At 43.8% G+C, this 70935-nt stretch overlaps 3 protein-coding genes across 5 annotated transcripts; 2 read left to right on the top strand and 1 right to left on the bottom strand.

Annotated features, from left to right (window-relative positions):
* Nucleotides 1–23123: 23123 nt before the first annotated feature.
* Nucleotides 23124–37661, top strand: SPO11 (SPO11 meiotic protein covalently bound to DSB). 2 transcript variants are annotated; one of them, XM_011936691.1, is made up of 13 exons: nt 23124–23357; nt 25853–25966; nt 27212–27300; nt 27712–27778; nt 28012–28120; nt 28462–28548; nt 29155–29191; nt 29531–29640; nt 31955–32054; nt 32645–32682; nt 33764–33840; nt 36403–36514; nt 37009–37661. In XM_011936691.1, exons 1-13 carry the CDS (start codon nt 23227–23229, stop codon nt 37126–37128), a joined length of 1191 nt encoding a protein of 396 aa, XP_011792081.1. In that variant the 5' UTR covers nt 23124–23226; the 3' UTR covers nt 37129–37661. The 2 variants fall into 2 exon arrangements, with proteins under 2 accessions (XP_011792081.1, XP_011792082.1); XM_011936692.1 differs by lacking the exon at nt 25853–25966 and having other exon boundaries at nt 23140–23357.
* A 5429-nt stretch (nt 37662–43090) lies between these two features.
* On the top strand, nt 43091–70473 carry RAE1 (ribonucleic acid export 1). Of its 2 annotated transcripts, none has more exons than XM_011936690.1 (12): nt 43091–43542; nt 46170–46266; nt 46846–46950; nt 48756–48848; nt 56953–57039; nt 58724–58810; nt 58925–58996; nt 60703–60810; nt 65500–65606; nt 65690–65765; nt 66649–66843; nt 70026–70473. In XM_011936690.1, the coding sequence occupies exons 2-12, from the start codon at nt 46177–46179 to the stop codon at nt 70110–70112; spliced, it is 1107 nt and encodes a 368-aa protein (XP_011792080.1). In that variant the 5' UTR covers nt 43091–43542; nt 46170–46176; the 3' UTR covers nt 70113–70473. The 2 variants fall into 2 exon arrangements, with proteins under 2 accessions (XP_011792080.1, XP_011792079.1); XM_011936689.1 differs by lacking the exon at nt 43091–43542 and adding an exon at nt 43574–43690.
* MTRNR2L3 (MT-RNR2-like 3) lies at nt 50750–52124 on the bottom strand. Its single transcript, XM_011936688.1, has one exon. It carries the CDS (start codon nt 51350–51352, stop codon nt 51278–51280), a length of 75 nt encoding a protein of 24 aa, XP_011792078.1. The 5' UTR covers nt 51353–52124; the 3' UTR covers nt 50750–51277.
* Nucleotides 70474–70935: the final 462 nt, after the last annotated feature.

Below are 70935 nucleotides of genomic sequence, written 5' to 3'. Positions count from 1 at the left end.
TAATCCCAGCTACTCAGGAGGCTGAGGCACAAGAATCGCTTGAACACGGGAGGAGGAGGTTGCAGTGAGCTGAGATGGTGCCTCTGCACTCCAGCCTGAGTGACAGAGTGAGACTTCATCTCAAAACTAATAATAATTCCTATTCATGAGGAGTTTAAGTCATGCATGTGCCTGGCCCATAGGGAGTACTCATTAACATTGACTACTATTGCTAATCTTTACTTTCTCTCCCCAGTACACAGCCTAAGTCTACCACTGATGCTCTATAGCCATGGGTGACTTGGAGCACTAAAGAGGCTACCAGACCACGGCCTGCTTCCTGGAAGTCGCCATGAAGTCATCTGCAGACTCTGTTAGTCGATGACTTAATTCCTCAAACAGGGCCCACCCCAATGAAATGCCTGCCTGCTCAGCCCGTTTTAAAGAATATTTACCACCATTGGCAAGATTCAAAGCAAGGACCAGTTAATGACTACCCCTACTGGGCCTTCAATCTAAGACAAGTTTCAGCTTGCTATGGAAGGAATGGAGCTTCCCTTAGGTGAGACTGCAGCAAACAGCCTCACCTTGCAAGGAGCAGTTTGGCTTAAGGAATAAGAAACTCATGGGAGCCACACTGTCTGTGTCCTGGGTCCCCGGGCTCAACACTCTTAAAGCAGAAATAATGCAGTCAATGCATGGACATTTGCTACAGGTCTCTAGTAAGTCCCATCATGAATTTAGCCTGTGAATTAATTGGAATAGCCCACCCTCAACCATCACTGGGAATGCTATTGGGGTGTGATATATATTATTGAAGCTTTTTCTATTCACAGAACACTCTTCAAAAATCCTGCTATTTGTGTAAAATGTTGAACACCACATGACACTGAGGTCCCATCCCAGCCCACATCCTTGCATAACTGAAGATTCCCTTGAAACGGCAGGGGAGTTTGTTCAAGGCATTTGGAAGTCACAGAGTACACGTTTGTGACTGGGGTATACAGGCCCTAGAGCTGGTCCTTCTGTAAGAAAAGGGATCTGAGCGGTGGAATTGGAGCACCTTGTCTGAATCTGACTTTTTTGTAAAGTGCACTGCATAGCATCATTATCTGTGCAATTGTCTCCTCTCCAGGGTGAACTGTAAGCTTCTTGAGGGCAGGATGGGTCCCCTCTGAGGCCCCATATGCTTACCAGCTGAGTATTTTGGTGAACTTCTTTCATTTCCTCATCTGCTAATGGGCATCCTAATGGTTCCTGCTTTGTCAGCTGCTGAGGGATTAGTGACCACTGCCTTCATCCAGCCTGTGTCCCGCAGGGTGTCTGAGTGCTTGACATGCGTGACCTCATTTAATTTGGGCAACACCCCAACGAGATGGGTACTCCTATTATCCCCATTTTAAAAATGTGGAAACTGACAGAGAGAGCCTAAAGAACTTGCCCAAGGTCACAGATCTACCAAGTACTGCGGCCAGAAATGAAGCCAGTTGGTCACTGGAACCCAGCTTTCTGACTACCTGTCCCACTGCTCCCTGGTTCAATGTAGAGCAGATGTGGAGATGTCCCACGGCCTCTGCACCCAGCCGTCCATCAGTGGTAGCCATCTGGCCATTATTTATGTCCTCCACAGTACTCAACACATATCACAGGTTGTCCAGTAATTTAACATTTAGTGAATGGCTTAGCGCCACTGTTCACCAAATCCTGATTGAGTTCCCACAAGGCACGAGACACTCGCTATTCTAGACACAGGGAAGGAAGCAGCAAAAGACTTACAAAGCCTCTGTCCCCCTGAAGCTGCTGCTGCCGGCAGCACCCAGAGAGTCAGATGTAACATCAGACGTCACATCGTGTCAGAAGGAGACAGGAAGAAACGTAAAGCAGCGCAAAGAGAAAGACATGGACACGAGCTGAAAGGGGAAGAATTTAGTTTGTTTGAAATGTGTCACGTAAAATGGGAGGAGAGAGAAAAGCCCCAAAGGGAATATATTTGCACGTGTGTCATACTTTGGTAAAATTAAATACCACCACATAGCAGTGAAAATTATACTAGGGTTTTGAAATGGCAACCAAAAGAGATGGCTGATGAGGTTGCACTGGGGGTTGGAGTGCTTATACCACATCCACTCTCCCCAGCTCTCGGAGCCTAGGGCTCAACGTGAGGACGGAGGCCAGGCCCCTGCAGGGACTCCCCACATCCTCCTCACCAGCAGCTTAGCTGACTCAGCAAGGGGACTCTTGGATCTGTATTTTGCCTATTTTTGGGTGAGTGGTAAAAAGATCGGCACAGCCTAGAATATGAAGTCATTCATCTGTGACCAGCACACAAGAACCCATAACCCCAAGATGGAATCTCAGCAGGGCGACAGTGGAGATGTTGGACCCCAGGAATGGCAGCCAGACAGCCAGACACAGTGAGAAGCCGACCCACATGGCTGTTCACAAGCATGTGACGATGGGGACAGCTTCCCTCGTTGCATATATTATGCAAAGAAGGGTGGGAGTTTCAGTGTTGCGGATAGATGAATAAGAAGAAAAGGGAAGCAAGTCTCTGTGCAATTATCTCCAACACTGAGTCACAAGCCACACAAGCCCCTGGCCTGCTGGAGGCTGTGACCTGTGAGCTGATGGCCTCAGATGCTGCCTCCCGGCTTCTCTGTCTTCGAAGACTCCCAAGAGTTCAGTGGTGACTTCATTAGCGTCCAGCTCCAGTGCTCCCAGGGGATTCAGCTGTGCAGTGTCCAGCTTGAAGTTGGCTAAGGAAATCTGCATGGAGAGCCAGGGCTGGGATTTAAAAGCAACAGAAACAGCAGTTTCTGACTCAGGACTTCCCCTTGGGCTGTAGAGAATGTTAAGATGGTCGAGGATCTCACCAGGGGTCCCCTCCCCTGATTCAGGTACCTCACCCTCCCCTTCACAAGCTGATGGGTTGAAAAGACTCCCCAAGAGGGTAGGGGCCATCCCCACCACTTGCTGTCCCAGTGATCGAGGTCCTTTTGAGCTGGCACCAAGACTGCCTGCAGAAGTCCTAAGAGGAAATTGACAGAAACATAGCAAGAAAGCCCAGAGTGTTCAGAAATCATCAAAACATCCCCAAGGAAGTTGGATTTCATGTGCAACTAACAGGCCCGTCTTCGTACGCCCTGCCCTGAGGATGGAAGTATCAGCTGCCATAGCTGAGTCCCTAAGAATGCGTCACGTTTGTCCTTTTGCCTCTAAAAGCTGAGCATGTGGCTCACTTGGTTGTCCCCAAAAGAAATCCTTCTTGACAAGAACGTTCTAACTCTATTAGTGAGGCGTTTCAGCCAGGGGTTCTTGGCTCTTCCTCGCCTCGCTGGGCAGTGCACCAGGACCAGCCATGACACAGCGAGGCAGAGGGCTGAGGCTGGCGCTGGACTCTCCAGGAGCTGGTGGGGCTCCACGCAGCAGGATTTGTTGATGACGTGAAAACGCTCCCCACCACCCCACAAAGGAAATATCAGGGCTCCTGTCCTAGGAGAAACCGTCTCCCAAAGTAGATGAGTAAGTTCTGCAGTTTCTAAGCCTGGCCTGGATTTAAGTCCCGGCTCTACCACATTCTTGCTGCAGACCGTTGGGCAAGTTCCTTCACCTCTCTGAGCCTCAGTTTCCTGGTGTTTAAAATGGAGATAATAATAGTACCGACCTCATATGACCTTTATGAGGACTCGTGGGATAATACCCACTGAACTCCAGCCACAGCCTTTCCTGTTGTAAGTGCCTCTAACTGGCCATTAGCCTTACTCAGTCACCCCGGTGAGGGGCTTCCATGTTCTAGCGACTGTGCAGCTGTCATTTATCAAGCTCTCAGCAGCACTAGCAACTGTGCAAAGTGCTTTATACACATTGTTACCTCATTTAATTCTTTTTTTTTTTTTTTTTTGAGACACGGTCTCCCTCTGTTGCCCAGGCTAGAGTGCAGTGGTGCCCCAGCTCACCGCAGCCTTGACCTTCCAGGCTCAAGTAATCCTCCTGCCTCAGCCTCCAGAGTAGCTGGGACTACCAGCTCATACCACCATGCCTGGTTAATTTGGTGGGGAGTATTTTTGGTAGAGATGGACAACCATGTTGCCCAGGCTGGTCTCAAACTCCTGGGCTCAAGCAATCCACCCACCTCGACTTCCTAAAGTGCTAAGATTACAGGCATGAGCCACCCAGCCTGGCTGCCTCCCTTAATTCTTACAAGGAATCATGACATAGGACTATCATACATCAGTCAGAACAAATCTAACAGCAGATCACAGATCATGCATTAAGTGGATTGAACAGTAAAGACAATGTATCTTCTCCCAGAATGTGATGTCCAGTGTCCATGCAGTCACAGCTGAGACCAGTGTCCCCATAAACTCTTCAGGGACCCAGGCTCTTTCCATCTCTGTGCTCCCTCATCTATGCCTCCAACTGGAGCCCTCGTGGTAACAGGGTGCTGCTGCAGTTCCAGGTATCTCACGCAGACTGAATGACATGCTGGTGGAAGGTGTCTGCTCCTGGACGTCTGTTTCTTAGGGAGTGAGCCTTTCTCCGAAGCCCATGGTATACAGGCCCTCAGGTCTCATCTGCTAGGACTGGGGCATATGCCTCGACTCGGCCCTACAGTTCACTAGAAAGAAATTAGCCAGAGCACTCATCTTCCATGGTGGGTGTTGGACTGACTTTGCGGGCGAAAAAAGAATGGGGAAAGGCAGCAGTGGACCTAGTTTTCCAAAATGCACACCCACATTTTACCAGTTGAAGCACAGAGATGAAGAGCACGCCTAGCATAACATTGCTGGCAGGTGGCAGCTGGAGTGACTCACAGCCGGAACACACAGCCTGACCACTATCTTCCTCACGTTTCCTACCTGGAGTATTTAAGAAATCCTTCTCTCCTCGAAAGTCATATTCCAACATTTTCGTTTTTGAAGTTTTGGTTTTCATCCATAGAAGAAATCCTTCCTTCCCCAAGAGTCATATTTTCCAACATGTTCTTTTTGAAGTTTTGGTTTTCATTCACAGGTGTTTAATCCATCCTGAATTGAGTGTTGAGTATGATACACAGCTGGAATCAAATTTTTTAAGGTATGGAGAAATAGTTGTCCCAGCATTATTTTTTGAATGACCCATTCTTTTCCCTTGTCTTCAAGGCCACCTGAGTCATGGAGCAAGTTTCCATTCTGTTTCATTCATCTATTTCTCTATCACTATTTCAATATCAGCCTCTCTCAATAACTAGAGCTTTGTGAACAACTCGATGTCTGGTATGCCCTCCCTACATATTCTTCTTAGACAAATATTCTTCGGAATAATTGTCTAAATTATTCTTCATCTCTGTTTTTCCATATGAGTTTTGGAATCAGTTTGTTAAGTTTCACTAGGAATGCAACATCCTGGCTGGCCCAGGATGTGCCATGGTGTTTACAACTAATTGATCACAGCCAGTTACAGATTTATGTGTTCCTTCCCCACTCCCACTGCTTCACTTGACTGGACTTAAAAAGAGAAATGCAACATCCAAAAGTAATTGTTTCAATTTCACTGAACTTCAGTAAATGTGAATACATTCTTATCTTTATAATATTGAGTCTGACATCCATGAATATAGCCACATAGCTCCATTTATTCTGATCTTCTTTCATGTCCTTAACTAACATTTCATGATTCCTTCGATACAGGTGTCATCAATATTTTCTTAGCTATGTTCCAAAGACCCATATTGGCTTGAACAGGACCTTAACACCTATGTGATCCAATGGCCCTGCTTACAGCTGGGAGACCTAGACAGCAGTTGGCTCTCAGTAGAAGATTCCATCCAAGCGCACACAGGAATGGTGGTGAGTCACTGGGAGCTGTGGGCATGAGAGGCAGGGGTGGTGAGGGTGCAGAGGACCTCACAGACGAAGTCATCCCCAGGAATGAGCAACACCCATCAGGGCAGAGGATGGGAGGAGGCATTCGAGGTGAGGGTGCAAGGGCCTGGCGTGGGAGATCACAGGCAATGGATGAAATGAAATAAAAGTGTGGCATTCTCAAATTCTAGGGAGGCAAAACTGAGTTGACAGTTAACATCCAGGATCGTGAAAGGGGGTGAATGTCACCTTTGGCCAATACAGACAGACCTTTTTATCAAATTGATGGAAATGGACAGAGAAAAGATGTGAACAGAGTTTGAGCACGTACTCATAATGACGAACATTGTCATCACTACTGAAAGACAAAAAACAATAATAATAATAATGATATGAATAGCAATCATGATGGCTCATGTTTACGAGCACTTAATATGTGCTAAGCCCTGTTCTAAGCTTCTTGCAAGTATGAACTCACTTAGTCCTCATAATAATCTTGAGGTGGGTACCTTACCATCAGCATCTTACAGATAGAGAAGCTGAGACCCAAGAAGATGGAGAACATGCCCAAGGCTACCAGCTAGTAAGACGCAGAACTCAGGTGTGAATCAGACACACTGGCTGCAGATTCTATGCCATTAACCACTAGGAACCAAAGTGAACTGTCTGTAACTGGGAATGGGAGTTAATCTCAGGGACTCTGTTCATGACTGCTGGTCTCGTCTGCTGGGATTGGGGCATATGGGATTGAGGCCCAAACCAATCTTTCAAAAGACATGTCAAACTGACTCCCCATCAAACATGGTAGAAATAAAAGCCACTGATCACTGGAAGCCCAGTGATTGTGGGACAGTCATCCCAGAGGTCTCCAGTCAGAGGTTTGGTGACTGCTTCCATCTGCCTGCAATTTTCTTTCCAGAAGTTACCCTGTCTCAACAAGATGCTAATGAGTTAACTGAGGTCTGAATTGCTGATTTTTGGCTCTCCTTCCAGACACCTGTGACTTGCTTTGGCCAAGAAAATGCGCATGGAAGTGACAGGTGTCACTGTGTGACTTACCACACTCCCTTTCCCCTAATGTTGTGACTGCAAAAGTACAAATAGAAGTGGAGGCTGCCTCAGCCTGGTTGCCAGAGCTGACAGTGCTTCTTAACCCACTTGCCTGATAGAAGAGCTGGCACTAGCAGACAAACCCGAGTGACAGGAAACGTGCAGGGATGCAGAGTGGCATTGGGATAATCGAGTTCAAGGGGTTGCCCAGCTGCCAGCAGCACCTCCACATGTAGGGCTAATAAAATAATTAGAAAGCATGTGGATATGGTTTTAAAGGTAGTCAGAAGAAAGCAGTATGGGTGATGGAAAGGACACTGCTACCTCCAAACAGAAGCTCAGGCAATGACTCCCACCTGTGCCACTAAATCAGGCAGCATCGAACTTTATTTAAAGACCGGTGGGCTGAGCACTTGCATAGGGCACACAGAGGGAAATTCACAGAGTCCTTACAACAAGACCATAACCAAACCTACCGGACCCATTGAACTCTGTCTTTATTCAGCAGCAAATAAGGAGTTCCAAAGACACCAGTAATGAAAGTTTCTACTTTGAGAACCCCCAAACTCTTTGAAGATGAGTCAAGGAAAGTGGGAACCAAAGCCATAGATATACAGAGATCCTTGCGGACCCCGTTACATGAAGCTCACACCTCTTCTGCTTCTCCTGATTACAAAACAACCTCTACCTCATAAAATAATTTAAATATTTCAGAAATATGCAACGCAGAAGGTGAAGTCCCCAAAATCTAACCTACTAATGTGGTATGTGACACAACCACCTTTTTCAGCCAAAGTCCCCTCAGGCAATACAGTGGTTTTGTTACCAGCTGTAGAGTTTTCCATTGCAGACACGGAGAATTGATTGAGTCAATTTTGTACTGTATTGGCAAATAACTGAGTGTTTGCAATTTTTTTGCTTTTCCAAATAGTGAGGCTGAACAATATTGTGCCAACTTTGGTGGACCTCAAACACTTTAGAAGAGATGTTTGGTGCCACCAGAGTCCTCAGAAATGATGGTTTCTCCCACTGATGGAGCACTCAATGCATGTCTTTACATAGTTGATACATTTAGCCCTCAACCTTATGAGTTAGGAATGGTCATTATTCCCACTTCACAGATGAGAAAACTGAGGCTCAGAAAGGCTGAGAAACATGCTCTGGGGCACAGAGCCAGTAAGTGGTGGGGCTGAGACCTGAACCCAGGCATCTGTGGAGGAATCCCCTGCACTCTTCTACGTGATTGCTGCAGCAATTCGGAGAAAAGGCAAGGAGTGGGTGGAGAGTGACAGATAGAACCCGGGGAGAGGTTAGGGACAAGCCTGGACAGACGTACAAGCATTCACAGGAGGAAAACATGAAAGTTCGCCTTCTTTTCTGGGCTGGAAAAACAGAATGCAATAAACTATTAGGCAACAAGGCAATGGCTTGCATTATGTCCCCATCAAGGAGCTTCATAAAGTCACAGCAGAGGAAAGTGGAGCTCGCTGACTTGCTGAGGGGCCCTGGGCACAGTGACAATGGAAATTAATGCCTCTTTTGCAATGCTCTGGGGATGTACAGGTCAGCAAAAAGGTAGGACAGCCTTGTGGTTACTGTTTCAGCCTCCAGATCTGGACGACCAGGGCCTCAGCTTTTCCTGGAGATTAGCAGCACCTTGGAAAGTGTCATCACCTCCAGATTCCTCCCCTGTTCAATGGGGATTCCAACAATGCTTGTGACCATAAGAAGGTGCATATGCCTCCCTTGGCACTGTGCCTGGCACCCAAGAACTAGAGATACTTTTATCATTTTCTGCCACTGTTGCTCTGCCCTCTGAAAATGCTCACCAGGCCTTGTCTCCACTTCTGTGCTTGGACATAGTGACCCTGCCCTCTTGGTCATAAGTGACTGGGTTGCAGGGCCCCTCAGAGGTGGGTCAAGAGGTTGGCTCTGCCCACTCACTTGCTGTGTGACCTTGGGCAACTGTCTGAACCCCTCTGAGCCTCAGTTTCCTTATATGGAAAATGGGGGTCTATAGACCTACATCCCCCACAGGATTGAGACAAGGATCAAAAGAGTAAATGCACGAACAGCTCTTAGCATGGCAGCTGGCTCGTGGTCAGTAGCCTTCGATATTAACTGTTCATAATGCTCTTGATTCATTTGACTAACACTTATTTGAGTGTATATTGAATGCCGCCAGGCAGTGTTCTAAATATTGCAGGCAAACCAGTGAACAAAACCAAAGTCCTGCCCTCAGGAAGACCTTATTCTAGGGGGAAGCGAGGGGACAACAGCTAAATCCATACCGTCAGGTGGGGAGCAGCGTAGGAAAGGCATTAAAGCAGGGTGGGACTGCTTATTTAGGGTGACTAAGAAAGGAGGTGACACTGAGCTAGTCACTCATGTTTTTGGCTCTCCTCCCAGACATCTGTGACTTGCTTTGGCCAACAAAGTGTGCATGGAAGTGACAGGTGTCACTGTGACTTGCCACACTCCCTTTCCCCTGACGCTGTGACCGTGAAAGTGGAGATGGAGTCTGCATCAGCCTGGGTCTCAGATGCCCCTAGAATGAGGTTGGAGGTGCTGTGTGTGAGAGAGAAACATTTGGTGTGTCGGGCATGGAGGGCTTGGGTTGTTTGCCGCTGCAGCAAAACAGAGCCTGATACAAGTCCTGTGTTTTAAGGGAGCATTTGAGCAGAAACCTAATGGCAGTGAGGGGCAAGCCACAGGGCTGGGGTGGGGAGGGCGTCACAGGCAGTGGGAACAGCAGGTGCGCCGGCCCTGAGACACAAGCATATCTGGTGTCCTTGAGGACCAGCAAAGAGGCCCGTATGGCTGGAGCTCAAGCAGAGGAGATGTCATGAGAGAATCATATGTGTGCCGGGGAGAAAAGGACCTGATAAAATCCTTAGGCTGTTGCAAGGTCGATTGTAATGATTATTGGTGTTTGGGGAGGGGAATCTCCAAGCCAATCAGTCCCTCTCCTCCCAGACCTGTTTCCAATACTGCATTATATATATATATAGTTTTGTTTTGTTTTTGAGACGGAGTCTCGCTCTGTCGCCCAGGCTGGAGTGCAATGGTGCTATCTCCGCTCACTGCAAGCTCCGCCCTGGGTTCACACCATTCTCCTGCCTAAGCCTCCCAAGTAGCTGGGACTACAGGCACCCGCCACCACACCTGGCTAATTTTTTGTATTGTTAGTAGAGAGGGGGTTTTACCGTATTACGGATGGTCTCGATCTCCTGACCTTGTGATCCGCCCACCTTGGACTCCCAAAGCCAAAACTGCATTTCCAAAAGAGCAAGGGGAAAATGTAAGAGTCAGTGTGCACCCCCACCACCCCTACAGGCTGGGGCATCCTGGGCAATCCCCCAGCCCCAGTGGCCCCACGGCTCCAGGGCGCCTCATCTTTGCTGGTTGGGGAACCCAGTTGGCTTCACGCTTGGCTGCAGGCCTCGTTTGTTTGGGGCTCAGACAGACTTTCTGAGCCGCATCTGTTTACAAAGGCGACTGTCGCATGTGCCTCCCAGGGCTGCTCCGTTCGTCCAAGCATCTGTTCGGCTGATTTTCTCTATTTATTTCTCCAGTAAACAACCAGGTCAAAGGCAGGGCTCTGTCATATTTCCACAAGTCCTGCTGCCTGTGCCAAGACCTAATAGGATGCAGAGATGGGGGGGTGACCTGAATGCAACACAGCACGACACTCTGGAATCTCCAAGCCGTGTCTGAGTGCCGGAACCCATGGCACCTGGAGGTGTGGACCAAGCTGGGCATTCTCAGGGGCATCTGCTGTTTTGACCACCAGCATCTGCTTCCTCTCTTGCTGCAGGTGGCACCCGAGGGACCCCATAAAGGACCACTCTTCACTTTCATAGTCCAGGGGGTTTCAGGGTGGGCCTGGAGCCCTCTGCCCCGCTTGCCTCCTGGAAGAAGTACATGGCCCAGGCCCGGCCATTAAACGTATTCTCCCCACAGCTGCCCACCTTTTGTGACTGGCTTCACAGTGACCTTGTGACTCAGCTGGGCCAAGGCATGTCATCTCCAGGACTTTTAAGAGAGCCATTGAGAGAAAGGTGGGGGTCTCTCTGCCTGGATCACTGGGATGGCAGGGTGAAGGCCAGAGTTGCTGATGACCATCCTGGCCACCGTGTGGGGAGCCCGCCTGAAAACGCAGACACACAGAAGAGGGCGAAGGGCAGAGGCGGAAGGACACAGATTTCTGAAAGTAATGGTTGAGTTCCTGGATCTAGCTCACCCTGAAGTCCCTGGATTTGGAGGATAAGTACTTTCCGCTGGTTTCCTGTCCCCTGCAATCAACAGGGCCTGACTGACTCACATACACACATCAGTTGATAGATGGATAAACGTAAGGAAGTGGGCTGCGGTGGTGGAACAAAAACTGGGCAGGATGGAACCTGCGAGAAGGCGAATGTGTGGCAGAGGGCCAGGCGGTCTGAGAGTCACACATTTCTGGCAGCTTCCCGCCTCCCTTGGCATAAAAGCCAAAGTCCTCACCACAGCAATCAGTCCCTCCCAAGCCTCATCTCCTCCTTCTGCCCCTTGTGCCCCTGTCCTAGCCACACAGCTTCCATATTTGTTTTCTACGCTTTGTAACAAATTGCCCCAGATTTAGCCGCTTAAAACAACACCTGTTTATAAGCTCATGGTTCTGTAGGTCAGAAGTCTAGTGCAGTGCGTCTGGGTTCTCTGCTCAGGCTGAAATTACATATTTCCAGCTGTGTTCTTACCAGGAGCTCGGGTTCTCTTCTGAGCTCATTTCTCTAACTGCAGGATCCAGGTCCTTGTGGTCCCCATTTCCTTGATGGCTTTCAGCTGGGGGCAGCTCTCAGCGCCTGGAGAGGCCACCTGCATTACTTGTCTCGTGGATTCCTCTATCTTCAGCCAGCAAGGGCCCCTGGAATCCTTTTCGTGCTTCCAAACCCTCTGACTTCTCCTGCGCCAGCCAGAGGATCCTCTGCTCTTAAAGGGTCCCTCTGATTAGATGAGACCCATTAGGATCATCTTCATATCCTAAGATCAACCAACTTGGGACTTTCATTTCAACTTCAAACCCTTCGCAGCAGCACCTGGATTCCTGTTTGGTTGGATAACCAGAGAATGAGAATCCAGAGCCAGCTCTAGAGTTCTGCCTACCAAGGCTGCCTTGGTATTCCTCAAACGCCCCAATCATGCCACCATGCAAACCTTGTGTGTGCTGTTCTCTCTGCCAAAAAAGCTCTTCCTGCAGCTGGCCACGTGGCTCGCACCCTCACTATGTCCTTTCCTGTACGAATGTACAGTTCTCTGTCCAAATGTCCCTTCCTCCAGAAGCCTCCCTTGACCTCCTCAGACAAACATCACCCTGCAGCCCCTTTTCCTGCTTGACTTTTCTCCCAGAGCTTATGTAATGTTGCATATCTATTTGCTGTCTCCCCACACTGGACCAGAAGTCCTGGGAATAGGCACTTTATTTTGTTCACAGAGCCTGGCACAAATAAGTATTTGCTGATGGAAAGAACGAATGTAGTTCTTCAATTTCTTGGCAGTCTCAGTAGTCACCCTGGGGTTGTTTTCATGTTTATTCGTCAGCCCAGGCCCCGAGGAGGCAGAGTAAAGCTCAGGTGGAGAGCCTAGGCATTGGAACCAGACTGCCTGGCTTCATGTTTCATGGGCCAGCCCTTTACTTCTCAAAGTTTGTTTCTTCCTTTGCAAAATGGGTATCATATGGCTGGGCATGGTGGCTCATGCCTGTAATCCCAGCACTTTGGGAGGCCAAGGTGGGTGGATCACAAGGTCAGGAGTTCGAGACCAGCCTGGTCAACATGGTGAAACCCTGTCTCTACTAAAATACAAAAATTAGCTGGGCGTGGTGGCGAGCACCTATTGTCCCAGCTACTCAGGAGGCTGAGGCAGGAGAATCGCTTGAACCCAGGAGGCGGAGGTTGTAGTGAGCTGAGATCGTGCCATTGCACTCCAGCCTGGGCAATAAAGTGAGACTCTGTCTCAAAAAAAAAAAAAAAAGGATCACATTAGTATGAACCTCACAAGGTGTCTGCAAGTGCTAAATAACATAATCCAGATAAAGTATCTGGCATCCAAATTAAAACCGTAAGATGGCATTGTGTCATACCCACCAAATGGGCAAAAAGTAAGAAATTATCAGGGCCTGGCAAAAATGGTGTGGTGAAAACTCTTCCACTGGGAGTGTGCGTTGGTTCAACTGCCTTAGAGATTCAGTTGGCCAACTCCAATGGAGGCGAAGATGTGCGTATCCTACGTCCTGCCCAGGAGACAAGCACAGGATTCTTTATCACAGCATTGCTGGCAATTGCATCTACCAATCCATATACTGCTTACATGAAGATCTCACAATGCACACTCACAGATGCCACTAGCAACAATACGGCTTCAACCAGTTGACTACTAGGACTAGAGCAAGTACTTTACATAAATAATCCCATTTCATCTTTATTCCCGTTTTACAGGGGAGAAAATGGAGGCTCAGAGAAGGATAAATCACTTCCTCAAGATCGAACAGTTAGGAAGAGGCAAAGTTCTCATTGGCATCTAGGAGTGCAGGGGGAACATGGAGGGAGAGGAAGGAGAAGAGGGGAAATGGCAGAGCAAACAAAATGCCAGCATCCACAAACCTCAGAGTGCTCTCCTCTGCAAGAAGCTCAACACTGAGCTCACCATGTGACCCAGCAATTCCACGCCTAGGTGTCTACCCAGGAGAAATAAAAACATGTATCCACACTGCAACTTGTACATGAATGTTCATAGCAGCTTTATTTACAATAACCAAAAACTGGAAACAACCCATGTCCAGCAACTGATGAACGCATGAACTAAATGTGGTCTCTCCATGCAGTGGAATAGCATTTGACCATAACAAGGAATGAAACACAGATCCATGCTACATGGCAGCATCTTGAAAACACTACACTCAGTGAGAGAAGTCAATCACAAAAGGCCACATACTGTATGACTCCATTTATGTGACATGTCCAGAACAGACACATTCATAGACAGAAAGTAGATGAGTGGTTTCCAAGGGCTGGGGGAAGGGAGAATGAGGTGACACTACTAATAAGTACAGAGTTTCTTTCCGAGGAGACAAAATGTTCCAAAATTAGACTGTGAGGACAACTGTACAACTTTTTCAATATACCAAAAACCATTGAATTGTATACTTTAAAAGAATGAATTTTATGATGTGTGAATTAGATCTCAATAAAGATGATTTTAAAATGTTTTCTGAGGGGCTGGGTGCAGTGGTTCATGCCTGTAATCCCAGCACTTTGGGAGGACGAGGTAGGTGGATCACCTGAGGCCAGAAGTTTAAGACCAGCCTGGCCAACATGGTGAAACCCTGTCTCTACTAAAAATACAAAAATTAGCCAGGTGTGGTGGCGCACATCTGTAATCCCAGCTACTCAGGAGGCTGAGGTACAAGAATTGCTTGAACCCTGGAGGTGGAGGTTGCAGTGAGATGAGATCACACCACTGCACTCCAGCCTGGGGGACAAAGCGACACTCCATCTCAATAAATAAATAAATAATAAAATGTTTTCTGAGGATCCCTGGTTTTCGGAGTGTTCAGACAGTTGGTGGGGGTGGGGGATGTGTCATGAAAATGTAAGTTTAGTGAATACAAGCTAAGCAAGTCCAGCAACAGTTTTGTTACAGGTCTTCTCAGAGACTTCAATTTGTGGATATAACCAGTGATACTCCCAAAAGGAGTACGTACTAATACCAGAAAATGCTTATTGAGTATTCATAGTGTTCTAGTCATCTACTAGCTTATTTATATGTATATTAACTAATTTACTCCTCACATTAGCCCTCTGAGATGGACACTATTATTCCACTTTACAAATGGAAAAACTGTGGCACAGAGAGGTTGAGAATCCTGCCCAAGATCACACAGCTGACAAGAGGCAAAGCCAAGATCTGAACTTAAATAGCCTTGCTCTGGGATTCATGCTAGACTGCTTATCTTGGTATAGTGTACAACATTTCCAAAACGTGTTTGACCATAGCTTACTTGAATAGGAACAATCTCAAAACATCTGCCTTCTCTCCATCCTTGAGGTCCGCCTCCTGGAATAGAAGCATCTCTCACTAAGACGAGTGCAACATCTTCCCCATCTCGCCACCTCCACCCTCCCTCCCCACACTCCACTCTCCTTTTTTAACACACACGACATCCTTCCCTTGCTTCAGACCCCCCAGTGACCTTCCACCACGCTTAGACCAGGGTTTCTCAACCTCAGCACTATTATATCCGGGAGTGACGAGTTCTCGGTGGTAGGGGCTGTACTGTGCTTTGCAGGACTTAGGCAGCATCCCTGGCCCCTTCCCACTAGATGCCAGGAGCAACTGCCCCCAAATGGGTGGCAACCAAAAATGTCTCCCAACATTACCAAATGTCCTTTGAGGGGCAAAATCACCCCCAGCACTAAGGAATCACTGCCTCAGAACAGAGACCTGTTTCCTCACTGTGGCCGATAGACCCCCCCCCTGCCCCGCCCATCTCTCCAACAACATTGGCCTGCTCTCTGACCTTTAAGTTCTCCCAGGGAATCTCTCCGCAGGGGCTTTGCATAGCTCCTCACTCCCTCTGCCTGGAGCTCGTCCCCTCAGATCTTCTTCACAGCTAAGGCTTTAGCTCCGAGGTCCTCACCTGAGACAGGTTTCTTCTGCCCTCCTCTCTCCCACCTTCACTGCACTTTCCTGCCCAGTCGCCCACTTTCCTACCACCCACATCGTTTTTCCCCTCTAACACATCGTGATTGAATTTAAATTGTGTATTGTTTTTCCTTCTTTGTTTTTCTTTAGAGATGGGGTCTCCCTCTGTCACCCAAGCTGGAATGCAGTGACTTGATCACAGCTCACTGCAGCCTCAACCTCCTGGGCTCCAGTGATCCTCCTGCCTCAGCCTCCCAAGTAGCTAGGACTACTGGCATGAGCCACGATGTCCAGCTAATTTTTTTAAAAAAATATTTTGCAGAGATGGGGTCTCAATGTGTTGCCCAGCCTGGTCTCAAACTCCTGGGCTTAGGTGATCCTCCTGCCTCAGCCTCCCAAAATGATGGGATTACAGGCATGAGCCACCACTCCTGGAATTTTTTTTTTTAATCTGCCTTCCCCAGCAATGGGTGCAGGAACTTGGTGATGCCGAGCTTGGCTGAATCTCCAGTACTAAGAAGGGCCCTGGGAACCATGAAGGCGCTTAAACCATTTGTTGCATGAATCATAAACCTGCCAATGTGTAAATCGGACAGCCCTTCTGGCGTGTGCCTGGGAGTGGAAGAGATAGAGATGTGGAAAGGAAAACCCCTTTGGGGTTTCATCGCCTTGGGTTTGAACACTGGACATGCCTTCTGGTCCTTTGCAAAAGGGTCTCTTTCTCCCAAAACCAGTTGCCAAGAAGTCTTTAAAAAATGGAAAACAAACAATAAAAAAGAAAAAGAAGAAGTGAAGGGAGAGAAGGAAAATGACTTTAGAGTTTTAAAAAGTCTCCTTAAATCAGAGCAAGTCTCTGTTTAATGTGGACTGATTTTCAAATACAGCAAAGATGAGGTTTTGGAGCTGGCTGGGAAACACTTGTGATGGGGTGTCTCTAGGTCAGGGCCTCAGGATTCCAACCAAGGGGGAGGGTGGAGGAGAGCAATTAGCAGCTCAGCGAGGGTGTGAGGAGGAAAGAAAGCAAAAGCAGAGAGGATGAGTCAGGCTGGGCTGTGGCACGTAGCCACCCTGCGTGCTAGCAAGCAGAAAGCGAACCAGGTCGGGGAACCTCCCCTGCAAATCCCCAGGGCGACTCAGGGCAGCAGAGGGAAGCTGCTTTTTCTAAAGCCCTCCTCAGCTTTCTCTGTCTAGGTCAGTAGTCTGTGAAGGGATTTTGCAGGCTGCAGGGATTTTGCTGAGCGTGACTTAGCCTCCAGGGCTTGGCTGCTACTTCAGTGAATGAGAGGCTGAGACTGAGGCTAGCTCTGAAGTTCTCAACCTGGAAGCCCCAGCCACAGAAGTTCTGGAAGGTTAAAATGGAGGTTCTAAATATTTTAAACCTAGGCCGGGTATGGTGGCTCATGCCTGTAATCCCAGCACTTTGGGAGGCCGAGGTAGGCGGATCACCTGAGGTCAGGAGTTCAAGACCAGCCTGGCCAACATGGCAAAACCCCATCTCTACTAAAAATACAAAAATTAGTCAGGCGTGGTGGTGGGTACCTGTAATCTCAGCTACACAGGAAGCTGAGTCAGAAGAATCACTTGAACCAGGAGGCAGAGGTTGCAGTGAGCCGAGATCACACCGCACTCCAGCCTGGGTGACAGGGCAGGACTCCGCCTAAAAATAAAAAATAAATATTTCAAACCACCTATGAAATATTTTTATGAAAAAAAATCAAACCAGAAACAGCTAAGCCTCCAAATTCAACCCTCAATTTATAAGAAATATCTGAAACAGAAAAACATAGTAAATGATATCACAGGGATGCAATCCCCAAACTCCCAATTGCACAAAACTCTCTGGGACGAATGACTCAGTTCTTCAACAAGTAAATTGCAAGGAAAGAAAAGTGCAGAAGAACCTACAGAATTAAGGAGGCTTAAGAGTCATATCAACCAACAGCCATGTGTGGATGGACCTTATTCACATCTCGATGAAAACAAACTAAACAAACATAACAAATGCCACTTGGTCTCACTTATAAGTGAAATCTAAAAAAGTCAAACTCATAGAAGTTAGAGTAGCATGGTGGGCAACAGAGCGGGGCTAGGAGACTGGGGAGATAGGGGTCAAAAGATATAAAATTTCAGTTAGACAGGCTGAATAAGGTCAAGAGATCTATTGTACACCATGGTGCCTACAGTTCATGACAAGGTATTGCATTCTTGAAAATCACTGCGAGTAGATTTTAGGACCACCTGTGTGTGTTCTGTGGTAAGTATGTGATGCTAAGGTGTATGTTCATTAGCTTGATTTAGCTAATTAAGCTAAATATGGATACAGATTTCAAAACAACATGTTGTATAGGATAGATATATACAATTTTTATTCGTCAATTAAAAATAGATAATTTTTTTAAAGGAGAAGAAAACAATTGCTGAAAAATTGGGGCAATTTCAACAGACAGAATACTTGGTGATGTTAAAGAATGATTGTTAACATACATTTTAGTATGATAACGGAATTATAATGTGTTTAAGAGTCCTTATTTTTTAGAAACATGCTGAAACACTTATTAATAAAATAATATGATTCTTGGGATTGGTTTCAAAACAATCTGGTGTGAGGGTAGAGAAGGGGGTGGATGCAGCTGAAAAAATGCTGGCCGTGAGTTGACAGTCATGGAAGCTGGTGCTGGCTCCACCGCAGTGCATGACAGCACTCTCTAAAAATAAGTGAACATCCTGCTTTTGTTAATAAGATGACCCATAGGCTGGCAAATATTTTGGTGTCTTCTTAACATTAGATTTAATTTTATTTTATTGATCTGCTTTATGTCACATCCTGGTACATGATCACTGGCCACAAGAACAAGCAAACTAATTCATCAATACTAATTTACCTTGACTTTGAGGCAATATCGTGCAGCGGCTTAGATCAAAGAAACCCTTCCTGTCAGCACCTTGTCACTTGCATCTCTATGAAACCCAGCAATTTCTATCCTTCTCAGTACCCAACTCTCTCTGCTGTAAAATGGAAGGGGGTAAATGAGATTTTGTGCATGAAGTACTGGGCCCAGTGTCTGACTGTCAGCAAACCTCAGTTCCTATTATTATCAGAGGCAGTAATACCAGTCTGCAGAGTGAGGTCTTACTCTAGACACGTTGCTAATTTAGGCATGAACAGAAAAATGCCTGGGATAAAATACAAGGAATAGGTAACACAGGTAACTGCATGGGGAATCATTCATTCAATCATTCCATGTGCCATGTGGAACTGCGGGCACATGGTAACCAGGAGTCAAGACACAGGGGTGTAGCCCAGGGAGATGTTCAGAGGGTGATCTGAAGGCTGCAGGAGTTAGCCAGGCTGGATTTGGGAGGGGAAGGGAAGAGAGTAGGGAAAGAAAAAGGACAAGGAGTCCCAAGCTGCTAAGGGAAAGGCAAGTGCAAAGGCCTTAGAGCAGGAAGGAACCATTCCAGGATCCAAAGGTTACAGCGTAAAGAGCAGACCAGACCAGAAGCAGTGGTCCACACCTGTAATTCTAACACACTGGGAGACTGAGGCAGGAGGATCCATTGAGCCCAGGAGGTCAGGCTGCAGTGAGCTATGATGGCGCCACTGCACTCCAGCTTAGATGACAGAGGGAGATCCTAGCTTAAAAAAAAAAAAAAAAAGGCAGGAACCATGAAGGTGGAGCCAGTGCAGCTGCAGTGATGGGGAGCAGGGAGGTCTCTTTCTCTTTCACTCACACCTCACACACTTCTGAATTATGTCAATATCTTATGAGAAGCATGTAGCAGTCTTATACTTCTTTAAAAGCTAAAAAATGCAAAGCAAAAATGGCTGTAAACCCTCAAGAAGTAAAGAAAATATTAAGGCATTTTCTCTACTTTTTGTCTAACAAGAACGTACAATATTTTTCTTTTTTTTTTTTTGAGACAAGGTCTGCTCTGTGACCCAGTCTGGAGTGGCAGTGGCATGAACCTCAGCTCCGCCTCCAGGACTCAAGCAATCCTTCCACCTCAGGCCACCACACCTGGCTAATTTTTGTATTTTTTGTAGAGACGTGGTTTCACCATGTTGCCCCAGCTGGTCTCAAACTCCTAAGTTCAAGTGATCTGCCCGCCTCGGCCTCCCAAAGTGCTGGGATTACAGGCATGAGCCACTGCACCCTGCCATGAATCTACAAAATGTTAAAATTCACTTATATTTGCTAAAGAAGCCACCTTGTTTAAATGTAAGAAAGATGCTATCCTCTCCTGTCTGGTTTGTTGAAAGGGCCTCCCCATCCTTGCCTCCCTTCTTTCCCTTTTGGATGTGTTAGAGGTGGAATAGATCTTTGCACCTAATTTAAACAATACTCCTTTCCAGCCTGCACAAAGGTTTTGGCCCTCCACGGTGTTTCTGGGACTGAGTCTGAGTTTGGAGGAAACACGGCTAGTAGGGTTTGGGGGGAAGCTTCCTGGCCCATAGGGAGAACTCAGTATTGAGACTGCCCTGCAAGTTGGCATTTGTCAGTTTCATTTGCAATGTGTTGCTAGGAGCAGAATATGTTTTTCTGGTTCCTGCTCACAGCCTGGGGCTGGGACTGTTGACTTTGATGTGAAGGTGGTGCACACAGCTGCTGGGGGAGGGCCTGCAAGTCCCGCGGTGGAGCAGGATACCTGCAGGGCACAGGCAGAGCCATAGCTGCTGGAGGGTGAGCTGCCCCTCCTGCTTTTGTCAGCGCAGTGGGAACCTCAGCCAAGTCCTTTCAAGTCGCACCTTGCGGTTTCTCCTCTCAGGAATGCCAGTTTTATTACGGGTTTGTTCACTTCACTGTTTTGATCCTCTCCTTGTGCCCCCACCCAGCTCAGGACCTTTCCCTCTGTGTCAGATCTAGCAAGGTTGCTAGCTTCTGGTTGAGTCTCATGCACAGGCTCTGTCCTCAGGGGACAGGGAAAAGTGGACAGAAATGTTTCTAGTCCCAGAAGAGAGGCACCTTCCAGCAGACAAGCCTTGACGGTGTCATTGACCTCTCAGCCTGCAAGAGCCTTTCATTTGTTTGTTCCTTTTTGGGGATGATGCATGAGAACCCACCTGCCGCAACACCCTCATTTCAAAGATGAGAAAACTAAGATCACGGCCAAAGAAACTCCCACAGAATGATGACACACTCCAAGCCAGATCCCCACAGATGCCTCATATCCAAGTGGTTAAGAGCATGAATTTGGAGACAAGGTTTAACTCTCAGCTCTATCATTTACTGGAGGTCCAATCTTGCACAAATGGATTAATTTCTCCAAACCTCAGTATCTTCATGTGTGAACTGGGTATACTATTTTTCACCTCTTAAAGTCATTGATTTATTTTAAGTGCATTTCTTACCCTGCCAACTTAATTATGTAAGAGTACATCTGGCCAAGTGCAGTGGCTCACGCCCGTAATCCCAACACTTTGGGAGGGTGAGGTGGATGGATCAACTAAGGTCAGGAGTTCAAGACCAGCCTGGCCAACATGGTGAAACCCCATCTCTACTAAAAAATACAAAAACCTAGCCGAGTGTGATGGCACTCGCCTGTAATCCCAGCTACTCAGGAGGCTGAGGCAGGAGAATTACTTGAACCCAGGAGGTGGAGACTGCAGTGAGCTGAGACTGTGCCACTGCACTCCAACCTGGGAAACAAGAGTGAAACTCCATCTCAAAAAAAAACAAGAGTTCACCTGATTGCCCTTAGTTCTCCCCTCCTTCTAGGCTCTGAAATCCCTAAAAGGAGGAGGTTTACCTGCTTTGTTCACAGTTGTGTCCTCAGTAATAAACCTTGCCTGGTGCAAGGTAGCCAGGGAGGAAGTATTTGTGATAACAGCAATGTAAGGCCATCAACACAGTGCTTGGTACCTGCAGAACAGCCATCAACACAGGCAACCATCCCAGCGAACAGGGGGAGTCCATTACTTATGATGGTAAACCAGTTTTAGTTGGAAAACTATCAAATTACCAGGAACAAAACAGTTCTCCTGGGTGGCTCTTCTGGGGCCAAGCCCCCAGCACCCCACCCATGCAGGACCAGGTCCCCAAAGGCCTTGAAGCCGCCTTGTTCCAGGATCTCGCTCCTCTGTCCTCTCCTCCCCAAAGTCAGGACTCCTTTCCTGGGGCTTCAGAATTCCTATCTTCTGCTCTAGAAGGCTTGGAGCAAGTGGGGGAAAGGCACCACTCACCAAGTCTGCGAGGGGACGACATAGTAAAGAGGGAGAGGAGCTAGATAAAATACAAGATGCCAGTTAAGTTGGAATTTCACATAAACAATGAAATAACGTTCCTTTCTCTGCCATCGTGGTGTGTGCTTGACTCCGCTTCTCGCCATGTCTTCTCACAAGACTTTCAGGATTAAGCAACTCCTGTCCGAGAAACAAAAGCAAAATCGTCCCATTCCCCAGTGAATTCGGATGAAAACTGGTAATAAAAACAGGTACAACTCCAAAAGGAGACACTGGAGAAGAACCAAGCTGGGCCTACAAGGAATTGCACTTGAGATGGCACACATATTTATGCTGTCTGAAGGTCACAGTCATGATACCACATCAAGGTGAAAATGTTGCCACTCTCTGGAGAGTTGGACATGTTTTATTGGGAATATATTTTCTCTCTCTGAACCTGTTATGACTGCGTTGGTTGGCTGGGTTCAGTAATAAATATGTGAGCCCTTTCATTTAAAAAAAAAAAAAAGAATTTCTTTTTTTTTTTTTTTTTTTTTTTTTTTTTTGAGAAGGGATCTCCCTGTGTTGCCCATCCTGGAGTACAATGGCTATTCACAGGCACAATCCTAGCGCACAGCAGCCTCCAACTCCTGGAGCCTCTAAATCCATCCTCCTGCCTCAGCCTCCCTAGTAGCTGGGATTACAGGTGAGCACCACTGTGCATGGCTATGAAATAACTTTCTAGTGAAAGTATATACCAAACATTATATGATACGTAGTTAACCTAAAAAAAAAAAAAAGTATTTGTTGTTTATCTGAAATTCTAATTTAACTGGTTGCCCTGTATTTTCATTTGCTAAATTGGTCTGCCCTACAGAGTGGGAGAGCTGGGATTTTAACCCAGGCCTGTCTGGGGCAGACCTTTCCTGGCTCCTGCAAAATTAGGATGTCACATTAGGAACGTCCTGGGGTTCTTAAGGGAATTAGCAGGGGGACCTGAGTGCAAAGGGCTTTGGAGGCATTCAACTGCTATGAAACGTTAGTAAGGACAGAGATTGCACTTGCCTCAATCACAGCTGAACCCAGTGCCGAGAGCTGTTATTCCATACAGTCGGATCTTCATCGTTATGTGTTTTAATGAAAAATCGCTGATACTGCTGTCCCTAAACAGCCCACCCCCAAAATAATTAAAGCATCTCAAGGGACTCTGGGTCCAATATCCGCAGCAGACCACACAAACATCTCTCAGCTCAGCCACGCGGAGCCGACGTCTGCGCGACCCAAGCTCAGGGAAGCGCCCGCCTCAGGGCCTCGCAGGTGGGAACCGTGCCTGAGAGCCCTGCGCTTGCGCACTCCACGCCCTGCACTACGCAAAGGCCTGTCCAGCCCCGCCTCTGGGTGTCGGACGTGCGCACGCGCTGGCCGCTCAGAACGCGCGGGAAAGGCACGCAGCCACGCCCCAAAGGCGGAGCCTGGGACAGGGGCTTCTGGAGCTTGTGGCGGCCCACCACTCTAATGGCCTTTGCACCTATGGGGCCCGAGGCCTCGTTCTTCGAGGTTTTAGACCGACACAGGGAGTCCCTGCTGGCTGCCCTGAGGAGAGGTGGCCAGGAGCCCCCCAGTGGGGGAAGCCGCCTGGCCTCCAGGTACAGGAGCTGGTGCCGAGGCGCGAGGCAGCCACTCTGTAGAGAAGTCGGGCGTTCTTCCCGGCGCCGGGCTGCCGCCTAGTGTTGAGGCTGAGGAGGCACCCCTTGGAGGTCCAGCCTGGAACCCCCAAAAAAATCCTTCCTAAGTACCCGCCACCTGCTTTGAACCCTTATTTTGAACTCAAAAAGAAAGCCAGGTGTCAACCCCACTTCTGTGGCTTCCAGGATGTTCCGTTCTAGAATGTTCCAGGAGGCTCTCTGCAGCTGGATTGGAAGATTTCCTAAAGATCCTTTATGGGTTGGGGAGTTTGGGGTACAGTTAGCTTTGTATTTTTTAAACGTTTTTTCAGATAAAATTTTAGGTTAAATTGTAAGGTTTTTTTGTTTTGTTTGAGAAAGGAAATGAGTGTTGTATGTCTTCTCTCAGTAAGCGAATGGTTTTCTCAGAATTAACAAGGACATCAACACATTTTAAGTGGTTTATAATAAGACAACATGTTTTATTGTTTTGTAAGTGAAGACAAAGTATATATTTTAAATGATGTATTTAAAATCAATTACAGGGGCCGGGCACGGTGGCTCAAGCCTGTAATCCCAGTACTTTGGGAGGCCAAGACGGGCGGATCACGAGGTCAGGAGATCGAGACCATCCTGGCTAAAACGGTGAAACCCCGTCTCTACTAAAAAAATACAAAAAACTAGCCGGACGAGGTGGCGGGCGCCTGTAGTCCCAGCTACTTGGGAGGCTGAGGCAGGTGAATGGCGTGAACCGGGGAGGCGGAGCTTGCAGTGAGCTGAGATCCAGCCACTGCACTCCAGCCTGGGGGACAGAGCGAGACTCCGTCTCAAAAAAAAAATAAAATAAAATAAAATAAAATAAAATAAAATCAATTACAGGAACCCTCCAGCTACCCATGTTGGAATTAACAACGGGAAACATGGTTACGTGATTGACCACTTTCACTTAAAAATACTTTGTTTTGTTTCCTTGACCTGCTTTCTTGGTTGATTGCTCAGCAAAGTTCTTCAGCCTTTTATTTTTAAGCCCAAACCAACCACCAAAAAATCTGAAAAACCTACAAGCAAACCAATTTTTGCAAAAGAATTTAGTTTGAGGAGAACTTAGGAGAGTGAGGGAAAAGGAGAGTGGCAAGTCCCTTGTTAATAGCGCAGACCTGGATGAATCTGATTGTATCTTAAAGTTGGTTACAGTATTATCCTGCAACACTTTTTTTCTCCAAACTAGGAAAAATGAGTATCTGGGTCAGTTGTTACCTCCCAATATTAGAATAGACTAAAAGTTTTAAAATTCATTTTCTGATACACAAGTTTTCAGTAAAAACTCTGAAGTTCCTGTGGAAATTAAAGCTCTCAACATTTTGCCTGTTTTCTAGAATGCATTTGATTTCTCTTCCTAGACAATAAGCTAATGGTGTTTATAACAGAACAACATTTTTTGAAGCTGATGGCTTGTGAAATTAACAGTCAGCTGACAGAAAACTGGGCTTAGTCTTCGCATTTTGCTGTAGAGTGGCGTAATCGCTGCCAAGTCACCGTTTGTTGCAGAACTCACACTTTATTCTTTCTTCTTCTTCTTTTTTTTTTTTTTTTTTTTGAGACGGAGTCTTGCTCTGTCGCTCAGGCTGGAGTGCAGTGGCGCAATCTCGGCTCACTGCAAGCTCCGCCTCCCGGGGTTCACGCCATTCTCCTGCCTCAGCCTCCTGAGTAGCTGGGACTACAGGCGCCCGCCACCACGCCCAGCTTATGTGTGTGTGTGTGTGTGTATTTTTAGTAGAGACAGGGTTTCACCGTGTTAGCCAGGATGGTCTCAATCTCCTGACCTCGTGATCTGCCTGCCTCGGCCTCCCAATGTGCTGGGATTACAGGCGTAAGCCACCGCGCCCGACCTCACGATTTATTCTTTCCAGGGTAGTAATTAAATTTCTGTTTTGTATCACTAAATTTCAGAAGAGCCGATTTTAAGGCTTGAGATTAACTAGGGTAATGTGCGACCACAAAAGGTGTTTCTTTTGAAATTTTTGCATTGCAGTTTTGGGAAAGAAATTCAAAGCCAATATTGTATCACTTTTTAATTAAAATATTTATCAGTAGTATGTCAAGTCAAGTTTGTATTAAAGTTCAGCTAGATTACGGTAGGTTAATATGAAGTGTAGATAAAAATATAGTTGTAAATTTAGTCATTAATGTAAAAGGAAGACCTTCAATTGGTAATTGCTTGAGAAGTAAAATTACAAGCAAATGAAATTTATTTGTAAATACAGTTGCTTTAATGCAGTAGTAAAGGTTTAATGGGAGAGATAATTATTGACATGGATTACCTAGTCTTTCTCTTTTTTAAAAAATCCCTTCTCAATTCCTAGTCTTAAAAAAGAATAAAATAAAAAGTTACTTTAATATTGATCTGGGAAAATCTTACATATTATAAAGTCAAAATGTATGATTAAGATGGAATCATGCTGTGTTTATTGTTTCAGTTCTGAGGTTCTTGTATCTATAGAAAATATTATCCAAGACATAGTCACAAGCTTGGCAAGAAACGAAGCACCTGCATTCACGATAGACAACAGATCAAGCTGGGAAAACATAAAGTAGGCATTTTGCATTTTTATTTTTTAAATGCAGTATCTATGTCATTATTTGAATTATTTGAGTTAGAGTTCTGGTCTTTTTTTTTTTTTTTCATTTTATTGCCATTACCTTGCCAAAAAAAAAAGGATTTAGGAAGTTTACATAATGCATACCATACAGAGAGGTGATGTAAACTAGAAGTAGGTGTGAAAGATGAGGCAAAGGGGAAACAATGCTAGCACCAACAGAATGGAGCACCAGAAGATGTTAGAATTCCAAATGCATGTGATAAAGTCTCATAATTTTTCTAAAAATAGACACTAAACTTGGAGCTATGCTTTCTAGCAGACAGAGGGGGAGATGTCATGGGTGCAATTCTCATATATACCACAAAAGCAAACCACTTGCTCACGGGAAGTATAACCAATCCTGATACCAGACCAAAATAAAAGTATTCTGAACATATAGCACATTTAAGGCTTTCTCCTGACAGACCTTCTAACCCTGCTAAGTCATGTGTCCAAAAAGGGTAAAATCAGCAAACAGCTTTATAAGAATTATTGAACCTGGTTATACAGGTTTTTTTCAGCCTCTCATATTTTGTAAGAGGTACAGAAACAAAATGAAAGGAATTTTGAGTCTCCTTCCTCACTATTGTTTTATGACCTATATAAGTAATATAAGCTGTATACTTTTCAGTCATGTTTTGAAAGATGGATTTTACCTAGCTTTGAAGCAGCTTACACCTGACATATCCACCTTGTGCCTTCTGCCACCTTTAGGGGAAGTTTGGCAGTTCAGCTTAACAACCTAATAAAATTGCTATTTTATGTAAAGTAATTTTGCAGGTAAACCAGAAATGAAACATTTCAAAGCTTATTAAATTGAGTAAAATTATTAAATGAGTAGATTATTAAAATGAGTAAAGTACTAATTGTGAAGTATTTGAAAACATTTTACATACACTAAAAATGTCTTCCCAGGAAAAAAGTATGCACACACACACACACAAACACACTCCCACACCCCCTAATCAAAGGTATTAGCTCATTTATGTTAAATGGTTTATCTTGGTGCCTCTGTATGTCACAAATCTAATTTCCTAGTTATCACCTGGAATGATCTATGCTTTCAAACCAGTTGATCCTAAGCTTCAGTGCTTAAATTGAGAAGAAGTGTGGGTTTTAAAGACCATAAGTATATATTGTTTGGTGTTTAGAAGTTGTCTTTTTCACTTTATTCCTTTGCTTTAAACAAAACGACAGGTTTGAAGATTCTGTAGGTCTTCAGATGGTATCCCATTGCACCACAAGAAAGATCAAAAGTGATTCACCAAAATCAGTTAAAAAATTTGGTAAGTTAATTGTTCTTAGCTTTTGGTAATAAAGGATAAATAAATTTTGTTATCTTCTTAATTTTATTTGTTCCAAGTTAAATAATTTTACTTGTTTTAATAGACCACTTTTGTACATAAAATAAATTTCTAGAATTTTTCATTGTCAACAACTATGGAAGTAGGTTATCAACATAAACATATTTTTCAAGGTATATGGTTCAGTGCAAAGTCATCCTCTTAGTTTTGCTGTCCATAGAGCAATTAATTTTAACTGATTCCTCAGGTAATTGTTCTGTACTTAACCTTCCCATTTTGGAAAGATAATTTTTTAAATGTTAACTGAAGTTAAGTTAAAATCCTTGATAGCAGTATCTTTTGAATCAATAAGAGAAATGATGAGCAACTTATTTGTTGAATCTTATTTTCCAGCTCTAATCCTTAAAATATTGTCCATGATTTATAAGTTAGTACAGAGCAACACTTATGCAACCAAAAGGTAAATATATTGTTCTAGTAAATTACTCTTTAAAATGTAATGTGAGAATTACTTGGATTAACTTTTATTATATACTTTGACAAGTTACATAAGACTAAACTATGGCTCATAATTTACTTTTTTTACATGTTGTGTTTTCATCCAGTTAAAGCTTGCTTCGGTTAACACTCTAATACTTGTCATATTCAAAGAGAATATGGTTAATTAACAATATGTATTTTAAATTTTCACAGAGACATATATTACACTGACAGCCAACTCTTTGGCAACCAGACTGTTGTGGACAATATTATCAATGACATTTCTTGTATGTTAAAAGTGTCAAGGAGGAGTCTGCATATAGTAAGTAGTACCTAATACAAAACATTTTATTTTAAAACAAAATGCTTGCATAAAACATAATTTTAAAACATAATATAGCCTTGATATTATTTGATGCTACATTTTTCTCACTATAAATTTAAATAATAGATTCTAATATATTCCTTTGGGTGAATGGACCAAACTGATGAATTACCAAATATTTTTAATTCCTAAATACCTTTACATATTTTCTCTTTTGTCTCTTAAATTTCAACCCAAGTGAAAATACCAATAATTTAGTAGATGAACACGAGGAGTGACTTAATAGCGTAAAACATATTCGTGAAACAGGTTTCAAATATGTCTATTATTTTTTGCAGTTATCTACATCAAAAGGTTTAATTGCTGGCAACTTAAGGTATATCGAGGAAGATGGCACCAAAGTGAATTGTACCTGTGGTGCAACAGTAAGAAGCATCATCGATGTTTTCACAGCTTTAACTCTTTTAGCTCCTTCAGTTTTGAAGCCTAATTGTATTTCTTGCTTTGTTATGTAACCTAGAGCTTAAGATTTCAAAATAAAACTGAAAGATGAATAGGAATATGCTTTACGGTACTGTACATTACATAGTTTCAAAATATGCTAATTGTCAAATGTCAGATTGCAATAAGCATACATATAAAACTCTTTAAAAATACACCATTATTTTCAGATAAAGTGTAGCTTGATCATTTTAGCGTGGTTATTTAGTAATCTTCATTAAATGTTCTGGTTCTGAAAGCGGTATTTTTAATACTAAACTATTTGCTGGGCTTAGATACAAAGAGAGTCCACAATACTAAAGTTAGTACCCCTGTTGGGAGAATTGCTGTGAGTCATATGCCGGTTTTCTTACTGAGGGGTAAAGCTGTTTTCTACTATTTTTTCACAGAGGAATAAGTCTCTGATGACTGGTATGGTCAAAGAAAAATAAAAACAGAGGGCTTTGTGATAAACTAAAAAATGCGGTTTTTTGCTTTTTATGTGAGATAAAAACTGTTTTTCTTTTGTTTGTTTGTTTGTTTTTTTAAAGGCTGTTGCTGTGCCATCTAATATTCAAGGAATTCGGAGTATCCTTTAAGTGGGAAAACTATTTAAACTTTTGGAATGTTCATTCATTCATTCATTCCTTTGGTAAGCCAAGCCTTCATAATGTGTAAGGAACAACTTAGACCCTATAGCAGTCAAGATGAACACACCATGGTCCTTTCTTTAGGACTCTTTTAGGAGCTCACCATCTAGTGGAAGAGACAGATATCTGAATATATGAATAGATATGTTTATATGTTTGAAGGTACAAATTAAAATGTATCTATAGCTGCTTTTGAATTATCTATATGGTGCCTTAATTTAGTTGGTGATTAAACTGAAATACTCTTGCCTTCAAATTATCAGCCTTAACTTCACAGATTTAGTTACAGATGCAAAGTTTGTATTAATTGTAGAAAAAGATGCAACATTTCAGCGGCTCCTAGATGACAACTTTTGCAACAAATTGTCTCCATGCATCATGATTACGGTATATTATCTAACTTTACTATAATTCCAATACTAATATAGTAAGAGGGTTTACAATATTATCTACACAATGTCCTGTTTTCAATATAATGCATCCTTTGGGATCATAGAACAGAAATTTCCAAGGCATTTATTTAAACATCCTCAAAGCTGGCTGTCACCTCAAGTTCTTTTTTCTTTTTAATAGAGACAGGGTCTCGCTCCGTTGCCCAGGCCAAAGTACCATGGCATGATCATAGAGCGCTGTAACATTGATAAGTTCATGTTTCTAAAACCACACTCAAAAGCTTTCTTCCTTGAAGAGCTGAGTGTTCCTGCCACTTGTCCTGTGGCTATCAATGCAGGTACTGCAATGAGGTTCACACGTCAGTCAGTTTGACTTACTGCTCACATCCCATGGTCACCAAGTCCTTTTGAATTGGCCTTGGGAATCTCTTTCATTTCAGCCCTTTCCCCTTAATCCTTCCCCTTTCATTCTGACACAAGACAACCACCTGGTAGCCTCCAGACAGGCCCCCGACTTCAATTATCTCTCACTCTACCTAACTGATTCCCTGCCACACCAGACTTGTCATTTCCCTCCTCGCCAGTTTAAAAACTTTTGGTTTTGTCTGATACTTCTGCTCTAAATCTGGATGCCTCTGTGGAAATGGTCAGCCCTCCTAAGACTCCATTCCACCTCCTCTCCAGGGCAGCGCTCCTCGCTGCCTCCATAAACATCCCTCACAAACGCCTCTCAAGAAGGGGCTGGGACTCGAAGGCCATATTCAGAAGAGCCATTTTCCACCAGGTCGTTTAATACTATTTGACTCCTCTACTGTGTTCATGTGCTATTATTTTTCCCAAAGAACATTGTGAAAATACACTAAGTACCCATGATGAGCTGGGAGCCCTGCTAAGCACTTGACGTAGTGAGAGTTCACATTTACTGGTGTTTATCACATATCAACTTGTAAAGGCTCTCAACGGCCTTAGGAGGTAGGTACTAACATCATCGTCACCTTAATAATGGGGTACTGGAATGCGGGAAGGTATTTTTACCACATCTGGATGGCTATTCAAAACCAGGACTGGATTTGAATAGTTGAACTCCATGTTACTATAATGCCATCACTCGGTGTGACAGGCATATTTATGCTGATTTTATAGATAAAGCCATGGCCTAAAGAGAATAAGAAACTTGTCCACATCACATCACTGATGATGTGCAGAGAGGGAATTCAAACTCGCAGCGGTAACCCAAAGCCCATTCTGGATCTCTAGGGCTACTCTGCGCTCTTCCTCTGCTCCCTGTTTCATTTGGTTTTCTGCTTTTCTCTAACATTGTTGTAACACTCTTCAATTTACTTTTCTACATAATTATTATTTTAATGACTTCATAATATTATCCCACCAGTTAAGTTTTATTAAACCCTAAATAATCCTATAATAATCTCCTATGTTGTCACAGAGCCCCAAACCACAGAGTGGTTTTGTTACTCATTCATGTTCATGCTGCTAAGAAGTAGCAGAGCTGAGATGCGAGCTCAGGCTACCTGGCCCCGCAACTGGTGCAGATCACCACTGCACTATGCTGCCTCTCCACATCCCTGTTGTTGGATATTTTGGCTATTTATATTAGTTTTTGCCATTTTAAATAACACTTCAGTGAGCATCTTTAAATATGTAGGGTGTTTATTATTTCTGTTTTTGCTGAAATATTTCCTTAGGATCATTTCCTAGGACTGGCATAAATCCCAGTCCTTCACTCTGTTTGTATATAATGTACAATTTTTTTCACAGTCAACACCAGTCTTTCAGCACCTGAAATCCAAGGTAGGAAGATGTAACCTTTTTGGTGCTGTGGCTCAGATATGAACCAGGGTTGCTGTGGCCACATGCAGAGTACTAACCATTGTATGAGCATAACCTGTAATTTTTAAATTATTATTATTGGTAGTAGTATTTTGAGATAGAGTTTCACCCTTTTTGCCCAGGCTGGAGTGCAATGGCGTGATCTCAGCTCATTGCAACTTCTGCCTTGTAGGTTCAAGTGGTTCTCCTGTCTCAGTCTCCTGAGTACCTGGGATTACAGGCATGTACCACCACACCTGGTTAATTTTGTATTTTTAGCAGAGACGGGGTTTCACCACTTTGGCCAGACTGGTCTCAAACTCTTGACCTCAGGTGATCCCCCCACCTTGGCCTCCCACTGTGCTAGGATTACAGGCGTGAACCACTGCATCCAGCCTAACTTTTAAATTATTAGTAAGAGTGTAGTTGTAACCATTTTATTCTACTGAAGTTAAAATTCTTAATTTTCATCTTGCTTTTAGGGAAAGGGAGTTCCTGATCTGAACACAAGACTTTTAGTCAAGAAACTCTGGGATACGTTTCATGTTCCTGTTTTCACTCTTGTAGATGCTGATCCACATGGTAATTTATCATTGGACTATTTATAACAATAGTCATAACTAAATCATATTTTTAGTTGTGTTTTTCTTTTTTTTTTTTGAGATTGAATCCTGCTCTGTCGCCCAGACTGGAGCACAATGGCGCGATCTCAGCTCACTGCAACCTCTGCCTCCCAGGTTCAAGTGATTCCCCTGCCTCAGCCTCCTGAGTAGCTGGAACTACAGGCACATGCCACCATGCCTGGCTAATTTTTTGTAGTTTTAGTAGAGATGGGGTTTCACCATGTTGGCCAGGCTGGTCTCGAACTCCTGACCTCAGGTAATCTGCCCACCTCAGCCTCCCAAAGTGCTGGGATTACAGGTGTGAGCCACTGTGCCCAGCCTGTAGTTGTGTTTTCTACTCTCAGGACACTTCTATCAAACATTTTAAAAGAAAATGATAACATTAAAATTAGGTCTATAATTATTTGAGACAATTTATTGTTATTTTGCCATATTAAACTGAGAACGATAAATTTTTCACTGGCGATGTCCACAAAATTTAAATTGTAGATAGTAGATAAAATTTGAGAGTGCAAATTAACCTGTAATATGTAAACTTTCTTTTAACAGGCATAGAAATAATGTGCATCTATAAGTATGGATCTATGGTAAGTATAGAAAAGCAGTTTTCCTTTTTTATTATTTAGATATTTTATATTCATTGAGGTGATTTCTGCATTTACTAATCACCCCCAAGTAGGCTGAGAGTACCCAAAGTGTACCAGAGGGCCTAGTATCCTATGCTAGGAGCAATCTGTGTGTCAGTGGCTGTGACTCCGGCTCCCAGTATGACCAGTGCAACCACAGATGACAGAGTGGGATTAGCTATGGGCAAGTGGCATTATTATCCTGTACTCTCTTGGCATACTGAAGGCACTGTGGGGCTCTGGGGTAATAACAACGCTGTCTGATCACCAAATATACTCTAAATATTATATAGAGCCTTGAATTCTGACTTTTCTAATCCCTTTTCTCCCACTATAAGGAGAAATGGAAACAATAAATGTCACCGCCAGTGTCTACAATTACCATATACCAGTGGCCTCACAGTGTGGCCCGAAGCCAGCAGCATCAGCATCATCTGGAATATTCTTAGAAATGCAAATCTCAGTCCCCATCCAGAACTACTGAGCCAAAATCTCTAGGGGTGGGATCCTCCAAGGGATTGTGATGCATGGCAAAATTTATAGCAGATGAAAAGGATGGTGGAGCAGGGTGTAAGATGGGGAATCATGAACAATAAGAAATGTAGATCAGAGAGCTTCATTTATAGTTTGCTTTAGAAAATTAATACAGAAACACTACATAGAAGTTGTTGTTGTTGTTCTTTTGTTGCTGTTTTAAGACAGGGTCTCACTCTGTCACCCAGGCTGGAGTGTGGTGGTACAGTGACAGCTCACTGCAAACTTGGACTTTTGAGCTCAAGCCATCCTCCTGCCTTGGTCTCCCAAAGTGCTGGGATTACAGGCATGAGCCACCGCACTTAACCCAGAAAGTTTTAACACCTTCACTAAAAGCCCAGCTTAGCATAGCTCCTGATGGTTTTCTTACTTCTGTGGGCTCTGGGCATGTGAAGCCAGCTTTAGTACTTGTCCTTCTTAATAAGTGAAAAATGTGACTGAAAAACAAGAATGCTAGTTTTCTGCAATTTAGCCTCACCTAATAATATACTTTTGTTCTTTATTTTAGTCTATGTCTTTTGAAGCTCATCATCTCACAGTTCCAGCTATTAGATGGCTTGGTCTTCTCCCTTCTGATCTGAAAAGGTTAGATAGTATAGCAGAACTAGGATATTTAAAATGACAATTCATTGTCATATGTAACAATAAGCCTAAAAAGTCACTACAAGGAAAAGCTCTTAATGGTTTTTATTTATATTGTCCACAATGACTTATGATTATATAATTATGAATTAAATTCATTAATGTTTCTGTTTCAACTACTAAAATACTTAACACATGAATTTGGTTAATGTGTTACACTTTCAGCTAGCTAAAAACTGTTTTTGTTTTACTCTTATGGTGAAGACATTTTATACATCGTTTGTACTTAAAAAGTACAATACATTGTAGGCCGGGCACATGGTGGCTAACGCCTGTAATCCCAGCACTTTGAGAGGCCAAGGTGGGTGGATTGCTTGAGGCCAGGAGTTTGAGACCAGCCAGGGCAACATGACAAACCCTGTCTCTACTAAAAATACAAACATTAGCCAGGTGTGGTGGTGCATGCCTGTAATCCCAGCTACTGGGAAGGCTGAGGCACAAGAATTGCTTGAACCTGGGAGACAGCAGTTGCAGTGAGCCACAATGGCGCCATTGCACTCCAGCGTGGGTGATAGAGCGAGACTCTGTCTCCAAAAAAATAAAAAATAATAATACAATACAGTAAATCCAATTAAATTGTAACCATTGACAACATCATTTGCCATATAAGTCAATTTTGTCATAGATTTAAATTTTTAACTTCAAAAGAAATATCATTTTAAGATTGTTAAAATTTGGGAACCTCAAGTTTGGCAAGTTTACTATATATGTTCATTATAGAAAAAAAAATTAAGTAACAAGTTAAATATCACCTACAGATCAGCAGCCTTTGTAATTTTTTTTCTGTGCATAGCCATAACTTTTTCACAAAACTGAGATCATACTGTTATTTTGTAATCTGCTTTTTTTAAAACACAATGTGATCACTTTTCCATGTCAGTAAAGTACATTTCTTATTTTAGCGTCTTTTGTTGCTGAGTTTTAATTCTAGATGAGCTAGTGTTTATTCAGCCATTCCCTCATAGCCATTTAGGTGGTTTCCAAATCTCTGTTCTGATAGGTAGTGCTTTGATGGAGTCTCTTGTGACTAAATCTCTACGCACATCCTTAATTAGTCCCTCAGGCTGAATTCCCAGAAGAACTGGTGGGTCAAAGAGGATCCCCGTAATCAGGGTTTGACTGCTGTCTGGATAGATTAAGTATCTTGCTTTCTCTGAAGAGTAAGAGTCCACCTGTCCCTCAGCTTACTGCTTTAACATTTTTTTCACCTCTGCTAATGTGATATTTTAAAATGTTTTCTTATTGTTGTAATTGGTCAGTAAGAATGAATTAAAACATGTTTATTGGATTTCTTTAAGTGGTGAGCAATCCTTGATAACAGGTGCTTGTTTCCTAAATATGGAATGTGAACAGGTTTTGGGTGATCAGCCACTTTCTACAAAATGAAGGTCCAAGAGGAAACATTTCATTTTTTATTTTTGAATATTTACACTCCAGTGAATTAACGTGTTCAATTTAGTGTATGTGTGTCATGGTCAAAATCCCTTGGGGGTGATCTGTTTGTATAAAAACAATTTTAACACAAATTCAAGACATATGATCTGATAATTATTAAGGTGAATAGCTTCAAGAAACTCTAGCTGCATCTCATAAATTCTATCAGTGCACCAAAAAGCCATTCCAAATGAATATACGATCAAAGGAAAAACACTATGGTAGCTACAGAAGCGGGCTGCAAGGGAAATCCTCTAGGCCTCCCTTTCAATCAAATTGTCACCCCTATCCAAGAGCTGCCCCTGGCAAATGGTCATAATTATGGACACATTGAAAAAGACTCTCCTGGGAAATCTAGGATTTGTGACTTCAAAAGGTAGACCACACCATAAATCCAGGACCTCTCATGTTCTATTTTCAAAACACATGCCATGATAAAGTTATATTCCATGTTTTTCAAATTTAAAACTAGATAGGTAAGAATGTGTTTGTGTGTGTGTGTGTGTGTGTGTAAAGTGATAAAAGTGAGAGTGTTTGTGTGTGTGTGTGTGTGTAAAGTGATAAAAGTGAAAGACTAATTTCCATGGCCCAGAATCTTCAATGAATTATGAAGAATTAAATACTCAATGGAACCTAAAGTCCCTCAGTGAATCTCAGCCATTGGCCATGCATATTGGAGCTCACTGCCAGAAGAGTGTGAGGCTCTGAGAGGCTTAACTGTATATTATTAAGCTGCCCTGGTATCTATATACATGATGGTAGTGCTATTGGCATTTGTTTAATAACCAATATCGGTCTTCCTGTCATCCTGTCATCATCCCACGAGTGTGACATGAAGGAAAACAAAAACTTTAGAATCTTACTGTGGAAACACAAACTTCCACTATGAACTTGAAAACTTGCTGGTCTAAGACATGACAGATCCCCTCAATCCTGGATGTAAGAGGTAGATCTGTACTAATTTTCTTATTTCTGAGTTTCTCGAAGTAGTACAATAAATACAGGCAAAATACATGACAATCAAGTTACAGAAACACTTTTTTACTGATTTTTTTCACCTAATTTTTCCAGGTTAAATGTACCTAAACATAGTTTGATTCCACTGACAAACAGGGACCAAATGAAACTTGATAGTATCCTGAGGAGACCTTATGTTACCTGCCAACCATTTTGGAGAAAAGAAGTATGTTTCTTTTTACAATTCAAGTGTTGCATGTTTGTTTTTACTTTAGTAGTGGCTATTCACATCGTATTTTGAAAATATCCCTTTTGAAATTTTATATGACATGACTAACATAAGTGTTGTTTGGCGGTAAATAGTTGTTGAAATTGAGTCATATGAATGCTAATAGATGAGATCAGTGAATGCAGCTGGCCTGTTTTTATCCTTATCATGGTTATATACACATTCTGGATGGCTGTATCATAGTTTGTGGGATTAGAAAAAGGAAGAAGAAATCATAAAGATTCAGACTATCCCTAATTATTGAAGACAGCATACAGAGTATTCTCACTCCAGATATTTTTAGCTGTAGCAGCTCTAGAATATTCTGGCTGACCCTTAAGGCTATTGTCCCTGGTTTTGGAGAATAAAGCAATTCTAGATTACTAGTTTGTTGAATTGACAGAAATGCAGCTAAGAACTCTGGTATGAGTATATTTTACTTTTATTGACAGATGGAAATAATGGCAGACTCTAAAATGAAGGCAGAAATTCAAGCTTTGACTTTCCTATCATCAGATTATCTTTCCAGAGTGTACTTACCTAACAAATTAAAATTTGGAGGATGGATATAAAAATAAATCGGAAGAACTTTCTGATTGCCAGAGGCTTTTCATTAGTTTTGTTTTGATTGGCAGATACTATTGTGGAAAGAACATACATTATATTCTTAATTCTTAAAGGTGAAATAAAATAACTTTCCATTAATTATTTTTTTTGTCAAAACAAATGCTGTACTCCAATTTTCTTTAGAAGGCCTTATTCTATCCTCTGTAGAGACAGATTTCTATACTATCTTCTAAAGTAAATTATAAAAGAATATGTTATTTTGACCTTTAAATTATGTTTGAAAAAATAATATTTTATACATGTCATCAAAGTCTACAAAATACTTTATTTACCTTCTACGATATAACTAATGCTAAGGCATAAAGTATCTTACTGGTAACAGAAATCATAATGATCTGAATTTGAGATGTTGCAAATGAACTGTGGTGTCCAGTAGTTTCTTCTTACATTTTCCTTTGCCTTTATACTTAGGGGTCTTACTCCACTAATTCATTTGTTAAGTTAGTAAAATTCGATATGAATAAATATTTGTATTGATATAGTCTTCAGTGTTTTGCTTTATTTTGTATTGAGCCTACTTTTTATTGATAATATTATTTATTTGAAAAGTTTCTCCAAGGTCTTGAATGCTTCTCTAGTCTAGGTCTGTAGAACAAAAAACTTCTTCAGTTTTAAGATCTACAGAAGTCTCAGATTTTAATAAGGTACTTCTCCAACAGTAAATATGTGACCTTTTCCCTCCATAAACCTATCTTAATTTTGCCAGAGATGAGTTTTATGATTTTATTCTGTGCTTTCAGTAAACCTTTAATTGCACTGAAAGTTTCTTGTGCTTGCAAGCAAGAATAAGAATTTATAGAAGTACAGAAATATTGTTAGTTATTTTATAAAGAGAAATGGTAACAATAATAATAATATATACCATTTCTGAGAACTTATATGTGCCAATCACTGCTGATTCAGTGTCTCATTCAATTCTCCCAAGGACTTTGTAATTACTCGGTCACTACACCATGGTTTACAGGTGAGAACACTGAGGATGCTATTTGTCCAAAGCCACAATAATACCAGGAGACAATACTACTACTTACCTCAAGAAAATGTGGGTCTCAATGCAAAATGTAAATGTGGGATCCCTTTTTATTAAGAATTTCAAGATGATAGCAGCAGAGAATTAAACCAAGTACAGGCCCTTCTTAGCCTGGGGTCCTGGGTGACTGCACAGGTTGTACACCTGAGAGGCTGGGCCTGCCCAAGAGGTTGTATGTAGTAAGGACCAAATAAGGTAATATAATGATAAAGGAAAATACATACATAGCACTTGCTATGTGCTAGGTATTTTTGTAGGTGCTTTGCAAACAATAATTCATTGCATCTTCACAGAAACCTTATAAGCTAGGTACTTTAAAAAAATCATCCCCATTTTACAGGTGAGAAAACAAAGGTACAGAAAGGTTAAATAACTTTCCCAAGGTCACAAAACTAATAAGCAGTGGAGCTGGGACTTAAACCCAGAAAGTCTGGGTACCATGGTGCTAGTACAGGTAAAGTACTTCACGTGAGGTCTGTGTGCACACTGCAGGGAAAGGTCTGCAAGTCTTATTGTTGGCTAGTGTCAAATCAAGATCCCCCGATACCATATCTACAATTAACAAATATGTTATATTCCCTGGTCACATAGGAACCAAACATTTCATTTTGAGAACATTCTGGTATGCTGTTAATTTTACTTACTCGTGAGACTGTCAAAAATTGTAAAAACATTTTTATAAATAAGAAAAAATTTCCTCTGAATTTATACCATACTTACTCCTTTAACATGTAACAGTGTCACTGAACTTTGGTATGCTTTGTAAAGGAAGAAATTACTAATTTAAAAATATATTTAACCCACAACACATCTGGTTTAGGATATACTATCAACATGGGAAGGAGCCACAAATCTACGATAGTCATTCAAATTTAAAAATAAATTTGAAAAAGACAGATCCCTCCAGTTTGGATAATTAAGTCATCTCAAGTTTATTGTTGAAAATTTACTTAAAATAATTTTCAGTTATTTGGGAAACGAAAATGGAAGGAGAGCACTATACATAGTTTGATGTTACTACCTATCTTTATTAGATGAAAATGAAAAATTAATGCTAGTGGATATTTGGGAACCTTCTAGAATTCTAATTCTAGAGATTTCTTTCTAAAAAGGATTACCATAATACTTAGCATTTAAAATGGTAACTGGTAACAGTCATCCCATCTACCATCATCTACTGTATCTAATTTGGATATTTCCATAATTTTAATCAAGAAAGAACATTAGATTGGAATTTTTGTAATTAAAGTTTTTAAAAACGAATGCAACAAGGTCAGGCACAGTGGCTCACACCTGTAATCCCAGAGCTTTGGGAGGCCCAGGCAGGAGGAGGATTGCTTGAACCCAGGAGTTCAAGACCAGCCTGGGCAAAATAATGGGACTCCCATCTCAATTTTTAAAAATTACTTGGGCATGGTGGCACACGTCCATAGTCTCATCTACTTGGGAGGTTGAGATGGAAGGATCACTTGAGACCAGGAGTTCAATGCTGCAGTGAGCTATGATCGCACCACTGCACTCCGGCCTGGGTGACAGAGTGAGACCTTGTTTCAAACAACAACAACAACAAAAACCAGTACAACAAAAAGGTGCCCAGAGACTCTTAGTTTTCCCTGAAGGGCTCATAATGACCCTAACAAAATAAAAGCTGCTTGTAATACCCCCCGTTTTCTGAGAAATTCGATTATAATCATTGGTGATACTAAGTGATTTCAGAAGTTACGAATTCATAAGGAGGAAAAACCATAGTGCACTTTACAAAAATAAGGAAAATCCTCCAGGGTTTCCATCTACGAATTACTTACTGAGTGTCTCAGTTGAGCCGCTAGTTTGATGTAGATAATCTGTCAGTGCTGCTGAAAAGAACAGACTTTCTAAGCTGTATATACATGTACATTAAAAGATTTTCAATGGAATGTTTTTGTAGTGAAATATTGAGAAACGTGTACTTCTGTTTGCTAAATGAACTTCTGTTCACTGTTACACACATAGGTATCCCAAGAAAACAATCCTGTAGAAACAAGCCAAGGTCGCCCTCTGCTGGCAAACGCTCACTGTGCTCTCAACTCCTTCCACTATTTTGGGTGGAAATTTCTTTGAAATGTTTTCAAGTCATTGTCTTAACGAATGGGGTGAAAGAGTCTTGAGTCACAACAAAAGAGTTTGGGGAAAACCAAGAGGGTTTATGTGTGATACACTCAACAGGAATCTGCTTTGTTAATCCGCTTTGGATGCCCCAATTCCCGGTAAAGCCACACTTAATGTGTGCTGCTTTGCCACCAAGCTGTTCACAAAACTGTAAGCCAACATAGTGCACCTCTTATTAAAAATTCAAAATGAAAAGTAACTCATGCTAAGAATATAGGCATGTTCAGTTTCTATTCACCTAGCAATTAAATAGAAACTGTACTTATTCATAAATATTACCTGTGTAAAAATGGCAGAAAAGTTTCCCAGTTTGAACGATAGTCACTACCAAAATTTAATTCTTCTTCTATTGTTTAATTATTTTCACCTAGATTGTATGGATCAATAATCATACAATCATACCCATGGATAAAATTTTACTGATCTTACAGGGCATGGTGGCTCATGCCTGTAATCCCAGCACTTTGGGAGGCCAAGGTGGGTGGATCACAAGGTCAGGAGTTCAAGACCAGCCTAACCAACATAGTGAAACCCCATCTCTACTAAAGATACAAAAATTAGCCAGGCGTGGTGGTGTGCACCTGTAACCCCAGCTACTGGGGAGGCTGAGTCAGGAGAATTGCTTGAGCCCTGGGGGCAGAGGTTGCAGTGAGCCAAGATTGTGCCACTGCCCTCCAGCCTGGACGACAGGGTGAGATTCCATCTAAAAAAAAAAAAATTACTGCTCTCCCTTTTTGTTTCTAGGAGGGAAAACATAAATCAGCATAATCTGCCACCTGTGGAAGTGTAGAGTTCGGTTTTGGGGCAGGCTGCTTGCATTCCAATTATGCCTCTGCGCATTGCCTCTATGGCTGGGACAATTTACAACCTGATCTCAGTTTCATCAACCATAAAATGGGAGTAACAACAATAATAATGACTTGGTAGGGTCATGGTGAGGATTAAATGAGATTATTCATGTAACAAGAGTCTTGGAATATTAGCTATAATATTTGGGCAAGCATACTGCTCCTTAGTGGTTCCACTGATGGTATATGCAAAAGCAGTTTGTCAACTACATAACCTTAAACAGCAGGAAGAGTTTATAGAGTATACTGAATAACCAGGATTACAGAGGAATCTGTATCATAATAGAGACTACTGGAAGATACCTTGGGCATTGAACCATAAAATGCAACAAGTATTAATAATGAACACGTGTAAGATACTCTGCTTGGTGCTGCAAAGCATATACCATGCAAATACCATGGAAGTAGATACAAGTTTTAAATCTGGGAATCTAGACAAGACAAATACGCTATTTAATGAGACAGAATATGCCTTGAAATCCTGAGAGAACTTTGAGAGGGCTTTTGAGAGTTTAAAGGAAAGATAGTAAGAGGAGTTCCATTGAAAAAAGGATAAGAAAAGGTAGTTGAAGAAGAAGCACTTCTCAGAGATGAGTCCAAAGCTTTGCTGGTAGGAGGGTCAGGCACAGGACAGATCTCATTGGACCTACTGTGTATCAGCTGTGTGAGCTCTGGTAAGTCACATCACCTCTGTCAACTTCACTTTCCATATCTATAAAATGGAGATAATTGCAATACCTATCTTTTAGGGCTGTTCTGGAAACTACAGAAGATGGAGCATCTAAAGCACTTAGCATAGGCTGATGCTCAAAAGAGCTATTATTACCATCATCATCTAGACTAGAGGTTCTCAATCTTGGCTGCATCTTAGAATCACCGGGGGAGCTTTTAAAATTATTAATTTCCTCTGTTCTAGCCCAGACCTACTAAATCAGAATCTCGAAGGGTGCAGTCTAAGCATCACAGTTTTTAAAAAGCTGCCCAGGATTCTAAATGATCTACAGCCTTGGTACGTAACTGTGGTTTGTGGCCCGGCAACCTCAGCTGGGGACTTGGTAGAAATGTGGATTCTCAGGCCCATCCTAGACCTACTGAATCTGCATTTTATAAGAAGATACCCCAGATCCTAAAGCTTCCTAAGGAGGCCAAGGCACGCAGACCACACTGAGTAGTGAAGGAGAGGATCCATGGTACCTACATAACCTCACAAAATCTCTTCTTTGTGGTCTTTTCTTTCACTTTCTTCCTCAGACACTCCTATAAGTGGGGGTTGGGAGGAACCAACCAGCTCAAACATTTGGAGTGGGCATATGTGTGAGTAATAAGAATCCCTTAACATTTCTACAGAATGTTCTATTAGTAAGAGTAGTTCACTTGTGAATCCACTTGACCCTAATAAGGAACAGCCCTGGCATCATTTTCCCCATCATGCAGCAGGAAACTGAGGCCCAAAGAGCCCCGAGGTGGGCTCAGGGTACCCCAGTGGGCAAACAGGCCAGGGCAGGAAACCCCCAGCTAGTCTTGCCTCATTCGGAGGCAGCATTAGAGCAGCTTCTCAGAGGATGGCCTTGGACTTGAATTGGCAGCAATCAGAATATTTTAGATGTTTATACATGATAAATGCAATAATTAATTCACAAGAGAAACAGCTAGCTACCTTGCGCTAGCCCTAGTTACAGACTGATTGATTTGAGATGGAGTTTCACTCTTGTTGCCCAGGCTGGAGTGCAATGGCATGGTCTTGGCTCACTGCAACCTCCGCCTCCTGGGTTCAAGCGATTCTCCTGCCTCAGCCTCCCAAGTAGCTGGGATTACAGGCACCCGCCACCATACCCAGCTAATTTTTGTATTTTTAGTACTGACGGGGGCGGGGGGCGGTTCACGATATTGGCCAGGCTGGTCTCGAACTCCTGACCCCAGGTGATCAGCCCGCCTCGGCCTCCCAAAGTGCTGGGATTACAGGCGTGAGCCACCGCGCCCGACCAGTTGCGGATTTATAAAAGCAATCGCTTAGCAACTTGCTGTAGCTACACCAACCTTGGACCAATTCGCAAACTGCTGATGTAAAGCGTTTTTGCGCATGTGCTGTAGCCTTGCGGAAAGGAGCCTTTTTCAGCGACGATTTCCGGGCGACGCAGGAAGTGGCTCCAGGGCGCAGGCGCGTTGTTTCCGCGGTACTCAGGGCAGTTTCTACCGCCGGTTTAAGGAGGCTTCGGGCTCCTGGGATTTCTGTCCACGCTCCTCGCCCTCGTCCTCCGCGCCGGAGCAGGTTCGCAAACTCCTCAGACCCTCCTGCTCCCGGCCGCCGCTTCCCGCCGCGGCGAGACCCCCAGGTAGGTCCTGTCCCGCGCGCATCCCGTTGTTACCCGCCGCCATGGCGCCCGCAGAGGCCGAGTTGCCTCCGGGGAGCGCGCTTCTGCGGGATGCTGGGGCGCGAGCGGGACTGTTGACTAAGCTTCGTTGCTGGGTCCTGGAAGCGAGGTCAGAGCTGAAAGTCGCTTTAGGGGTCACCTGGGGTCTCATCCATCGTTTTTCTTGTGGGGGAGCTGAGGCCCTGGGAAGGGTCACATTGCGTTAATACAGTGTCTGTCGCCTCCACCCCTCCCCCTTACACGTCTGACCTCTCATCAGATACATGTCAGCTCCTCGGAGAAGCTTTCCCTGCCCGATTTGCAGAAGGGCATCCCCTTTTAGCCTCTTCCACGTCAACCTGCTTCTTTCGTAGCAGTTACCACTCTCTGAAACTAAGTCTGTTTCTGTCTTACCCCGCCAAGTATTTATTGTATACGTATATAGGTGCAACTATACAGGCAGTACTTCTCCCCGCAAGTATTGTTAAATACCAGCCGCCCTGGGCCAGGCACTGTACTGTGGGACCGAGCATGTATTAGGGGAAGAATCCAGGCAAGTGGCTGCCCCCTTGGAGCTTGCATTCTGGTGGGGAAGAGATTGAGTGTAAACAAGAAATTCCAGGTCATGACTGGTGCTGTGAAGAAAGCAAGGGGATGTGATGGAAGGTTAGATATGTTAAAGTTGGCAGAGAAGCCTCTGAAGGGGTAATTAAAGAATACGTGTGACAGCTTTTTTGAAGTATAGCTTACATACCTTTCAGCCATTTAAAGTGTGCATTGTGAGTTTGGAAATTTTATGCAGTTGCGTAAACATCACAACTTCAAATTTGGGACATTTTCATGACCCCAAAAAGTTCGGAGGAGGCAACTTTTGCACTGGGATATGAAGATTAAAATGGAGGTAGCTGTGGGGAAGGGGAAACAAATCATCCCAGGCTGAAGAAACAGCACTAGGTTTGCTCCAAGGCAGGGATGAACTTGCTGTGTTCAGGAGAGAAAGGAAGCCAGCAGAGCTAGGAGGGCTGGGGTGCAGCAAGGCAGTAGAGAGCGGGAAGAGATTAGGTGGGTCCCACAGATGCCTGTGCCTTCTGAACTTTGAAAGTTTCCCAGTGCTCAGCATAAGGTGTGGTCCACACTGGCTAACACGAACGACTCTCACGTACCATGTTCTTTTCCCTAAGTTCGTCCCTAATGGCAGAAATGTTCTCTCCCAGCTTGAAGGTTGACGTAGAGGAATAGAGTGAAAGTAACATTTATTAAGAACCTATAGCGTTTTAGGCACTGTGTGTGTGGCTTCAGTTAGTTCTCATAACTCTGAAGCAGATATTAGTGTCTCTGTTTTACAGATGAGAAAATCAAGGTTAAGCGACCTGTCCAAAGCCATGTAGCCAGCACCTGGACTGATTGCAGAGGCCTTGTTTTGCCTTTGTTCGTTCATACAGTTAACTGGTGTTGCAAGTACCTCTACATTTGAGGGCAGAAATGTGGTCGGCAAGCACCACATCCCCTCATGTTCACTGAAACATACATGTGCTTGTAGCTGTTGCGCTCACCTTTTGTTCTGCACTTATTTTTCATGAAGCTGAGGAAACTGAAATGCCTTCCCCAAATTCCTTGCAGTGTCTCTGTTCTGTGTTCTTATTAGCAAGGATGTCACTCAGCCATTTGTCTCCCTTTGGAGAAGTGACTTGTATGGAGGACTTCTCAGTGTAACGGGTAGCAGGATTGAAATGTGGCTTCAGTGTATGTAACTCCTTGGGGAGTTGGAAGAAAGAAAGGAAAAGTCGTTTATTGTACCTGCTCTGAACTAGACACTGCATTTTCTACATAATCTGATTTGATCCCCATACCAGCCCTGGAGAAGGTGTTAATGTTCTCTATATTTGCAGAGCAGGAAGATGAAGACTGGTGAGATCAGAGTCCCAACTCCTGAGTGGCAGAGGCCCTGGCCAAACCCTGGTGGGCCTGTTAGATTATGATACCCAGGAAAAAACCCAGGGTGGGAGAGGTTCTTGCTGGGTGAATGTCCAAAACATGATGCCAGACCTTTTCAAAACTTTTACCAAGAAATTGCTGATTTGCTGCCCGGACTGGTTGTTCTAGGTAGTTTCATGCAGATACGGACGTAAACCGGAATTCAGAAATTAGTAAGAAAGTGAATGCCCACTAGGTGGAAACCTGAAAGCACAGGACCTGCCATCTTGTTTACTGTTATATTTCTGATGCGCAACCAACTCAGTGTCTCTATGTAAAAAATGAATGAATTTATTTTCTAGCTGGTGACTACAAAATAATCTGCAATGTATCCATATTGGTTTATTAATGTAACAAATGAACCGTACTAATATGAGATAATAGGGGAAACTGGACATGGAGTGTATGAGAATTCTATCTTTACTATTTCTGGAAACCTAAAACTACTCTAAAATAGAAGGTTTATTTTTTGAAAGCACTCTGCTCATTACATGTATAAATCTTGTCTGAAAAGTGAAGCCTGGCCTCAAGCCACTTTGAGTATTTCTCTTCTGCCAGTTAATTATCTTACCATTGCCTCTCAGTGATACTACTTAAGAGAAAACCCACCCTTAACATTTTTCATTATTTTTTAGGGTCAAAATGAGCCTGTTTGGAACAACCTCAGGTTTTGGAACCAGTGGGACCAGCATGTTTGGCAGCGCAACCACAGACAATCACAACCCTATGAAGGTACCATGAAAAGCTTCCTGGGGCTTGTAGGAAGAGTTTGGCCAGAGTTTCTCCCATCAAGGACAGAACCTGAGATGACTTGGGAGCCTCCTTTGGGCCAAAAGCTTTGAAACTTTGTCTAACTCATCTTTCTCAAACACCGGAGCACAGAAAATGTGTCCCCTCTACTAGTGTCCTGTTCTTCCTGGCCTGCCAGGTCTCCAGAATCACCGAAGGTGCAGATTCCAGTGCAGATTCCCAGGGCCTGGCCCAGGACTGTTGACTCAGAATTCCCATGGTTGGGGAGAAGGGAGGGCAGGTGAAAACTATGATCTAGCCCTGTGGGGCCAGAGTGAACTGGTCATTTAGAAAACGAGGCCATGGGCATTTCATTAGCAGCTGCTGCCGCTAGTCCTGGTGGTGCTGGTGCTTTCTCCAGCTTATTTTTTACTCCTCTTTTTGATCACAGTAAGGAAAGGTCTAATTCAGTTAGTTCTTGAGCACAAGGAAAGGCCACCGTGAGGTAATTAGTGAGAAAGAAAACCATTTTGAATTAAGTTGTGAGTATGCATACATTTTAACATGGACTTTTTCCCCCAGGATATTGAAGTAACATCATCTCCTGATGATAGCATCGGTTGTCTATCTTTTAGCCCACCAACCTTGCCGGGGAACTTTCTTATTGCAGGATCATGGGCTAATGATGTAAGTGCTCCTTAAATACGTGTTCTATAAATCATCTCTCTTTGTATGGGCAAGGTTAGCTTTAGCTCCTTTGTTTCGCAAGTAAAAGAATCAGACTTATTTATGGCCTTTTTTTCAGAAATCAATTTGGGGGTGTGAACCCTTCTGAATGGCAGACATTATTTGTTCTTACACTGGTTTTTGTTAGGAAAGCACAAAAATGTATTGCTTGGAATTTTCTACTGTAGTTCAATCTCTTGAAGTTTATTCCTAAATAAAATGTCATACTTATCCAGAGTGAACATTATACCCAATGGCACACATCAACAAATTCTCCTTCTTGGCATCCTGTCAGTGTTCCTCAGGCGTGTGTTAAACTTTTTCAACATTAAATAATAGATCTGCTGAAATACTTTCTCATCGTGTACAAAAAGAAAGACCAAAAAAATTACAATTTACTAAAAGAAAACTCTGGTAGAAAAATAAGCAAAATGTGTAAAGAGGGGCTTCACAAAAGTAAGAATAAACCTGAACCATTCATCCATACTTGTAATCAGAAAAATGCAAATTTAAGACTCTTTTTTTCTATTAAATTAACAAAATTAAAAGTTTAAAAGAATAATAGTGCCAGCAAGGATAAGCTGAAACCCTACATGTACGACTGGTAGGTATGTAAGTTGGCAGAGCTTTTCCACAGGATAATTGGCAATAGTTATCAAAAATCCTTAAGCTTATACCCTTTATCTCATTGATACTCTTCTGGGACTTGAGTAGGAAACCTGATAATGTACTTCATCTGCATTGTCTGAATTAACCTTTATAACAGCCAAAGCACTGTGAACTTGGTCTCTATTTTATGGATCAGGATGCTGAGCTTAGGGAAGTAGAATAACTGGCCTCGGGTTACGTATCTGAGTGAGTGGCAAAGCCAGAGGCTGCAGACCCACAGTAAGGCTCAGGCCCACGCTTCTAGTTAGCCAGTGCCTGGTACTGCCTCTCAGAAAACCATAATGCTAGTGAAAATTTTGAAAATGTTAATATCCAATAGTAATGGCAATGTATGGTGTGTTTGGATGATGGAATACCATTGTAAGTTTTTGGAAAAGTTTTCAAACTGTAGCCTACGGCACAGGGGCAGCAGGGGTTAGGAGAACAGGAGGAAAGATGGTAGTCAAGGTTGGGCAAGCTTGCGTTCGACATGTAATTTCTAGAAAGATTTCAGATGATTTGCTGCTTCAAAAAAAGGGTGTTTAAAGTTGAACAGGCTGGTGATGCAGGAGGAAAGCTGTAGCTGCAAAAGCGAAGATACTGTGTGATCTAGTGTCTTCCAGAAAATATGTGTACATGGAAAGAAGAGTAAGAGCACACAGAACCATTAGCTGTGGTTATCTGTGGTGTGATTAGGGTGATTTTTATTTTTTTGCCATATTTACAAAATCTCTAAAATGTATTACGTTTTTAACGGAGGGGAGATTATATTAAAAAGTATTCAGAAAAGAGGTAAGTTTCTACTTTGGTCTTACCATTCAGAGAATGGTAATGGGTAAGTGATACTCTACTTTAGAAGACGTGTCTCATAGATGCAGTGAGAAAATTATCTGCAATTTTATGTGTAAGCAATAGAATTTGTTTATTTTAATAGCTTAGGCATAAGAAAACAGTTGTTTTCACAGATATTTTAATTCCTTTGTTCTTGAAGTTAGATAATTAGGTTGCTATGAGAAGTCTATGTGTGGTTAAGGTGTACACCATTAGTTTTTAGGTGTTAAATGCAAGCAATACATTGTAAATTGCTTTGTTTGCATTGAATTCTTTTGTTACTACAGGTTCGCTGCTGGGAAGTTCAAGACAGTGGACAGACCATTCCAAAAGCCCAGCAGATGCACACTGGGCCTGTGCTGGATGTCTGCTGGAGTGATGTACGTTCCCTTCCGTTTCTCATGTACCCTTTTACTTAAAGTACAGAATAACTGAGAACGTTTAATAATCCAAACACAAATAGCATATACGTGTTCATATTGTAAGAATTCTAAGTTTCTGAACATAAATATAGTCGTTTGTTAATGTTCTTAATGTTGGCTTTAGTTAGCCACTTTCTTTGAAAGCTTTTCTTGTATTAAATTTTGTGTGTGTGATTAAGGAGAGTTGAATGATTAAGCGGCAATTTACAAAGAAGCCAGCAGGGAAGGGGAAACACCTGTGGCGAGCTGCAGTGGGTGGGGCTTCTGGAGTACACCATGCGCTGCAGCTGTGGAAGGTCTTCCACCTGGCACAGGGGAGTCAAGGGATGAACAGCTGTAGATGGGCCTTGGCCTGGCGAGGGGAGCCAGGAGTTGAATAGCCCAGCCTTTCTCCTCTGTTCTCCTGCCATTGCTCCTGGTGGCTGAACCCAGAAGTAGTGAGAATGTTAAGGGGCCTGGTGACAGGCAGACACACTGCAGTGCTGAAGAAGCTAAGCCTTGAGGACCCTTCCGAGGCCTTGTACCTGTTCGTTTAGTCAGGTTTATTGAGTCTGATTTGCCTGCTGTAAAATTGAACCTTTTTGGTGTACAGCTCTGTGAGTGTTAAGAAATGCATAGAGTTGTGTTCAAAATATAGAACAGATCCATCGGCCTCCAGATTCTCGTCAAATTCTTCCCAACTCCCAGCCCCTGGAAACCACTGATCTGTTTTTTTGTTTGTTTGTTTGTTTGTTTTTGTCCCTGTAGTTTTGCCTTTACAGGAATGTCATCTCAGTGAAATCCTGTAGGGTGCAACCTTTGCACTCAGCATGTTGCATTAACATATGGTAATTGTTTTGTCAGATGTATTTCCTATGTTTGGGATGGGATGCTGGAAATTAGGACAGTCATTGAGATATATCTATATCTGCAAAATGCTAGTGTAAGTGGTAGGAGTTTCTCATAAAAGATGTACAAGTTGGTCATAGTATTGGGGGTATGCCGTTGGAATTTGTAAGAAGAGAGTGGTTAGAAGGGTCTTGATGATGAAATTTGTGGTATAGAGTTCTGGCGGATATACAGTGTGGAGTGCTCCTAGGAAAATAGTAGTAGTTAGAGCATTTATTATGATAATATTCATGTATTCTATAAAGAAGAGGGCAAATGAGCCTGCGGCATATTCGATGTTGAAGCCTGAGGCTACCTCTGACTCTACTTTTGTTAGATCAAAAGGGGCTCGGTTAGTTTCTGCTAGTGTGGAGATAAATCATATGGCTGGGGACCATGATGGTAGGAGCAGTCAGAGTAATTCTTGTGATGAATGTGTATAAGTTAAATGAGCTGCTTATCAGTAGAACTGATAGCAGGATAATAGCTAGGGTGACTTCATATGAAATCATCTGGGCCACAGCTCATAGTGTGCTGATTAGTGCATATCTTGAATTAGATGCTCATCTGATCCTAGAATAGACGGCTAGGCTTGATGTGGCTAGTATAAGTAGAAGGCCTACATTAAAATTAGAGGATGTGGTGTAGGGAGGGGGGTTCATAAGAGGAGAGCGATAGAGAGGGCTAGGGTTGGAGCAGTAATATAAAGGGTGATTGACAGTAGATGGTAAGGCCCACAAAGTTCTTTGGTAAAAAGTTTTATTACATCAGCGAATGGTTGAAGCAGTCTATAGGGTCCTACGATGTTGGGTCCTTCGCGTCGTTGTATATAGCCTGAGGTGTTTTGTTCGGTGAGTGTAAGGAACGCTATCACGGTGAGAGTGGGGATGTTAGGAGCAGGAGAAGGTTAATTATAGGCATGTTGTTAAGAAGAGGCATTGAACCTCTGATTATAAAGTGTTTCATGCAGTTGCCAGGCTCTGCCATCTTAACAAACCCTGCTCTTGGGTAGAGTATGTGATGATTTATTAGATTGAGATAGCATCATCTATGGAGTGAGGGCATGTTATGAAGTGGGCCCTATTTCTCTTGTCCTTTCTTACTAAGAGGAATGTTAAATCGGTAGAAACAGACCTGGGTTACCCCAGTCTGAACTCAGATCACACAGGACTTGAATCATTGAACAAATGAACCGTTAATAGCGGCTACACCATTAGGATGTCCTGATCCAACATCGAGGTCATAAACCCTAGTGTCAATATGGACTCTAGAATAGGATGGCACTGCTATCCCTAGGGTAACTTATTCTGTTGATCAGATTATTGGCTCAGTGTGTAAAAACTCACTTAGACTAGTGTGGTCTTAGTTTAGGTTGTTAGGAGATTGAATTATGCTCCGAGGTCACCCCAACCAAAATTGTTAATGCAGGGATAGGAGGCTAGGGCCTGTAGGCTTGTTGGAGTTTTTATTTGCATTGATGAATTAATTAAAGCTCCGTAAGGTGTTCTTGTCTTACTTGTTTATATCCGCCTCTTCACGGATAGGTCGAGTTCACTGGTTGAAAGTAAGAGACAGCTGAACTCTCGTGTGGCCATTCATACAAGTCCCTATTTAGGGAACAAGTGATTATGCTACCTTTGCACGGTCAGGATACCACGGCCGTTGAGCATATGTCATTGGGCAGACCGTGCCTCTGATACTGGTAATGCTAGAGGTGATGTTTTTGGTAAACAGGCAGGGTAGGATTTGCCAAGTTCCTTTTACTTTTTGTAATGTTTCCTTAGAGCATGCCTGTGTTGGGTTAACAGTGCAAATAATAGGGGGTTTATTATATCATTTATTAGTATTGGGCTGTTAACTGTCAGTGGGTTGCTCCGGTCTGATGTAAGCTTATGCAATGGAGAATGTCTTCATGTTACCTATATTAACATTATTGCTTCTATTAAGTAATAGTTTAGTCCGATGTGATGTTAGGAGTTCAGTAGACTGGTTAGAATTTAAGATAGTTAGATACTGAGCTTAAATGCTTTCTTAATTAGTGGCTGCTTTTGGACCAGCTGTGGTGGTAATGTTTTTTACTCTCTGTAGGAAGAGTCTAAAGAGCTGTCTCTCTCTAGACTAACAAACTTACAGGGAGATTAAGTAATTCCATAGGTAAGTTTAAAGTTGAACTAAGACAGCCAGCTATCACCAGGCTCGGCAGGCTTGTCACTGCTACTCATGAATCTTCCCACTATTTTGCCACATAGGTGAGTGTGCTCTTTCAGGTATTCTTGGGTAGCTTGTCTGGTTTCAGGGGACTTGGCCATAGTTCTCTATGTAAAGTTATTTCTAGTTAATGCATTATGCAGAAGGTATAAGGGCTTGTCTTTGCTTTTTATTCCTTGATGTAGTTCTTTCATCTTTCCCTTACGGTACTGTCTATTGCACCAGGATAGAAATTTCACCTATACTTTTGTTTAAGGTAAATGGTTTGATTAAGATAGTTTGATAATATTTTTCATGAGGTTTGGGGCTAGAGTTGGCTCAGAGTGGTCAGGTCATGATGAAATCTTCTGAGTGTAAGACGGATGCTTTGGGTTAAGCTACACTTTGGCTTGTCCAAGCGCACTTTCCAGTATGCTTACCATGTTACAACTTACCTCCTCTGTACCTGTGTAGAAAATTATCAGTAACAGTGATTTCTAGAGTAGTATTCGAGGAGGGTGATGGGCTTTGTGTGCGAGCTTCATGGCCTTATTCAACCAAACACTCTGCTCTTGGTTTACTACTTAATCCTCTTTCAGCCCTTAGATTTCATAAAGGCTGTCGTGAGATTTTCTGGACATAGAAAATGTTGCCTATTTCTTGCCACCTCATGGGCTACACCTTGACCCACTGTTTTTATGTGTGTACTTGTGCTTACTCTATAACCTTTTTAGGGTGTGCTGCAGATGGCAGCATATAGGCCGGGGGGCAAGAGATGGTGAGGTGTATCGGGGTTTATCGATTATAGAACAGGCTCCTCTGGAGGGATATAAAGCACTGCCAAGTCCTTTGAGTTTTAAGCTGTTGCTTGTAGTACTCTGGCGAATGGTTTTGTTAATGTAACTATTAGGGTTTAGGGCTAAGCATAGTGGGGTGTCTAATCCCAGTTCTTGTCTTAGCTACTGTGTCTTCAGGGTATTAAAGCTACTTTTGTAGTTTATTTTATTTCAACTGGAGTTTTTTACAACTTAGATGGAGTTTAGCTTTATTGAGGGCAGACCTTAAACACTCTTTATGCCAAGTTCTATTAGCTTTGGTTAACCATATGGCCACGGCGGCTGGCACAAAGTTAACCAACCCTAAATATTAGTACAGCTTAGTTAAACTTCTGTTTATTACTAGATTTAACACTACTGTTTCCGGTGGGGGTGTGGTTGAGCAAAGTGTTTTGAGCTGCATTTGTGTGTGCGTGCTTGATACCTGCTCCTTTTGATCCGGGTGATCTAGAGGGCGTTTTCACTGGAGTAGGGGTGCTTGCATGTGTAATCTAACAAATAACTAATAAAAAGGCCAGGACCAAACCTATCTGTTTATGGGGTTGTGTGGACCCATCTAGACATTTTCAGTGTCTTGCTTTGAGTGGTTAAGCTACATTAACTACATAGAATACTTAAGTGGAAAATTAAAGTATGAGAAAGAAAGAAAGAAATAGTTGTTTACAGTTCTGGAAGTTCAGGGTCTTTAAAGTTGAATTGGCAGAGGTTTGGCTGAGAGAGTTATTCATAATTAGAGTATGGTTGATTTAGGGTTATGGTATATTGGGGCAGCACTTTCAGAGGGCTATGCTCAAGGTATTATATTGGTATTAAGGCAGAAGTTTAGTTAATATATTATACATAATGGAGGATTTATTTGGTAGGGGGGTCTTAAAATTTTTTAGAAAATTACATCAATCGAGGAGTAGCTGTTGGGGTGTTTGTGGTTAAAATATGTCTGGATTCTGACTGGGTTGCAGTTTGGTCTCTTGTGTTTGGGGTTTGGCAAAGGTGTGTTTCCCCAGGTTGATAGTAAAGTCAGATTGGGGGAGGGCTGCAGATTTAATCGGAAATAGTTCTTGAAATTGAGCATATGTGCAAGTGTGAGCGTCTGTTGATTAATTGTTATGGCCTTCAACCAGAATTAACACCTATGGTTGTTATGTCAGTCTGGAATATTCAATATAAGTTCAGCTACAATGGGTTTGGCAGGAATCAGGCTCTTGCCATGCTGAGTCACAGCACCCCCAAAGTTAAATACCAGATACATGACAGTGCGCCCGTGACTGGCTAATAGGGTGGTAGTCATTAGTCCATCAGGATGTCTTATTTAAAGGGAATGTGTGGGCCATCTTAATTTTATGGCCATACGTTAATGCAGGGGTCCCCAACCCCTAGGCTGTGGACCAGAACAGGTCCGTGGCCTGTTAGGAACTAAGCTGCCCAGCAGGAGGTGAATGGTGGGCCAGTAGTGAGCCTTACTCCCTGAGCTCCGCCGCCTGTCAGATCAGTGGCAGCATTAGATTGTCATAGGAGCGCGAACCCTGTTGTGAGCTGCGCACGTGAGGGATCTAGGTTGTGTCTTCCTTATGAGAATCGAATGCCTGATGATCTGAGCTGGAACAGTTTTATCCTGAAACCACACCCTCACCCCACCCCAGTCTGGAAAAATTGTCTTCCATGAAACCGGTCCCTGGTGCCACAAAGGTTGGGGACTACTGCTTTAATGTGATCTTATTTAGCTCGTATATAAGAATTAATTCTGTGTATAAACATTTTGACATAGTTTAGGGGCCACAGTTGCTCCCATTTCATTCATTAGCAAGGATAGGCTTCTCTAAGGCATTTTTATCATCTGTAAAATGTCTTCCTGACACACCTGATCAAGATATGACACTACATTAATAGATATATGAAAAGTTTGAAAAGTGAAGCATTCATTTCACATGCAACTTAGTTTACGCATGGAAAAGTAGCAGCATGAGTAGATTTGAAACTTTTCTAATGTATTTTGCCTGTCTTTACTGATTGGGCAACGGGTCAGAATTAGAAAGTTTCTTATAAAGTATGGCAAGAAATAGAACTAACTGATGCAGGAATCCTTTTGCTCAAATGTTGTCTAATGGCTATTGGAATTTATAAAACTGAATCTAAGTTTCATACCATCTAGTGGGAGGATCAGACATAGGAATGAGAGTTGTACGTTCTGAGGGAGGTAAGATGAACTGGTGCTGCATGGGAAAAAGAATACAGAAGGCAGCTGTAAAGTTTGGAAAGGCTTCTGTGAATGCTTTACAGAAAACAAGAATAGAGCTTTTTTTTTTTTTACTGTTGCTCTGTCACCCAGGAGTGCAATGGTGCGATCTCAGCTCGCTGCAGCCTTCGCCTCCTGGGTTCAAGTGATTCTCCTGCCTCAGCCTCCCAAGTAGCTGGGATTACAGGCGCCCACCTCCACACCCAGCTGATTTTTGTCTTTTTAGTAGAGACGGGGTTTTGCCATGTTGCTGAGGCTGGTCTCGAACTGCTGAGCTCAAAGTGATCCACCTGTCTCGGCCTCCCCCAAGTTCTGGGATTACAGACATGAGCCACCGCGCCTTGCCAGTAGAGCTGATTCTTGAGAAGTAAACCACATGCCTATAGCTTTTTAAGCATTGTCTCATCCAGTTGAGGCCTGGGTTCAAATTTCGACTCTGTCTCTTCCAGGCTTTTGACTTTGCCAAGTTGTTTAGTCTTTCTAAATTTGTTTTGTTTAGAAAGACAGGGTTGTTGCCAGGCTGGAATGCAGTGGTGTCCTCATGGATCACTGCAGCCTCGATCTCCTGGGATCAAGTGATCCTCCCGCCTCAGTCTCTGAAGTAGCTGGGACTACAGGTGTGCACCACCATACCCGGCTTATTTTTCTATTTTTTGTAGAGACGGGGTCTCCTTATGTTACCCAAGCTGGTCTCAGACTCCTGGCCTCAAACTATCCCTCCTCCCAAGCCAAACTTGGTAAAGTTGAATCTTTGGTACTTTTAAGGACATGGTTCAAACTCTGCGGCTGAAGCAGGTAGACTTAGAGCAGCTGGTGAAGCATACACACATACTCTTTCTCTTCCCAGTGCTTTGCTGGATTCTCCTTTATGTCTACACGTGCCCACTGAGATTGGCATGCTCTGCTCCACAATGCTGATGACATGTGGTGGGGCTGGCGTTATGAGATTGAGAGGCCAGTGTTCACTTGGATTCAGGGCGGCCCTCTCCATACACTCATACCTTTCCTTTACTGTGTTTTCAAGGATTTATAGAATTACAACCTCATTAAAAGCATGAGGAGCAAGTTTTATCTCTTCTTTCAAATGAAGTCACTTCAGTGGAACAAGTTTTTGCTAGAGGAGAATGGTGGTCAATTTTTGAGCTCTGAAACCAAAAATGAAATAAATAGACTAGGCCAAGGTTCAGCAAACTATGGCCCATGAGTCAAACGTGACCCACTGACTTGTAAATAAAAGTTTTATTGGAATGCAGCCACACTCATTGATTGACATAATATGTCTGGCTGCTTTCAAGCTGCAGTGACAGAGAAAACCTACTTTCAGTTATTTGTGTGGATATTGTGAAACCATCAGACAGTGACCACTAATTTTTTAATCTACTTGACAGGTTAGATAGAACCAGTGACTGTTGTAAATTGGCATAGCTTTATTGCATGTACTTCGAAGTGTTATTAGATAGGGACTGAACAAAAGTAATAGTGATTATAGAGTTATGTGTTTTATATGTAGAAAGAAAGATAAATGTAACAAAATGTTTACAATTGGTGAATCTGTGTGAAGTGCTTATGGGTATTTTTTGTATTTTTGCAACTTTTCTGAAGGCTTAAGGTTTATCAAAATAAGAAAAAATTTTTTAAGTGGCCCATGGTTGCTGCTGACAGGAGACCTGGGATCAGGGACAAGAGAGTTTGTTTTCACTAGTTTGTGACTTCTGATTTTTAAAATCCTGTTTACATGTTCTCACTTAGAAAAGTAAGTCAATAATGAAATAGATGAAAATGAGTTTTTTGTATGACACTGTAGTTTGCAGTACACTGGTCCCCAAACAGTTGGAAAAATAAAGATTGCCAAAGTTTGCCTCAATATATTCAACTTAGTATCTAAATGTATATAGAGATTTAATTTTCCTTAAAATGCAAAATTTTTGTTTTATTTTAGGATGGTAGCAAAGTGTTTACGGCATCGTGTGATAAAACTGCCAAAATGTGGGACCTCAGCAGTAACCAAGCGATACAGATCGCACAGGTAACAGAAGCCTCTGCAGAAAGGCTGGGCACAGCTGGTACCCAGGACTCTCATGGCTCTTTAAGTGAAATAATTATTATAATAAGAAAAGGTGCAGTTAGACTCTGTCAAATCAATTAGACAATATAGCAGAAACGTCTTGAGCACAGAAATAACAATTTTATAACCATTCTCATTCTTAACTAGTGTTCACAGATTGTCTTGTCATGGGTCTTCATATAGGTGTGGATGGAGTCATAAGGAGTTAGTGACATTAAAATCTATGAAAGATAGGTCATAGGTGATCCGTGACATTCACAGGTTGAACGTTCTGACCTCATGCATGGCTGGTCTTCTGCCAACTGCATTTGGTCACTTACTCATTCAGCAAGTGTTCTCTGTCTAGGGGCCAGTAATAGAGCAGCGAGTAAGAGGGGCATTTCCCCACACATGTGGAACTTTCACCATTACTCAGGGCCACTGGCAGGTACTGTGGGAAGAATGCAAGCGCAGAAGTAATAGTGAAGATAAGAGAACCTAGAACCAGAGGGTCCAGCTGCTAAGGGGGCTTCAGGAAGAGCACAATGCTAGAACGTTTTCAGGAAGGCGCTGCATACTCAGGTCACAGTGCTGGGTACTAGAAACATCTCCTTGATCTCTCCATTCATGTCACCTTAGTGAGTAAAACTGTGGTGGAGTCCCCTACTTGTTATTTCTGAGTATCTCCCTAAGGAGAAGCTTACTTTCACTCGCACATACGTCTTTTTTTTTTTTTTGAGACGGAGTCTCGCTCTGTCGCCCAGGCTGGAGTGCAGTGGCCGCATCTCAGCTCACTGCAAGCTCCGCCTCCCAGGTTTACGCCATTCTCTTGCCTCAGCCTCCCTAGTAGCTGGGACTACAGGCGCCCGCCACCTCGCCCGGCTAGTTTTTTGTATTTTTTAGTAGAGACGGGGTTTCACCATGTTAGCCAGGATGGTCTTGATCTCCTGACCTCGTGATCCGCCCGTCTCGGCCTCCCAAAGTGCTGGGATTACAGGCTTGAGCCACTGTGCCCAGCCACACATAGGTCTTATGAGTAAAAAAATTAAAGTTTGCTAGCATGGAAGGTAGATATATGTTCTTGTGTTAAATTGACTCTTTTGATCATGAGTATATTAGTCCCTTCCTGCATTGCTGTAAAGAAATGCCTGAGACTGGGTAATTTATAGAGAAAAGAGATTTAGTTTGCTCATGTTCTGCAGGTTGTATGAGCATGGCGCCGGCATCTGCTCGGCTTCTGGGGAATCCCAAGGAGGCTTTTATTCATTGCGGAAGGTGAAGCAGGAGCAGGCACATCACATGGCAAAAGTAGGAGAAAGAGCTGTGGGAGAGAGGAGGTGCCACACCTTACAACAGCCAGATGTCGTGAGAACTCACTATCGTGAAGACGGCACTAAGACAGGAGGGATCCACCCCCATGACCCAGACATCTCCCACCAGGCCCCACCTTCAACACTGGGGATTACATCTCAACATGGGATTTAGTGGGGACATGCAAACTATGTCAGTGAGGAAAGATTGGTAAAATGCTAAATATCTTTTGATTTTTGTTTGGTATGACCTCAGTATTTAAATTAGTTTCTTCCCTTTGAATTGCCACAACTCAAAGCCATTCAGCACATTCTTACATTTACCTTGGCCTGTTTTGTTTTTGTCTTGTTGAAAGCATGATGCTCCTGTTAAAACCATCCATTGGATCAAAGCTCCAAACTACAGCTGTGTGATGACTGGGAGCTGGGATAAGACTTTAAAGGTATAATGTGCAGTTGAGGCATTGTTTGGCCCCGTCAGGATTGTCATTTATTCTTACACCATGTTGACTTCTGCTCTGAATAGTCACGTACTGGCTTCTCTTTTTTGCTTTTAGTTTTGGGATACTCGATCCTCAAATCCTATGATGGTTTTGCAACTCCCTGAAAGGTGTTACTGTGCTGATGTGGTAAGGGATTTTAACTTAACATATATTTACTTTTAAAAAAACAAAATAAGTATTTCTCACCTTGTGGTATCTTGCAGTTAGCGGGTAATGTAAAAATCCTACCGACTTTAGTAATAGATATAAAGGATAGAGTTCAGATTGCCTCAGTCGTCTTCAATTGGGAAATTTTTGTACTGTGTTTCTTCTGGAAGTACTTAATACTGGATGTCAAATTTTCCTGCCACTTGTTTGAACATATGCAGCTAGCTACATGCCATCTCTAGTGTGACATCTATCATGTCCTTTCCATGGCAGTAAGAAAACTTTGCAGTGACTTTGTGAGGTGGTACCAGGTCTTTGGGGACTGTCTCTGAGTGGGATAGAATTGAACTTTCTCAGCCAGGCACGGTAGCTCACGCCTATAATCCCAGCACTTTGGGAGGCCAAGGTGGGTGGATTGCTTAAGGTCTGGAGTTTGAGACCACCCTGGCCAACATGGTGAAACCCCAGCTAAAGTACAAAAATTACACACAAAAAAATACAAAAATACAAACCCCTCTAAAAATACAAAAATTAGCTGGACATGGTGGCACATGTGTGTAATCCCAGCTATTTGGGAGGCTGAGGCATGAGAATTGCTTGAACCCAACAGGTAGAGGTTGAAGTGAGCTGAGATCATGCCATTGCACTTCAGCCTTGGTGCCAGAGTGAGATTCCGTCTCAAAAAAAAAAAAAAAAGAAATAAAGAAAGAAATGGAACTTTCTCCATCTGTTTAGTCACGTCTTAAAGTTTTCTACCAACAATCCTGTAATTCCACTTTTAGGAATTTATCACAAGAAAATAATCAAAGATAGAAATTGTCTTTGTTTTTGTGTGTTTTTTGTTTGTTGGTTTGTTTTTTGAAACGGAGTCTCACTCTGTTGCCAGGCTGGAGTGCAGTGCCATGCTCTCAGCTCACTGCAGCCTCTTGCCTTCCAGGTTCAAGCGATTCTCCTGCCTCAGCCTCCCGTGTAAGTGGGACTGCAGGTGTATGCCACCAGACCCGGCTAATTTTTGTATTTTTAGTAGAGACAGGGTTTCACATGTTGACCAGGATGGTCTCAGTCTCTTGACCTCATGATTCAGCTGCCTTGGCCTCCCAAAGTGCTGTGATTACAGGCGTGGGCCACCGCGCCCGGCTGGTCTTTGTTTTATGTTATGTAGTGCAACATTGGAAGTGGTCTAAGGGGTCACCAAGACACAGATAAAGAAACCCTTTGGTAGGTTCATTTGAGGAGACGTTAGACAGCCGCTGCTAGTACTCGAAAAAGTGTGTGACATGGACCTTATGAAACATGTTTTGAGTAAAGGATATGGATTGTACAGAAATATGCTACATACCAAGTATCATGCTGAGGACAAAGACTGAAATAAAGTATACTATACTGTTAACCAATTAGTGAGAGCAACTGAAGGGGTGGTGTAGGGGATTTTTATTTATTCTTAGTTCCTGAGTATGTTTTCTAAATATCCAAATATTTTATAGTTAATTTTAAAACACAAGACTTTTTAAAATATATGAATGTTCTACTTTCAAATACTGTTTCTCTAGGTTTTAGTGAAACATAATCACAGGATTATTAAAATCCAGACTTAATTTTGTAACCAAAACTTAATCAAACACATTAGTAGAAAAACAGCATACTGCTTCACCTGAATCGCATCTCTGTTTTCCTCTATTCCCTAGATATACCCCATGGCTGTGGTGGCAACTGCAGAGAGGGGCCTGATTGTCTATCAACTAGAGAATCAACCTTCTGAATTCAGGAGGATAGAATCTCCGCTGAAACATCAGGTGCGTCATTAGTCAAATCAAGAAGCATGTATTTAGCACCTGCTGTATGCAAGATTGTGCTCACATCTGGAATACCGTTGTATTTTGAAAAACCTATAAGTATGTTCAAAGGAGGGTGAATTGAAGGATATAAACACAAATACTTAGTGAGTGAATACTAAGTAATACTAAGGTATCCCTGGATGAACTGAACTTATGTCTTCTCCAAACATGCCCCCAGATGGCTGAGTGCAACTGAATTGTAGGAACCAAGGGAAAGCTGCTCCTTTGCTCTCTGAAGGAGTTTACTGAAAACCAGCTGGCAAAAGACAGATTAATAGGAGAAATGGCATACAAATTTATTGATGTGCACAGCATCTTACAAAGATCTTAAAGGCAATGTGGTTGATGCTTTCATACCATCTCGAGGTCATAACAAGAAGAGGGCTCAGGGCATGGCCCAAAACAGGTTCTCATGGTAAATCGGGTTCTCGTGACAAGACAGGTTATGGGAAGAAGAGAAGAGGAGTTCTGTGGGGCAAAGGTGGTCTTGTTAATGTGGAGGAAGCCCCTCAGGCAGCACCCTCGGAGAGGACTGAGATAACGGCCTCAGACGGCAGTTAATCTTCCCTGAATCAGTACAAGGGAAGGGCCTCGGAGAAAGCCTGGCTGCACCAATGCCCATTTGTCTCTGCAGATGCAAATCTCCCCACAAAAGATAGCTTTTCAGCTATTAATTCCAGCCCTTCTGAATAGCCATCTTGAAATATGTCGGAGAAGTCTATTTTGGGGCAAAGTATTTTGGTTTCCTTGAGAATAAACTTACACATCTGGATGGGTTGGTTCCATTGTAAATTCCTAGCTTTCAACCTCAACTCAGCCTGCATCACACCTAGACAGTTGCTAGCTTTTTCTCCTTTGCTCAGGCCTCCACTTGCCACAGGGCTGCTGGGCCTGTATTCTTGTCAGCTTCTCCATCCTTTCGTCTTTGTCTCAGCCAATCAGATCAGCTCTTGCTCCTTTCGTCTTTGTCTCAGCCAATCAGATCAGCTCTTGCTCAGAGAAAAAAGAAGCTAGTGGGAACTTCCTCCTCTTTCTCCTGCCGGATCTAGAAATTTGTCTGTGCTTGCCTCCTCCCCTGCCTTTTCCCCCATGAGGTGGAAACCGTCCTGCTAAGGCCAGTTTTGTGGTGGGACCCCATGCCCTGCAGCCTTCTCGGGAACCGTATGCAGAGTGTCACCTCTTTCCCATTCCCCCATCTCTCCTGCCACGTAGTACTTCTCCATTAGCACTGACACTTGCTCAAGTCTAGTTGATCCTAGAAAACACACCTCCCTTGACCCCCACATCCTCCTCCAGTACCGCCTGTGTCCCTTTTCCTTCCGCAGTTGGGCATGTTGCCTGAAATGTCCTTTGTTCCCTTACCTCCCACTCATTTCTCACTCGTGAGACCTTTGCCCCTGTTGTTCCGTCAGAACGGTTTTTGGCATGACCACCGGTGGCATCCTCATTGGTAATTCCAGGGAACACTGGACAGCCATCCTCTTACTGGAACAGAGCACCATTCACTGTTCTTACAAGACACATTTCCCCGGCTGCTGTCTTGCCAGCCTCTTACCCGCTACCTCTGTGGCTGCTACTCCGTCTTTGCTGGCTCTTGGCTGAATGTGGATGTTCCACAGATGTCTCCCTAAGCTGCTGCCTCCTCCACCCAAGCTCAACTGATCTCCCATCCACTGTCACTCAGCCACGCCCTGTGGACTGGAGACTCAGACCTCATTTCTGCGCTCCTGACATGGACACCCAGTTGGACAGCTCCTTGGTGTGTCTCCCAGGCGTCTGAGCCTGCAGTATCCCACGCCAAACCCAAGACTACGTTCTGTGGCTCTTTATTCAAATGTTACCCTTGCCTCAGGATTCTCCCTTGCCACTGCCAGCAGTACCATCTATTTTATACGTATGTATGGATGTCATATACATACTAAATATTTCACTTCTTTTGCCTACTAGAATGTAAACCTCATGAGAGCAGAGATTTTTGTTTGTATTTGTTGCCACCTCCCAGCACTTGGAGCAGGGCCTCAAGTGTAAAAGGTGCTCTGTAAATAGTTGCAGAGTGAACATTGGATCTGAACATGCCCCTCTCGGCCACTACCAGCCTGTTGCTCCTTATGTGCTTCACAGCCCATTCAATGGGACCTCCATCTCCTTTGGTAGAGCCAGAAATCTTGAGGTCACCCCTGATTGAACTCTCCCCCTCCTGTCTCACTAATCCTCAATCTCTTCCCCTCCACCCTGAAATTATTTGGGAATCTGTTCCTTTTTCTTCCTCCCACCTGCCACATCTAATTCAAATATTGGAAAGCACTTAGATCAGAACTCTATGACATTGGTCTTGGCAGTGATTTCTTGGCTATGACACCAAAAAGCACAGGCAACAAAAGCAAAAATGGCCAAGTGGAACTGTGTTAAACTAACAGCTCCTGCACAGCAGGGGGAACCATGAAGAGAGTGAAAAGGCAGCCTGTGGAATGGGAGAAAATATTTGGAGACTATGTCTGACAAGGGATTGATTTCCAGAATACATAAGGAACGCCTGCAGCTCAATAGCAAGAAAACTGGAGACATGAAAAATGGACCAAAGACTTGAATAGACATGTCTCCAAAGAAGACGTACAAATATCCAGCAGGTGTATGGAAATGTGCTTAACATACTAACCATCAGGGAAAGGCAAACGAAAACCACAATGAGATACCATCTCCCACCTGACAGGACCACTGTTACCAGAAAGCCCAAAGATAGCACGTGCTGGGGAGGGTGTGGGGAACCTGGAACTCACGCGCACTATTGGGGGGGATGCAAAATGCCACAACCGTTACAGAAAACTGGAGGCCTCAAAACATGAAAAACAATCCACATATGATCTAGAAGTTCCACTTACGGGTCTTGATTCAAAAGAATCGAAGTGGGTATTTTGAAAAGAGACCTGTACTCTTAGTGTTCCTTGCGGCACTGTTCACAATAGCCAAGTGAACAGATAAAGAAAATGAGGTGTATACCTGCAGTAGGATGCTGTGCAGCCTGAAGGAGGAAATCCTGCCACTTGTGACAGTGTGGGTGACCATGAAGGAGATTATGCAAAGTGAAATAGCCAGACACAGAAAGAAACTGCATGATTCCACTGAGATGTGACATCCAGCGTAGACTCACGGAAGTAAAGGGTGGAACGGTGGTCATCGGGATTGGGGGAGAGGGAAATGGGGAGCTACTTAATCAATGGGATGAAATTGCGTTAAGCAAGATGAGAATGCTCTAGAGATACGCCGTACAGCATGGTACCTGCAGTCAACAATAATGTAGACTTAGAAATGTGTTAAGTGGTGGCTCTCGTGTTAACTGTTCTTACCACAATAAAACGAGCACATAGACCTTGGCTCTCGTTCAAGGCATCCTCCCGAGGTGAGGCAGCGGCTCTTGTAAGTGGCACCACTGGCCTTGCTGGACTGTGGCCTAAGCCCTTCCGTGCCTCCCCATTTCGTTTTGGGTGAATCCCAAAAAAACCAGGTCCCATCTGGCTTCACTTCCTGCCACCTGGTGCTAGCGCCCTGGCCTCTCCATTGTCGAGGACTCATTGCCATCGGCCTTTGTACAGGGCCAGTGCGTGTGGCTCTTGATGCTAGTGGCACCCCTGGCGTTGTGCAGTTCCTGGTGTGTGCCACACAGTAGACCTTGTGTTGAGGACCAGCCATGGCCTTTTCTGTCGTCTAAGAACTTGCAGATGTTTGTCACTTTGCTTTACTTTTTTTCTTTGTACTCACAAAAGTAATGGTCTGGCAATTTTTAAAAAGGTGGGGGAGCAAACAGTACAGGAATGAAAGAGCAGGCCGTTTTCCTTCGTACTTAGGAAACGTGCATCCCCAGCAGCTGTCACAACACCGGAGGCTGCTTCTCCCTTCATCTTGCCTAGCCCCTGCCTGGGTCCTGCCGAGCTTCCCCCGAACTCACACAGAAGCTCAGATGGCCAGCTCGGGCAGGGTGGGTGGCCCTCCGGGCTTTGGCCAGGTTGCCACGACTGGAAGGAAGAAGTGGTATCTCTGAAGTTAGCTTCTCCTCAGGGTGGTCGGCTTCTCTGCCCAGAAGGCTGGGTAGTAGAACCTCTGGGTTCTTCTGTAGAGTGGAGACCCGCCCTTGGGCCCTCAAACTCGACACTGGGCGAAGTGCAGCATGTTGCTTGTGTGTAGCATTTCCACTGCACCCACTGTCCCCTTCACCCTGTTTCCCTGTGAGACTGGTGCAGCAGAGCCTGCGTCCCTCCTCCAGCTGGGGAGGCAGAGGTGCAGAAGCATCAGGTGACCTCCTGAGGGGTGTCTGCCTAGCCAGGGACGTCTCCATTCCCCACGGGCAGAGCCGCTGCCTGCCTCGCAGCCCATGGGGCTCTGCTGGCGTGAACGTGGCCTTGTAGGGTGGCAGAGAGACAGCGAGCAACGGAGGCAGGGAGGAGCACAGGGTGTGCAGTTTGGTCATAAGCTCACGGCTTAGACGGAGTTATTAAGGAATTAGAAAGCAATGCTTACTGCTGTATTGTATTTGAGTGATGTTCTTCTGGTTCTTCTAAAACCTAAACATGGGGTAAAAATGACTTACCTTCATGTTAGTCATGACATCTTATATTACGCTGTGATTATGTCTCTGTTTTATTTTAACTGTAGCATCGGTGTGTGGCTATTTTTAAAGACAAACAGAACAAGCCTACTGGTTTTGCCCTGGGAAGTATCGAGGGGAGAGTTGCTATTCACTATATCAACCCCCCAAACCCGTAAGTGTGACTCTGTCAGCTTGCAGATTTCACCTGACTTTTTTATTAACAAAGGAAGACTTACATGAACCTTTGTTTTTCAGTGCCAAAGATAACTTCACCTTTAAATGTCATCGATCTAATGGAACCAACACTTCAGCTCCTCAAGACATCTATGCGGTACGTTTTTAGACACTTTAACTATGGTGATACATCTGGAAACCAGACCTGGAGGTGGCTGAGGAATTGTGGGATCAGAAAAAACTTATCATTGAAGAGCTTGTGTGTGTTCATATCTGGAAATAAGTGGCTTATGCTGTAGGCTTCAGGTTTCTGTGGGTTTTTGTTGTTGTTGTTGTTGCTGTTTTTGAGACAGAGTCTCACTCTGTCGCCCAGGCTGGAGTGCAGTGGCATGATATCATCTCACTGCAACCTCCACCTCCTGGGTTCAAGCGATTCTCCTGCCTCAGCCTCCCAAGTAGCTGGGACTACAGGCGCCCAGCTAATTTTTGTATTTTTAGTAGAGACGGGGTTTCACCATATTGGCCAGGCTGATCTCGAACTCCTGACCTTGTGATTCGCCCGCCTCGGCCTCCCTAAGTGCTGGAATTACAGGCGTGAGCCACCGCACCCGGCCTTGTTTTCTGTGTTAATGTGCCCCCTGACTAGCAGCATTGTGTATTTGTTTCTGAACGCAAGCTTAGGATGTTTTGCCGGAGTCTTCTCCCTCCCTTAGGAGTGCTGGTAGACAGCTCACACACACAGCTCAGACTGAGAAATCTGTTTGCTCAAAAGAAACGTTTTCCTGAGGTCTGCTCCTTGTTTCTTGCTGTCCACATGCTCACTTTCTCTGGTGGCAGGCCTTAACAGGAGGCAAGATTGGGTTCTGGGCTGGCATTTGATGGAGGAAGTCTGGATAGTTTCTTTTGCGATCAGCGGGCAGCAGCTCGAAGGAAATGTACCTGTGCGCTTTGTTTCCTAACTCAAGCAGGAAGTGTGCGTGGGTGGAACCTTCTCCGCGCCCCTCTGCCTGGCTTCTCATTGTGCATGTCAATCCTTGCAGGTAAATGGAATCGCGTTCCATCCTGTTCATGGCACCCTTGCCACTGTGGGATCTGATGGTAGATTCAGCTTCTGGGACAAAGATGCCAGAACAAAACTAAAAACTTCAGAACAGTTAGATCAGCCCATTTCAGCTTGCTGTTTCAATCACAATGGAAACATATTTGCGTACGCTTCCAGCTACGACTGGTCGAAGGTGAGAACTCCCTGGCGCTCCAAGGTAGTAGAGCCAGGCTCTGGGTTCAGAAGGCCTACGCCTGAGTTGTGACTCTTCTCAGGACTCACGTGTCCTTGGGCAGGTCACCCCCCCCCGTAAGGGGAAATTGCAGGACTTCCTCAAATGGTTGTGGGAATTCAGTACAGCCTTTGGCCAGAACCCAGCACACAGGAAGCCTCAGCCACTGTGAGCCATTGTGGGCTGCTCTGGTCCTGGGCACAGAAGCACAGGCAGGCCGGCGGCTGCACTTTATGAAGGGGGTGGCAGGGCGGGTCATGGAACTTTCACCTGGGTGGTGGTGGTTGGTTGGTTAGCTGGGTGGTTTGCGCAGGGGGAGTTAGGAGCTGGCAGGAGCGGGGCTGCAATTCTGAGGCCGTTGGGAGTGATGGTGAAATGTGTAGACTCGGGTGCTCAGTGCCCAGCCCCGTGGGAAGTGTGTTGGCTTTCAGCCAGCCTGCGTGTTTCTCCACCGCTCAGCTCTTCTGGAGAGGTTGTCATCATTGTATTTGTGGTTTTCATCATTCTCCTCGCACCCCACTCTGCCGTTTGCTCCACAGCAGCCTTCTAGACTTTTCCCTACCCTGCCCTGGCTTCCGATGGGGAGGTCGCCTGCTTCACACAGGAGGGGCTTCTAGTGGCCTGCAGTGTCTTTCCCGCTCACCTCATGTCCACCTGTGCTGACCCCACCTCCTTCCACCCTCACGGCTCTTTTCTGGGCCTTCTCCCACTGTCTTCTGTCCCCGTTCACCAGCTCCTCCCTTCTGTCTAAGCACAGAAGCCTCAAGGAGCCGTTTCCCTGTATGGTGAGGCTATCGTGAGAGTGGTGTCAGCACCTACCCTCTTGGTTCCCTGTGCTCGGTCCCCTCCTCAGTCCACTGCCAGGTACTTTCTGGCCTCTTAGAGCTGTACTCAGAGTCCCCATGGCCACGTCCTCCTCGTCCAGTCCAGAAGCTTCCTTTCTATCTGTGCCAGGCACTCACCTGTCCCTTCCTCTTCCACACAGCTCTCCTCACTACTGCTTGGTCACATCCTGGTTTATTCTGCTTCGGGCTGTGGTTTCCATCCTCCTGCCAGCTCCTATCTCTTGGCCCCTCTTGCCTTGCTGACCTCTCGCCATCTCAGCCTGGGGGGCCACCACAGGGCTCTAACCAGTGCTTTGCATTCCCAAGACACCTGCTGCCACACAAGCCAGTGACTGGAGACGTCCCTTGGTTCCGGCCCTGCCCACTCCACCTTTAGTATTTCCCAGTCTCAGGAGTATGGTTGCACCTTAGTCTCCCTGAGGCCCTGAACATAGACACAGAAGTCCAGCTGATTGCCTTCCATCCCTCTGATCCTCCAGGCCTGCTGCTGCTTCTGTGTTTCCCTGTTTGAGGGTTTGCTGTGTGAGCCATGCAGCTGCATTTTTTTTTAAAGCAACTTTATTGAGGTACAGTTGAAATGCAGTCATTGTTTATAAAGTGTACAGTTTGATCACTTTCAACATCTGTAAATACCCATGAAACTATCACCACAGTTATCTCCCCGAAAGGTTTTTGTGTGTATTCCTGTAATCTTCCCGTATGCACACACAAAACCATGGATCTGTGTTCTGGCATTATGGACTAGTCTGAATATTCTAGAATTTTCTATAAGTGGAGCCCCACACTACATTTTCTCCTTGCCCCAGCTTCTTTCCCTCAGCATAAGGATTTTGAAATTCACCCGTGCTGTTGAGTGAATCGCTCATCCGTTACTTTTCAGTGCTGCATAGTATTCCCAGGTAGGGTGTGAATGGATTTGTTTATCCATTCACCTGTGTAAGCCATGCACTCAGTTTTGTGACAAGAGTGTACCTTTTTGGTTCTGCCTGGCTGAGGTTGGACAGGCTGTGGCATGCTTGGAGCCCAAGGCCTCAACTCCCACATTGGGCTCTTGACTGAATCTTCTCTTTGCATCCTCATCCCAGCAGCTACGTCAAAATTCTGCATTTTAACTTAAATGACACGCGGGACTCTATACATTATAAGCGTTAAAAAAGTAGTAATAAATTGAAAGCAGTGAGAAAAGTAATTGCTTTGAGTGCTGTTTAAAAATTGAAGTAATCTAATTCATTTAAGCAATTAATGTCAGCTTATTGTGGGGGTTACATAAATTAGAATCTCTTTAGTTTAAAAGAGAAATTTGCTTCAGGGGTTTTTCATTGCTCTTAGTTCAAGGACAGTTATCTCTAGTGCAAAGTCATGATCACATATGATTGATGTTATTAGCTTGCTGCTTGAGTAACTGTTCAGAAAAACTACACTTTGTTTATTATGAGAACTAGTGGTCACTGTTGAGCAAACCTTCTAGAGCTTTCTTGGCGTGCCTGTTGGGAAGAGAATAAAAACGTGTCATCACAGTACAGGTGACAGAGTGCACCCGGCGCCATGCCCCACCTCCCTCTTCCAAGTCTTTGGCCCACCTGTGGCTCCTGCCTGCTGTCTCTCTTCCGGATCATCTGCCTGGCCCACCCCACTCGCCTCTTCCTAAAACTGAAATGTGATCACATCACTGAACTGCCTACGGCCTCCTTTTTCCTGGGGAATAACATTCAAAGGCCTCCCTCTGCCGTTCACTGCCCTGTAGTCTGGCGTCATCCTGAATTCAGGGGTCTTTCGATGCTGTATCGCCCTGCATCCCCTCCAGTGTGGGCGTGGGCAGACGTGCACACCTCCGCACACGCCTCTGGATCGCTCACCACCATGCATGCCTCTGCTGCTCTGTGTCTGTCGCTCCTTCTGTGGGGGGCGGGGTGTCCTCCTTCATCCCCATGATACCTCGCAGGTCAGATGTCCTCCTTTCCGTGAAACATCCTCAGGTCAGAGCTAATGCTGACCAAGGGGCCCAAGGCAGTTATCTTGGCGTTCAAGTCCTGGGGTGTTAAAAGGGGGCTCAGTGTCGAAAACACGAACCCGTGAAGATTCTCTCAGCAGGACATGGATGACACACTGGTACCAACACGTCCTTAGGCCTTTCTCTGAGGACTGAAGTTTTGCTTCACATTTGACTTTATCTTTGTTGTTTTATTTCTCTGAGAGATTATGCTTCCAGTATTGTAGCACAGGACTTCACCTAGAAAAAGCACCTACAAACGCTTTCTGTTGAATAATAAGATCATTGGTGTTTTTTGTTCTCTTTAGGGACATGAATTTTATAATCCCCAGAAAAAAAATTACATTTTCCTGCGTAATGCAGCCGAAGAGCTAAAGCCCCGGAATAAGAAGTAGTGGCTGGAGACTCTGGCCCGGCCAGAGTTGTTCTCTCCGCTCTGCCTCATCTCTATACGAATTTGGGTCCCAGTCTTGTTGGGTTGTCAGCCATGGACATGGATTTCAACCCCCGGAGAAAACGATGTCATTGTTGAGCAGCCGAGAGCCCAGGCGTCCGCGGCGACTTGCCGTCTCTCCATTCCACTGCCTGTTGCAGAGTTTTTCTGTACCTCTAAGGGGGTTGAGGTTACTGTAGATGTTAGATTGCGGGCACCGCCAGGGATTTGGCAGTGCTTCAAGTGTATGTGTTAGAGAATATTGGCGAAGCGTCTGGGAGCCCCGTGCTGTGTTTTGTAATAAAGTCTTTTGCAGATTGCTTTCCCAGCTTCCTTTGTCCTTTTCTCCCCTTTCCCACCCTGTAACCTCAGGAACGTGCGTCCTGCCCGGCGTCAGCGTGGGGTTTTGAGTTGAGATTTCAGACAACCTTCAGGAAACACAGCAGCCTTAGGGGAAAGGGGTTCCCCGGCTGTGCTCACTTCTGCCACGCGGAACGGCAGCCTCTGTGAGCCCTGGTGGGAAGAGTTTGAATGTGTTTTTCCTTGCTTCCCTCATTCCCATCTTCAGCATCCCCAGTGCTTTCTGGCCCTGCTGCTCAGATTTCCGAGTGACTCAAATGGGGACCGTTACTTGTGCTGGGTGACAGGCCATTTGTGGGTGACACTTGTGTGGTGTTCAAGTTAGAACCCAGGTCCCCTGCATGGGAATTGCCCTGAACTCATACCCTCGGTAGTGGTTATTTGGCTGTTGCTTTTGTATATTGTGTAATTTACAATTCCTGGTT

This window comes from Colobus angolensis, unplaced genomic scaffold (assembly GCF_000951035.1).
Source record: "Colobus angolensis palliatus isolate OR3802 unplaced genomic scaffold, Cang.pa_1.0 Scaffold156, whole genome shotgun sequence".
NCBI lineage: Eukaryota > Metazoa > Chordata > Mammalia > Primates > Cercopithecidae > Colobus > Colobus angolensis.
Note: the sequence above shows the minus strand (reverse complement) of the source record. Positions and strands in the feature narration are given on the sequence as shown.

What these genes read in the sequence shown, in the direction of transcription:
- RAE1 (XM_011936689.1), top strand. Translation starts at nt 43,584, where the DNA reads ATGGCGCCCGCAGAGGCCGAGTTGCCTCCGGGGAGCGCGCTTCTGCGG. An exon ending in CTCCTCAAGACATCTATGCG is followed by an intron (nt 65,766 to 66,648) that starts GTACGTTTTTAG and finishes CAATCCTTGCAG; the next exon opens with GTAAATGGAATCGCGTTCCA. An exon ending in CCAGCTACGACTGGTCGAAG is followed by an intron (nt 66,844 to 70,025) that starts GTGAGAACTCCC and finishes TGTTCTCTTTAG; the next exon opens with GGACATGAATTTTATAATCC.
- SPO11 (XM_011936691.1), top strand. Translation starts at nt 23,227, where the DNA reads ATGGCCTTTGCACCTATGGGGCCCGAGGCCTCGTTCTTCGAGGTTTTA. An exon ending in GGAAGCCGCCTGGCCTCCAG is followed by an intron (nt 23,358 to 25,852) that starts GTACAGGAGCTG and finishes TTATTGTTTCAG; the next exon opens with TTCTGAGGTTCTTGTATCTA. An exon ending in TGTAGATGCTGATCCACATG is followed by an intron (nt 32,055 to 32,644) that starts GTAATTTATCAT and finishes TTCTTTTAACAG; the next exon opens with GCATAGAAATAATGTGCATC.